At 35.8% G+C, this 60094-nt stretch overlaps 4 protein-coding genes across 5 annotated transcripts; 3 read left to right on the plus strand and 1 right to left on the minus strand.

Annotated features, from left to right (window-relative positions):
* Positions 1 to 3175: 3175 nt before the first annotated feature.
* Positions 3176 to 3930, plus strand: LOC140184514 (probable protein phosphatase 2C 23). Its single transcript, XM_072236280.1, has 3 exons — positions 3176 to 3356; positions 3409 to 3722; positions 3769 to 3930. Exons 1-3 carry the CDS (start codon positions 3176 to 3178, stop codon positions 3928 to 3930), a joined length of 657 nt encoding a protein of 218 aa, XP_072092381.1.
* A 4789-nt stretch (positions 3931 to 8719) lies between these two features.
* On the plus strand, positions 8720 to 12261 carry LOC112795605 (uncharacterized). 2 transcript variants are annotated; one of them, XM_025837619.3, is made up of 2 exons: positions 8720 to 10096; positions 11885 to 12261. In XM_025837619.3, exon 1 carries the CDS (start codon positions 9109 to 9111, stop codon positions 10075 to 10077), a length of 969 nt encoding a protein of 322 aa, XP_025693404.1. In that variant the 5' UTR covers positions 8720 to 9108; the 3' UTR covers positions 10078 to 10096; positions 11885 to 12261. The 2 variants fall into 2 exon arrangements, with proteins under 2 accessions (XP_025693404.1, XP_072089929.1); XM_072233828.1 differs by lacking the exon at positions 11885 to 12261 and adding an exon at positions 11063 to 11269.
* A 13645-nt stretch (positions 12262 to 25906) lies between these two features.
* Positions 25907 to 27681, plus strand: LOC112795606 (uncharacterized). Its single transcript, XM_025837620.3, has one exon. The coding sequence runs from the start codon at positions 26158 to 26160 to the stop codon at positions 27388 to 27390; it is 1233 nt and encodes a 410-aa protein (XP_025693405.1). The 5' UTR covers positions 25907 to 26157; the 3' UTR covers positions 27391 to 27681.
* Positions 27682 to 35794: 8113 nt separating this feature from the next.
* On the minus strand, positions 35795 to 44835 carry LOC112795607 (flowering time control protein FPA). The gene is made up of 4 exons (XM_025837621.3): positions 44603 to 44835; positions 43951 to 44283; positions 38114 to 39333; positions 35795 to 37244 (listed from the first exon to the last, which is right to left on the minus strand). Exons 1-4 carry the CDS (start codon positions 44603 to 44605, stop codon positions 36044 to 36046), a joined length of 2757 nt encoding a protein of 918 aa, XP_025693406.1. The 5' UTR covers positions 44606 to 44835; the 3' UTR covers positions 35795 to 36043.
* Positions 44836 to 60094: the final 15259 nt, after the last annotated feature.

Below are 60094 nucleotides of genomic sequence, written 5' to 3' on the forward strand. Positions count from 1 at the left end.
TTTAATTACGTTGATTGAGATATATCATTGTCCGTGAGTATGGCACAGAAAAAAGATGTGTTATTTTTTTGTAAATAATATATAACATTTAGTGCTCCAAATACCACAAATGAACATCTCAATTGGCATTATTGGAAAGAAATCAACAAATTTAAATTGGTCTGTATCATGTTATTATAGTAAATTCATGTTGATGTAATGTTAATTGGCATCCGTAGCACACACAAGACGAAAAATAAGATATGGTAAATTGTTTTATTCACTAGTATTGGTTTCCCATGATAAATATGTACTAAAAGGATAAAGAAAAAATAACAGAAGAAACATTAACTTAGTGGCTCATTCTTTTTAATATGGAAAAGTAGCATGTGTTTTTTTGTCAAAATAGGTTTAATCAGGTATAATAGGTGTATAGAGATGGCAAACATGCATAAGGGTGAACACGGATCGAATTGGATCAGATATGATCAAAATTTCGATTCAATCTGTACTAAAATTATCAGATCAAATCGGATCCAATATCCGCAGTTATTTAATTTGGATCTAATTCGATCCGCACATTTGTGGATCAGATATCGGATATTGGATACATCTACGAAACATAAAAATATTTTTAAAAATTTATTTTTATTAAAAAATATCAATAAAATTCATTTTTTCTATTCTTTTAAATATGTTTACTCTTAAAATAATATTAAACATATATTGTTTAAATAATAAATTAAAATAACACAACTTATATGATAATTATTAGTTGAAATAAAACATAAAAAGAATATTTACTTATTTATTTCTTTATTTTTGCAAATACGCGGATATATAGATCGGATATGCAGATAGATACCTACATAAAATCCGCAATCCGATATTAGTGTGCGGATCGGATCCAATCCAATAGTTTTGCTGATCGGATCCATATCCGCAATTTTTGAATTGGATTTGGATAAACACTGCGGATATGCGGATCGAATCTGATCCATGAACACCCCTAAACATGCAAACCCAATACACAGGTGACGTATTGACACAGCACGTAGGAAGTAGGCTTCAACACACATTGCCGTGTGTCGCGTAGAGAACGTATGCCAATGCAATACGTGAGCTGCGTATTAAATGCTCTTTTTTTATCCAAAAATTCTGCCTATAAAATACCAAGCCCGTTTTCATTTTATTTCATTGTGAAGAAAGTTATTTTAGTGAGTTAAAAAGTAGGAAAAATATACTGATATATTACAACGGTGAGACATGAAATACACATGAAAATGTTAGCTTTGCGTGTGAGACCATTTTCTATTGATATTCCATGCACAATAATGTTTATAGAGCTATAGTACAGTTTCTGTCAAAGCATAAAAAGTGATATCTTAATGAGGGTGAGTAATATTCTACACAGAAATCTTGTTATTGTTATGGGTGAACGTGAATTAGTAAATAGATAAATATACAATAATCATATACATGGAGATAAACAGATTATAACACCTAATGCTGCTAAGACTTCATATAGACATATAAAGAGTAGCATCAGTCATACAATCCATAAACATGTTAATCCAGATATAGACTTGACTAGAACTTATATGTATGTGTGTATATATCTGGTTCATTTAAGAAGTCTCAAGTCTGGAATTTGGTGTTAACAGAAAATAATAAAATTCTACTCCTTAAAGATACTAGCAATTAGAGGAAAAATATCCTAATCTTCATAGGTACTCAAAATATCTTCCAAAATGCTTCATGTACCTCGTAGTTTGGATAATAGCAAAAGGCAGCCTTCACGCCTAACGAACATTTACACCATCTCTATCTATAAGAAAAGTGAAGGGAAGGGGTGAGAACCTATGGTTCCCAATAAGGTACTAACAAAGTGACAAATCGTTTATCAATCCAAGAGCACAACTCTAGCATTAAGATCATCGTGCATTTTGTCATGTTAGCCCTAAGGCTTTTAGTTTTCATTAATCTATCCTAGTCCCAGTCTTTCGCTAGACCATCACAGTAATCAAGTAGCAGAATAGTAAACAAATACATATTAAGCACAAAAGACAAAAAGTAGAGATAAATCGTAGAACATAATTACAGGGAATATGCACAATGCACAAACAATATGATGTGTGTCTATTCTAAACAGGCCATGAGCTCACGTATCGGTTGACTACCCACAACCCGAATATGATTTTCTCAATTGCGTATGTTCTGCATACATGTCTAATGGACAAGGCCATGTGCATTCTGACAACTCGCAATAGTTGCAAAATTTGACGCCATAATATGCTAACAATTGAGAAAATAGTTTCCAAACATAAGGTGGGCATTCTCACGTCATCGCACTAAGCAAGTGAGACTGAACTTCTACCCTTGTTATGCATACACTCTGAAAGAGCGTACATTCTGAAGTTTAAGGTTTCTAATCCTTTATGTTTTCAATACATGGTTTCATTTTCCGTGTAAGACTCTTTCTCTCTCTATCTTTTAATAAATTCTAGTTTTACCCTTCTTATGTCTTGTATTACAATCTCATTCTAGAATTTTTTTTAATCTTTTATTAATTTATCATTATATTCTTTGATCCTCTTTTCATAATTATTATTCTACCCTTAGTATTTTAAAATATGATCATCTTACCCTTTATCTTTGATTTTACCATCTTAACCTTATACTTTTTTATAAATGTCAATTTGATCCACTTAACCATATATATTTACCAAAATACTCATTTTATTCCTGAGTTATCTAACTACTCATTTTAACCTTTATCTTTTATCAAAATGACTATTTTACTCTTAATATTTTTATAATTATTATTTTAACCTCATATTTTATCAAAAAGACTATTTTGCCCTCATGTTACATAGTTATTCATTTTACCCTTCTCTTTTATCCAAAATAACTATTTTATCTATAGATTACCTAATTAATTATTTTTAGCCATATCTTATTACAATGACCAATTTACTTGTTATGTCTCTCAATTTACTATTTTATCCTATAATATTTTTTTAATGATAATTTTACTCTTTTTTGCCTAAATTATTATTTTAACCTAATTCTTTATCCTAAATATTTTATTATATTTACTTGTATTCTTAAATTTTTTTAATTATATTTTTGGCATGAATCTTTTATATAATTATATTTTTGTCTCTAAGTCTATTATGATTCAACTACGGCAGCGATGGAAGGTCACCAGAATGTTCAGTGGTGTCAGGGGAAAGCAGGGGAGGACTGTGTCCATGTGGTGGTGTCGAAGGAATACGGTTGGGTGGTCGTGGGGATCTATGATGGATTCAATAGCCCAGATGCACCTGATTACTTGCTTTCGAAACTGTGCAAAGTAGTGCACAAGGAGTTCAAGTGTTTGCTTTGGGATGATGGGGTTGATGGGAATTTCAATTTGGGGGGTTAAAGATTCGATCTTGACAATTGGGGATGATGATGATAGCGATGCTTGTGCTGGCTGTGTTGATCAACAGAATAATAATAATATGAATGATGAAGATGGGTCATCTTGTGCTACAAGTGGTGCTGTGGATTCTAATTTTGATGATCATGATTTGAAGAGAAAAAAGTGTGGTGGAAATGGAAGTGGAAGGAGTTCTAAGAACAAGTACAGAGGTGCTGCAAAGAAATGGGAGGAGAATCAGATGAGGTGGAAGTGCGAGTGGGACAAGGAAAGAATGGAACTTGATCGGAGATTGAAGGACCAGCTAAATGGATCCTGGGTCCATGACGGTGAACCATTCTGATGTGTTGGAAGCTCTGTCTTAGGCTCTTAGGAAGACGGAGGAGGCTTTCTTGGACGTGGCGGATAAGATGGTGATGGAGAATCCTAAGCTTGCTCTAATGGGGTTTGATGTTCTTGTGATGTTGATGAAAGGTGAAGATGTTTATGTGATGAATGTTGGAGATAGTAGAGTTGTTCTTGCTTAGAAGGTTGAGCCTAATTACTGGCTTGGCAAGCATGAAGGGATCATCGAGGTGCTCTTTTCTTCTTTTTTGGATTTCCTGGAATCAAGATCAGATAAATTCATCCCCAACCATTATTTTTATCTATTTGTGAACTGACCCTAATATTTTTTATTAGTTTACTTCATTACCTGGTCCATCAAGGACCAGAAAATACTTTTCCCACCGAAAAAAACTCCTTATAACAAATCGTTGCTCATTTGCTTTCTTCATTATACACTTTTCTCATCTCTCCTGAAGAGTTAAGTTATTTGTGATCTAGGTCTCAACTATTCCATCTCATACTAAATTTTCAAATACAATTTGAGTTTGTTCCTACGAGGGATATATCTTGGAATAAATGTCCAAAATTTGTATAGTGTTTCATACACATTTGTTAGTCTTTGTAATATGATCCATTAGTGATCAAGTTTAGTTTGAGAATACTTGAAGAAAGAATACCTATGAATTTTAGATCACTTAAGTTAATCTAAGTCATTTGAAACATGAGAAGGTATTAAGAATATCTAAGGTTCTTAGATCATTTTATTTTATCTTATTCAATCTTAGTTTGAATATATAAACGTTTATTCAAATATATTATAAACGCTTATTCAAATAGTAAAACTCTCAACTCAGTTGATAACTAGACGTCAATATTATTAATTAGCCAAACCAGTATACATATTTGTGTATGTCTTCTAAACACTATCTCTTGATATTTACCATATTTGAGCTATCTATTTATTTTTAAAAATGATCTAAAGAGCTTGCACACCTCAAAAGTTGTTCTCTCAAGCATATGTTAACACATATGCCCTCAATAAGCAAGTCTGAATATGATAAGATCTTATCTTGTGATACAACCAAATAAATCTAGAATAGATCGAAGATGTTACATGAAGGAACTAAAGAAGTGAAAGAAACCTAGATCAATGTCTTGCTAGATATGAAGAATTCAAGATGAAAAAGGGAGAGACTATTTGCTTTATCACATATTATTAATAAGGTAATGATACATGGATTGACATGTTTTATTTTAATTTTAGAATCAAGCATTGGAGACCTTTAGAAAATCCTCAGACGCTTGAAAGCATTTTGTCAGGAACACATTCCAAGTTTAATAGTTAGCGGATAGATCTCTAGTACGGTTGTGGGGAAGACTAGACTTAGAACACAAGGGGAGTAACTAAACCTAGATTAAGTGATATTTTCCTTTCTTTATCTCTTTATATTGAATTTAAATTTCTAAATGATGTAGAAATATATCTCCTTATAAGTGTTTGTTGTTCACTCACAAACTCTTGAAAAGTATTAGTATAAAACAAGTTACATATTTATTTATCGTACAATTCTGTTATTCGAAAATCTATCATTGTTTTTATATACTTAAATTATCACGTCTTAAAAATTTTATATTTATTAACTCAATTTCGTTAGATAGACAACGGAGAATCTGAACAACGTGAATAATGGGTTACACTTTTGATCCACTGAAGATGAAAAAAAAGTACATCACAAATTATCTTCCCAAAAATTCTACTTTTACCTTTTACACTTTACCATTCACCTTCTAACTCTTTACCACCGTATATACAATCTAAATCCAAATATAGTTTTTAATGCAAGTTGTATTACAAGTTTGGTATGAATTTTTATAGTAAATAAAATGGAACAAACCACTGGTGGTTGTATTTTTTTTAAGATTCACCCATAAAATTGCAGCGGTTTCAAACCGTTGCAGTTTTTTTTTAAAAAACCCACATCAAAATTACGGCGGTTTTCTAAATGTCGCAAATTTTTTTAAAAAACCTTTTTTCCAAATAGCTGCGGTTTTAAAACCGACGCAAATAACTTATTCCATTTAGCGGCTCTTATGCCAGTAGTTGCTGGAAACCACCGCAAAATGCAATCCCCGCCCGCGCCTTTATCGAAGGCGGTCCTTAATCCGCTGGCGTTCTATTTCGCCGCGGTATGAAACCACCGCAAATTGGCAAAAAAACCACCGCAAAGCTCCGTTTCTCTTGTAGTGATACCTCTCCGCAAATCCTCATTGCGCCGTCAGTCCCTCCCTCACTAGCCAGCCTCAACGTCACCGAACTTTTTCTCCATCGAGTCGTCGGTTTAGAATGAAAATAACCATTCACATGGCTAGTAAAATGAACATCCATCAAATTTCATTATACCTAATTAATTCCAATCTAAATTAAATAAATATTCACTTTAGAATGAAAACAATCATCTGCATACCTAGTAAGATGAATAACAATTCAAAGAATGAAGAGGACGTAAGCAACAATCATCTATCACCATCAACATCACCCACCATTCTCGTTTCTCTATAAGAAAGAAAGAGTTTGTTTCCTCTGCCAATGCCAAATGCATATGCTCACGACAATAGTTTGCCACCTGAATGAGAAAGACAAGCTCTCAATGTGGAGTTCTCCAGAGAATCCTAAATTTTTGGACATAAGAAAAAAAATATAACTTTATCTGAGAACCACCATAGCCATCATAGACTCTAAAAAAATGAATTGTTTGCTAACTCAAATTTTTATTCAGTCCATCAATTATCCTATCACTAATTAGCATTTTAATAGAAATCTTCCATCTCAGGACAAACGGCGGTTTCGACGTGAGACAAATGGCGGTGTCGGCGTGAGGCTGTGGCAGTGTCAGCACGGGCTGCTATGGGACAGCAGGGCGACGTGAGGTTGCGGCAACGTCGGCATGGGCTGTGGACTTCTATTGCATCTGAACGGGGTAATGAGGAATGAGTGAATGACGACATTCTGCTATGTCTGAACAGCTATCTCTGGCGACGACGACAAGTTGTGATGGGGTATTGGAGAGGAACTATGTGGGCTATGCCGCGGACGTGGAAAATAAAGTTATGGTGGATTCGTCCAAACATTGAAGAACAAATATTGTTTACTTATACTTTCTCTTATTAACTAACATGACAACTTTTCGTATAAGAGTAAAGTTTATTGAAGTGAGGATTCGTCCAATAATTTCCTTTAAAATTAAAGGAAGAATCAATCTTTAGATTATTGGAAGGCTACCACCATCAATGAGAAACACCAAAAAGATTTTTGACTGCCCAAAGGGCTTAATGGACAAGTTTGGAGAAGTGATTATCTTAATTGAGAACAAAGTTTAGCTTAGACCAAGAGCAAAAGAGGATATATGAGGTTCAATAAGCTATTATCAAGTCTAAAGGTCAGAAACTAAAAAGAATAGTAAAAGAACCTGAGTAAAAAACTCAAAGAACAAAAATTAACACTCGAAGTAAAATTCTCTAATATCTAATTAATTAAATTTAGAAAAAAGGTAAAAAAGTTTTAAACTTTCTAAATAGTTAAAGTGAGACTTTACGTTCGAGTCATATTTTAAAAAAGAAGCATTAGATTAATCATGAAAGAATAAAAAAAAAATTGAAAACAAGAAAGTTAATTAAAAAGAAAAAACCTTGGCAATGGAATCGAAAATGCAATTTGAAGCGATTAAAAGCAAATAAAACTAATTGAAATTAAACTAAACCTTGCACATATCCCCCTGCAAGAGATACAGCGGAGAATCGGGGGCACATTCCAATCTATGATAAAATTTTATAATTGTATATTGTAATTGTTATTGTTGATTTATTCGATTAATTAATAACGTGGGGCGTTAAATGCGACGTGACAAGAAAATGTATCTAACACAATCATTATTTTTTTAAAGAGCATGTGGGGATTACGGTGAATTCGGAATAAAAATGTGATGTGTATAAAAAATTAATTACTAAATTAATTATAATATATTTATTTATAAATATATATTATTTTTTAAATTTATTTTAATACATATAATATAATTATTCACAATAAAGTATTATTATTTGAAGGAGAAAAATTATTACCTTATGCTAATATTTGGCCAATAAATATAATTTTATATGTAATATTTAAAAATACATATTAATTAAATTTTTAAATTTTAAATTTTAATTTTTAAGTCTCAAATTTTAAATTTAGTAGTATAAAATCAAAATATTAGTTAATATTAATAAAAATAAATATTATATTTACATTATAAATCAGTTATTGAATTAATTACTATACATTTATACAAGGTTAAGTACGATTTTAGTCCTTAAGGTATAAGTCGAATTTTTTTTATTTCTAACCTTTTTTTGCATACAAAATTATCCCTAAGATCTAAAATCTTTTTAAAATCGTCATTTTTACTTAAATATTAAAATTTTAGACCAAATTACTATAACAAAAAATTATAAAATAATAAAAAAGAGTAAGAGAGTGTTTCTACTTGCTGAAGGAAAGAAGAAGAAGGAGAAAAAAAGTGTCCACAATTCACCTTTGCTTTCACTTTTGTTGTCACTTCCGTACAATTTTGATCCCTAAGGTAAGGACGATTTTAAAACCGAATTAAACCTTAAAGATGATTTTGTATGCAAAAAAAAGTTCAAAACGAAAAAATTTTTAACCTATGAATTAAAAACCAAAATCATACTTAACCATTTATATAAATATACAATCATACTAAGTGTATATCAAAACTAACTGTTAGTATAAAATAATATTAAAATACAAAATATACATTAAAAATAAATTTAACAATACATATATTTACATAAATATATAATGTCTAATTTTAATATATAAATAATATTTTTAATAAATATATATAATTTTTAATGTATATTTTTTATTTGAATGGAATATCTGTACAACGTGTACAATGAGCTATTTATTTGGTCTAATATGAGTTAAAAAATAAATATTTAGGATAAAATACTACTAATTTCTCAAACACAATACACACATACTATCCAGAATAACCATCTGATAATAAACATCTAATATCCTATTGAATCGAACATCTTCATATCCCCATTGTACACATTATACATATACTCATTAGCTCCTTATACTTCCTTTCTCTTTTTTATTTTAATATATATTTTACCCAAATAAATATTTTAATGACTTAGTTTTTATATGGACTTAACATATTTACGAATAAAAAAAAAATCCTAGCCTGACATGGTGACATATCTCTTGACGATATAAGGTGTTGATTCTCACACTGGGTTTTTCAGTGAGAAGTGAGAAAATTACACTCACACAGGACACACCTCCTCCTTTCATCAGCTTGGAAATGGGGAACTATGTTGTAACTACCATACTCATTCTTCTCTTCAATTTCAGCACTCTAATCAACCTTGTCATCTCTTGTCCGTACTGTCCATACCCAACTCCAAAGCCTCCAAAGCACCACGACCATCCAAAACTCCCACCCAAACATCCTCCAAGAGTGAAGCCCCCAATTCACAAACCACCAAAGCACAATAACCCTACTCCTACCACTCCATGTCCACCACCAAAGTCACCAAAACCAAGACCTCCCTATGTCCCCAAGCCTCCAGTAATAGTGCACCCACCCTACGTCCCAAAACCACCATATGTACCTAAGCCACCGGTTGTTAGACCACCATATGTACCAAAGCCACCGGTTGTAACACCACCATATGTACCGAAACCACCGGTTGTGACACCACCATATGTACCAAAGCCACCGCCGATGGTTACACCACCATATGTACCGAAACCACCGGTTGTTACACCACCTTATGTTCCTACGCCATCACCACCATATGTACCAAAACCATCTCCACCAGTTGTGACACCACCATACACACCAAGGCCGCCCATTATTGTTCATCCTCCGTACGTCCCGTTGCCACCAGTTGTACCCACACCGCCCATCATCTCACCTCCTCCATATGTACCGACGCCACCGGTGGTTACACCACCAACGCCACCAAGTGAAACACCGTGTCCGCCACCGCCACCGCCGGCGCAACCAACATGCCCCATAGACTCGTTGAAGCTTGGTGCCTGTGTGGACGTTCTTGGCGGACTGATACACATCGGAATCGGAGGAAGTGCTAAACAAACATGCTGTCCGGTGCTTGAAGGGCTTCTGGACCTTGATGCTGCTGTGTGTCTCTGCACTACAATCAGGGCAAAGCTTCTCAACATCAACATCATCATCCCCATCGCCCTTCAGCTCCTCATTGATTGTGGAAAGACTCCGCCAGATGGATTCAAGTGCTCACCAAATTAATCAATTATTATATTCAAAGGTACTGCATGTGTCTCTCAATTTAATTATGGAACCAAATATATTTTCTACGTCTTTTTATTGTATCTTTCTGTTTCTAACAAAAACGACAAACCAAACACACATGGTATAAAAAAATATTTATTTAAAAAAAATTATAAAAAAATTATATTTTTGCTTTTATTAATTGTTTGTATAAATCTCCTAGTGGATTTTTATATTCAATATTAAATATATTTTTTGAAGGAAAATTCTCATTCTACTAGTAGTCTACTTGTTTATACAAAAAGAAATATTTTTAATATCTATAAAATAAAAAATTTAATTTTGATGTACTATCAATATAAAAAAGTTATATACGTATATTCAATTACAAAACAGATATGATTGGACGACTATATAAATTAAAATATTTTACATTGTTATTGTATCAAAATTAAATTCTAAAATAAAAATAGTAAAAATTAAATTGGTTTAAAGAAAATTAGATTAAATATGTTCAATCTAAAATTCTTTAAAATTTATTGAATACCAATAATAGTATTTATTCAAAATAAAAGAGAAAAGAATAAATAAATCATTGATCTTTTGGCCCGCAGACATTTATGTCTCCAAGATTTAAAAATACATTTAACTCCTTGACCTTTTTAAAACTTGGACATATTAATTACTAGGTATAATTTGTCTATTTTACAAATTCTATTCCGTGTACATCCGTATATTAATTAGGTCAGTACAACGGAAGTCATATTTAATTTTTCTGTTGAGTTTGATAGATCTAATTGAACAAAAGAATTGATGTATCTAGGTTTTGAAAAAATAAAAAATTTAAATATATTTTTAAATTTTCAAAAACTTAAATATCTCTAAATGAAAAGATCGTCAACGACCTATTTATCATTTTCTCGAAATAAAATCATCATATGCTATTTACGAAAAATGGATTTTCCATGTGATTACATGATTATGCTCTTTATTATGTGACTAGTTTGGACAAGTAATTATATGGCATTCAGCTTTGAGAGGAAATGTTTACATACTCGCATGAAAGGTAACTGTTTTGAGAGTTCATTATCAGGGAAAAAAAATTGAAAGATAAATAAGCAAGCCTTCTTTACTGAAATAATTTACCAATATCAAACAACCTTCCCTTGAATTTTCCAAGTTAATCTACTTTTAAATAAGTAATTATTTACATCTCATTATAATAATTTTTATGAGAAGAAAATAGTTGAAACCAGATTTGTCAAATATACCAAATTATATATATCTAATAATTAAAAATTATTATATTCACATAAAAATTAATCTAATTATTATTTTCATATGAATAATTTTGAAATTAATTCTAAAATCACCACCAAAATATCAAATTTATGTAAAAGCGTGTGAATTACTTACTAAATATATATAAAAAAATATAAGTAAACAACTCCTATCTAATTAATTTTAAATAATTGTAATTAATAATTATTAATTTATATTTTTTAAATAAAATTTAAATAATCACTAATTAATAATAATTAATTAATATAGAGTACAATTCAAAAATACTTGTTGAGTTGTTGGCGAGATTGATATGTATATATAATGGATTATGCTACGTGTGTACACTAAAATCAGCCATTAGTATAAATTATAAAATACATATTGTAATACAAATACACATTGAAAATAAATTAAACCACAAATGTATTTATATACAAATATATTAGTGACTGATTTTAGTGGCTGATTTTAGTATACAAATAATATTATTTCTCATATATAATATACTTCAACATGAATTTTGTTATGGCTATTTTTGCAGGAATGGCGTCACTTTGGCATTGAATAAGGTATTAACAACAAGAATGAGAGGTTTATTGCTCATAACAAGATGCTGTGAAGAAACTTTACGAAGTGTTTTTTTTTTTTAATCGTTCTTCTTGAAGTCGTGTGTTAACCTAAGTAGTGCTTGCGATGGGCTGGCATGCAAAAAGCTTTTCGTTGAGTTTTGTCTGCTTGTTTGTATGATTGCGTATGTGGTTCACGGTTACGTACGCAGACCCGTGACCGCGTTGGGAATTGTTAAAAGTTAGTTCAATTTTAGACTTTTCTTCTAATTTATCAGACTGGGAATTGGAATTTCATTCACGGACCGATCTTAATTTGTACTTTTGTATGATAGTAAGAAAGTTGTGTTGACTGCCGTGCCCCAATACGTGTGGGCCACCGTGCCTCCCAAATTTAGATGCGGTGTATCTATATCTATGTCTATCATCTGCCCTGCATGCATATAACAGGTACAAAAGGTTTTATTTCTTTTAACGAATCTCATGGATCAGCCAGCGGACCATGATTGGGTCGCATTTTCCTCTCTACCTCTCTGTTTATATTGCAAGTTACTGTGCATACCTGGGTCCAGATACATATAGTCCAGCCCAAAATCTATTTGACAAAGGAGCTTAGTAGCACCATGACAATTCCAACTATTACTACGGAGGAGATGACCTGTTCTAAAAGGCCATCATGCGAGAATTTTAGAGAATAGTTGGTTCTTGTTATATTTTTTTAAATGAATTTTATTATGTCAAATAATAGTTAGATTTTTTAAAATTTGAATATTTTCATATGCTAGTTTATAAGAAAGTATCAAGATAATATAATATTAACGATGTGGTTTTCACCTGATTTTTACTCGGTATAATTGTGGTCCGAAAATATATAGATTTCATCGGGTCTAGAACCAGGTTCGAGTTTAATAAATAAGCCCAATATATATTTCGAGACGGATCTGAATCACATTAAACCCAATTTTACCTAACTCAGTACACACCCCTACTCTAAGTGAAGCCGACAAAACACTTCGAAACTACATAAAAAAGGTACAACAAAATGTGTTTGGAGATACAATATCTTCTCACCAAAACGACTATCATGAGGCTCATAAATGGGTTAAGAATAGACCATTCTTACAATCCATCTCTAAGCGTCATCCGACTTCAATGACGAACGTGCAGGTGCAGGTTCACGTAGAGAAATACATTAACATGAAAAAAACTGCACAACTCAAGAAGTACCACCAAGCTCGGGATGCAAAGGAAGGTCGAGACCAAAATAACCGCAACAAAGAGAAGGATCAAAGAAAAAGGGATGATGACTCATCCCGAACTAAAAAGTATCACTCTTACACCCCCTCAGAGTGTTTTTAGATGAAGTCTACACGAATATTTGCAATGGTGGAGAAAGTACTTGCACCATATCCAATTAAGAACAAGAAAAGTGGCTACAAAACAGAGTACTGTGAGTACCACTATATCTACGACAACCACACACCAACGACTGTTTACATCTTAAAAACATGATAAAAAAAGTTAGTCCATGAAAGTTGCTTAAACATGTGCATCGCTCCGCTCCCTCTAGGTCGACAACAAGATGAGAAGAGACTTTAGCAAGGAGAGGAGCTCCTGAGAAAAGGAAAGGTTGGAAGACCGAGAAAGAATCCCGAAAAGACACATCGATGTAATCGTAGGAAACTTTGTGGCAGGAGAAATCTCGAACCCTCATTGAGGAAAGATTGAGATCACCATGGTAATGACCAATGCTAACTTAAATCGAACCCTCATTAATCAAGCAAGTTCAACTAACATATTATTCAAACAATCTTTCGAAAAGCTCATGCTGGAGCTTAAAGATTTAAAGGCCTACCCAAAAATTTTGTTTGAGTTAGGCAAAATCATCATTTAGTTCATGGGATACTTCAGTCTTTACAAAACTTTTAGCAAGAACCCAAGAAGCTAAATATGACCTTGAAGGTCGATTACGTTGTCGTGGATATCCCAATATCCTCGACTTGATAGGTTGGAGCATTCTAATCTGACTTGTGGCTGTAATGTCACCAATCAACACCTCACCTATGTATGAAGTTCTCCATCAAAAATGGTGTACCGACAATCGAGGGAGATCAAGCACTAAGAAAAAGATGCTACAACAAAAACTTGAACTTGAGGGGCAACAAAGCTGGAGGGCAAGTCTTAGTCCTTGATTTCTTTTTTAAGTTCCATAATCTGCCTTTAAAAAATTCTAGGCTTTGTAATTTTTTTACTCTATTAAAAAGTTTTTTTTCTCCATCTTTTCAGCTTTGTTTTGCACCTATTTATCTTATCTTTTAGTGTGTCCCAATTAACTTTTTCATTCCTCCCTTAATCTTTTCAGCTCTGTTTTAGTTCTATTTTTTATTTCTTCTGTCCATTAAGAGCCTTCCGACCAAACTACATAAACAAATGTCTAATCTCTCCTTTACATCAGAGCCAACAAAATTAATCACTTGTTCTTCTTCTCTTTTCTTTTTATTGCCTCCATTCACTCCTACCACTAGTGTGAACATAGTGTATCCAATTTGGAGACTTAGAGGTTTGAATTTTGAGAAATAAAGATTATTCTATTAAATTCTAATAGAGCACAAAAAAAATTTAATTAAACAAATTTTTTATTATTTTTTTAATAAATAAACTAAAACCACATATACATATATGATATATACACGCGTTACAAGTATATGACACATTTTTTTCATTTTTTGTAATTTTAATGGAATTATCATTGATTGGTAAATAGTATCTTATTTTTCATGTTCTTGTTATAGCAAAAATTAAGTAATTAAAAACATTTTAAAAAATAAAAAAATTAATAAAACATATATAAAATATCATAATATAGTAACTTGTCCATTATATTTTTTATCTGTAAAAATTATGATTTTAATTTTATATAAATAAAAAATATATTTTATTTATCAATATACATAATTCTGCAAAAAAAATATTTTTACATTGTACACATTATACACATTGTACACTTAGACCATTGGTTCTCTATACTTTTCCTTTTAATTAAACTAACAATAAAATAAATATACACATATAATAAGGAATTAATTACTCATGTCTACAAACGAGATACATGGAGTAAACTGAATACTTGTTGCTAGTGTAAAGGAGATATGATGTTTGCAATAAGTTTGGATCAAACTGAAAAATAAAATACATATAAATTAATTTAAATCATATGGGTTTAATTTTATTTTTCATGTTATGTGTATTATATTAATTTAAAATTATTTTTTGATCTAATTCAATTGAAACATAATAAATAGTTTAAATAGTTTAAATCATAATAAATTATATTTATTTTACTTTTAAATTGATAAAAATTATATTACAAACATCATATTTCGTTTACACATTAATAAAATATGTGTATACCTATTTACTTTGCATGATAAACAAGATATGTAATAAAGTGTAAGAATATTATTTCTTTTAAAAATATATTTATTGATAAATAAAATATTAATTTTATTTGTTTAAAAAATTACCATCATAATTTCAATAATAATCATTAACCATTGGTAATGAAAATTATAAGAATTATGTAAATTTTCTTAGGCTAATGAGTCATGACTCATGTCCGCATACTAGGCATTCTAACTTGGCCCAAGACTTAAAAGAAGGGTCTATCAAATCTTCATCTAGTTCCATTAATTGTGACCCAAGCATTCTTCTACACATAAAAAAAAAATGTCACCAAAATAAAAAAAATAATTACTGTAATTACAAGAAGGAGACAAAGCCTGATGCTAGGCTTCTCCTAATTCATCACGTGTTTAGTGTGAGGTATCTAAATTAACTAAGAAATTCCTTACTTAGTGTATTGACAAATTCATAGTTTTTTTTAAACCAATTTGGATTAAGCGAGTAGTTAGCTCACTCGTCCGCTTAAGTAAGTATCAGGAGTTTGGATCCTGCCTCGTACATACAGTAATTTATTGGTCAACAACAAACTCTCAGATCCATGATAAATTAGTCCATGATAAATTAGTTTTTGACTTGTTGGAATGGAAGATACTTTGAGAAAAAAAATTGATAGCTTTTTTTTTTGTGTCTTCAAATTCATAGCTTGTTATGTACATATGAAGGGTCAATGCTTGTTAGCAATGGGCTACACTAGACTATGTCAAAAATGATTAAGCAATTAGTGATGGACTAGGAAAAAATTTGTTAATTATTAGAGAAAAGCAATTGTGGATGGAAGAAAAAAGTTCAACCTAAAGACCAAGCCCATTTCATATTAGGGAAAAGTATAAGCTAAAAACATGTGGAGATGTGTGTGAGTGTGTATGTCCAAAAAAAAACAAAAAACAAAAAGCTAAAAACATGTTCAACTTTTGGGTATGCATGACTTCATTCATAACCGCCTTTTGGGGATCTCTAGAAAATAAGCTGATTGAATTTGTGAGACTAGTTGGCACATCAATCAATATAATTATAATTGATGTCTATTAAAATTTAGGTAATAGTGCCGGAAACAATAATTTTTTTAAATAAATATTTTATTTTTTATTTATTAATATATGTAATTTACAGGTAAATTATTAATTTATGTATTATTATTTATTTGAAAAATAAATAAATAAGTTTCTAACTTTTTGTTTTATAGATATTTTTATTTTTGAGCATTGAAAAATATTTTTAAGTTTCTCATCTCCTTAAAAATTGAACAAATTAATCTCTCTATACAAATATTTCTGTCGGACCCAACAAAAAAATCTGAAGTCCATTTTGCTTATCTGACATTATAATTGCCCACGTGGCACATTAATAGAAGGCCAGTTTTAGAAAAAATGACAAAAAAGTCCCTCTGTCTCAAAGCCACTTCTTCCAAAAGGTGTTCAAAGCGTACACGCGGCTCTGGAAGTACCAGCAAGAGAACCGGTCGAAGCTGGTTCAGTGCAGTCTCAAGCGCTGGGAAATTGGCGACATCGCGAGCCGAATTGGCTAGCTCTACTTTAGCCAGTAGACCAGCGACATCAGATTCCTCGTCGAGGCATACGTATTCTACGAGCCCATACTCAGCAGAAGGTACTTCGAAGGATCTGAAGGCTCGCCGAGAGATCTGGGAGTCCGGTCCAAGGAGTTGAGGTTCTACGCGCGGTTCTTGCTTGTTTCGATCATTCTGAACCGCTCCAAGATGGTCAACCACCTCATGGACTGCTTCGTGGCTCTCGTTGACGATTGCGGAAGTAACTTCCGGGTAAATGCACTTCTCCTCTTCTCAAAATTCCGGCTAAAAAAATGCATCGCCTTATGGAAAGTTGGGTTTTCTAGCTTGATTTTGGAATTTGAATGGCTAATTGTTGAAGGAAAGTGAACTAGCATTCATCTATTAACTCACTTTCTCTCGTTTTTGTTACTGACGTATTTTAGACTAAAACGATAGCTTAAAATTCTATACATGCTGTTTCCTTTATTGCGATACTCTTTTTAAGTACGAAGGCGCTCTGTTTAGATCAATTGCCTAGCTGGTTATTGCATCGTACTTAATTTAGAGTGACTAGAATAGTATGTCATGTATTTAAAGTGTTCTATAATTGTTGTATTTAGTATAATACATAACTACATGCTTGTATGTTCTATCATCTATAACGTTGTTAGTGTAGGACATGTCGCTAAATCTTTACTGAAGCTATTTGTAGCGGTGTAAAATATTTTGAGGGATAGAACAGATAAGATTAGGGCTCTAAAATAAGAGGAGTGAAAAGTTTGCTTAGTTAATATATGCTATTTTGAGACAGAGGGATTTTTTTGTCTATTTTTTAAAATTGACCTTCCATTAATGTGCCACGTGGGCAGTCGTAATGCCAGATAAGCAGAATGGAGCTACGTCAGACTTTTTCGTTGGATCTGACGGAGGCATTTGCATAGAAGAACTAATCCATCCAACTTTTAAAAAGGCTAGGAACTTAAAAGTATTTTTCAATGGTCAAGGACAAAAATGTCTGGGATAAAAGATCAGGAACTTATTTGTCCTTTTTTCTATTTATTTTATTTATCGTGTAAACGAGTTGATAATACAGGTCTTTCGTATCTCATTTATATTATAAACGAGATAAAGCATATTTGGTAAACAAAGAAGAAATCAGGTGAATACAAAACACGTAGTGAAATAAGGTTTTAACATATTTCGTTTACAGTGCATATTATCAACTCGTTTACACTGAAAACGAGATAAAATCATACTAAAGTTGTTTACCCTATAAATGGAATATAAAACGACAAATTTAACTCAACTATAAAAGGATTTGCAAGTAGTAGTTTTGGTCACAAGCAAATCATTTCTTTTTACCCATTTTTTTTCTTTGTTCTCTCAATAGGTTTAATAAGAATGTCTGAATATATTTTCATGAGTGTATATTCTAATTGTTACATAAGACTGAATTATGATGGGGTTGTTTTCAAGTATGAAAGTCTTATCTTATCGTGTACTCATTGACTAAGTTCTTTTTCTGAGTTGAAGAGCCTAATATTCATGAGCCTAATATTGACGAGTTTGGGTGCTAATGAGATAAAGGAGGTCGATGAATTGCGTATAAGTTGTTAGCACCTATGGAAAATAGCGTTTTTTTATTTTGTGTTTTTCTAGTTTGATAACAATGAGCATGTGTGACTGATATTTGATGTCTATGAAAGAATCATGACCTAATAAGTGAAGGAATTTTCTGCAGAAGATAGTGACGTAGGTAGTAGTGGTTTTGAACACTCGAATTTTGTTTAAGATGACCCAAATGAATGAAAGTGACATCCAAAAGATGCTGTGAACGAATTTCATATATAAGCATTGTAAATGAGATATCTATTGTTACATAATATGTGTGTATCTACAATATATTCAATGATATATGTGTCTTATTTTGTTTACAATATAAATAAAATATGCATATTATTTATTCTATAACGAAATAAATAACATACTTAAATTGATAATTTATCTATAAATTATATATGTTGATAAATAAAAAATAAGATATTTATTTAAAAAATTTCCGAAAAAAGACTTCATTATGACAATATCTAAATATGAGATCTAGGCAAGTAGATTTATCCGACCAAGCGACACATCATTCAAAACAATTAGTCTTCACAAATTTTTGGATAATCCTTCAAGGAAAAATCTTCAATATGACAATATCCTGGATCAAAACATATTCATTAAAAGCTTGGAAAAACCTAATTGATATCCTCATTTGACAAAAACGGAATAATCTCAATAATGTCTGTTAAATTCTTTTTATAATAATAAGTAATTAGTAGCCCTAACTCATCAATGTCCAATTTTCCCTAAATTACTTATTATGAAATCAATTATTTATTATAATTTTATAATAAGTAATTGATTTCATAAAATTAAAAAACTACTAAACTAAAATTTTCTTCCAATGCACGTTCTCCAAAGCAACCAAGATGTTGCTTCTTCGTCCAATTTTTTCCATCTAAACTTTGATAGCAATGCTTCAGGTCTTACATACTCCTATGCTTACAAGTTACAATTTGTCAGTCATTTCTTCCAGTCTGTATATGGTCCTTTTGAAAAAGAAAAAAAAGAAATTAGTTAAACGTAATAATTAATTATTTTGGCTACAGTGACTTTTGATATGTTTTCTGTCTGGCAAATTTTTTTATGCCTTTTAATTTAGTACCAAATTTGTCAAAATTATCCTTTAAATTTTTTTATTTTTTATTTTTTAACAAATTAGACAATATCATCTAGAGATCATAGTCGTTAAATTTTGTTTTTCTTCTATAAATTTGTGATTTTGCTTTTTTTACTTTTACTAAAAAGTTTGACTTACAAATATTTATATAATTTTTTATAATATTAATTTTATTTAAAATTCTAAAATAAAGAATATTTAAAATGAATTTTTTTTGTCTTTTTTAATATTTATTTATTCGGATATAATTTTGACTAAAATCATTAAAATAATATTCATTTTTTAAAAATTTTCAAAAAGGTAGATTAAATTTACAAGTTATTTAACATTTATAAAAAATAGGCTATTTTTTTAAATATTGGTTTATATTTGGTGTAATGAGTTGTTACGATACAATTGTGTATTTTTATTGGTATATTGGAGGTATAAAGAAAATGTTGCCGCAATTTGTAGAAAGCAAGAAAAAAATAAAAACAAAAAAAAAATAGAAAATGAAGGGAGTGATTTTTTCAAAAAACAGAAAATGGAGCTAGGGACGAGCTGACTATGGTGGGGGTTATTTGTAAAAAAAAAATAAAAAAATTTAAATGTGAGCGGATATAAATAATAAGTTAGGAGACACTTTTTATATTTTATATTAGATTGACAATGATGTTTTGTTCGATTATGGACTGTTGGAATGTTAATCTTAAATATACCATTTAATTTTAAGAGATACAGAAATTCAACTGTTTAATTTTTATTTTAAAAAATTTAAAAATTTTAAGATATAAAAATCAGATTCTTAGGCCTCTAATTTGTATACCTTCCACAATTTTAAAAAATATCAACAATTACAATGTTGTACATTACTCTTTTCTTATTTCCGTAGAGAAAAAAGTTAGTCTACCAATTTGTGTTCATTCTGTAGTTTCTTTCTCTACTCTCTTCTTTATTTCCATTTTTATGGTGTTTTTTTTTTCTATTTTATTTAAAAAAATAATAAAAAATAAATAATAACCCATCTTTTAAATTCATTTCCGTTTTTATGGTTCCTTTTGTTCTTTAATTTTATTTTGAAAAAAATTAATGAAAAAAAAATAAATAATAAAATTCTCTAAAACTAACAAAAAGAATAAGAGGAGAAACTATAGAATGAATGCAAATTCGCATTTTCTAACTTGTTAATTATAAGGAATAAGTATTGTTTTGGTTCCTCACGTTGAGGGTCAGAATCGAATCCGTCCCTGGTTTATATTTTGATTTAAAATCATCCTTAACGTGTTTTTTTATAATAAAATCGTCCTTTTAATTTTTTTTGGACAAAAATGCCCTCCACTACCATAAGCACCTTTACCTCCATCACCACCACCACCACCTTTACTCCCACCACCACCATCACCTTTATCTCCACCACCAAGAAAAACAACATCAATAAAATCAACACAAATTCAACAAATCCAAAAATCAGAAATTCAACAAATCAACACAAATTCAGAAATAAAAAATTCAACAAATCAACCCAAATTCAACAAATTCAACAACCAAACAATAAATCAAAATAAAAAATAGAGACAATACAATCACAAATGCAGAAGCAGAGACAGTCATAGAATCAGAAACAAAAACTCAAGTAGAAGCAGATGCAGAAGAAAAAGATGCTGATGCAGAAGTCGAAGCTGCAGAAGCAGATGCAGCAGAAGAAGAAGCAGAAGAAGCGGATGCAAAACCACCTGTGCTTGGCCACCCATCCCCAGTGGCGGTGACGGAATGTCCAACACCACGACCACCACTAGAAACAGAAAACAAGAAAGCAGAAGTAAGGCGTGAGGCGGAGGCAGCGAGGCGTGAGGCGGCAGAAGCGAGGCGGAGGGGCGAGGTGAGGCGGCGAGGCGTGAGGCGGCAGAAGCGAGGTGAGGCGGCGAGGCGTGAGGCGGCAGAAGCGAGGTGAGGCGGCGAGGCGTGAGGCGGCGAGGCTCGCGATCTCCAATGGCAGTGGCTCGCCGTCCCCCTCCCCCTTTCCCCTTCCCCCTCCTCCTCCCCCTCTTCCCGGCGCTCCCTCTCTCTTTCCCCTCTTCTCTTCTCCGCCGTCGCAACCCCTCTCCTTTCTTCTTTCTTCCGGCGACGGCGACGGCAGCTCCAACCTTCGCCGGCGCCGTCTCCTCTCCCCCCTGCTTCCCCTTCCCCCTTCACATTTCCTTTCAGCCCCCACCCCCCCAAAACGCGTTTCCTCTCTCCCCCAACGTGTTCTTTTTTTATTTTATAATTTTTTTATTATTAAAATAGGGGGTATTTTTGGAATAAAATTAAAATTTTTTTAAAAAATGACGATTTTAATACAAAAAAACACGTTAAGGATAATTTTAAATCAAAATATACACCAGGAACGGGTTCGATTCCGACCCTCAACGTGAGGGACCAAAACAATACTTATCCCTAATTATAATCTACTCACATTAAAATTTTTTATTTTTTCTTGCAAATCACTTCCACCATACATGAAAATGCCTCCATCATACAGCAATTCACTCCCTCCATTCTCTGCATTTTTTGTCTTCTTATTACATTCTACAAATCATCATAAACGTTTTTTTCATGCCTCCAATATACCAGTAAAATACACAGTTGTATCATAATGATGCATTACACCAAATGTTAACCAATATAAAAAAATGATCGTTGATTGATTTTATTTAATATAAGACTGCAGTTGGTATTATGCGCTATTATAATGCAGATGTGTGTTTTATTCACATATTGGAAAGAAGCATAAACTGCTTCCCGCAATTTGTAAGGAGCAGGAAGAAAACAAAAAAGGGCCAGAAAATGGGGGACGATTACTGTGGTGATGTAAAAAAAAAATATAAAAAAATAGCGGGACGAATTGATGTATGGTGGGGGCAACTTGCCGGGAAAAAGTAAAAAAATTGCATCGTAGTGACTACAAATAAGGACCCAATGTAAGACTCACGTACATTTTGTTGTTCCTCTACCTATTTTTCTCTTTTTTATTTTGGTTTTTCTGGTATATTTGTTGTTCTTGTATTTAATTAAAAAAAAAAGTAATAAAAAGTGGGTGATAGAATTAAAGAGTATATTATAATGGTCAAATGTTATTTTAGACATCCAAAGGTGTAAGATTTCTGCTGAGAATCTATGTGATATTGTTGTTCCTTTCACCATATTATTTAGAGAACTAAAAGGTATAATTTGTGAAAAGATAGATCATCAGATATTGAAAAAAGTTACTAGTGTTGTGTATAGATATCCTGTAATAGTATTTGGAGGATTCGTACAATTTGACATAAAGTATTCACTAATAAAGCAACAATACAAAAAAATGTTTTCAATATGTCACGAAAGTCAATCACAAAACTTAGTCATCAAACTATATGTTGAGTTCAAACACTTGTCTTATGAGGTTGAAGAAGCCAATAGAGACATAAATTGAAAAGGCTACAATAGTAAAAGTGAAGACGAATTTGAAGGCAAATTTGAAATAAATGATCCAAATGTAGATAGAGACGATGTTAATTGCATTAATGAGGCAACTGTAGAAGAAATAGCAAATGTACTGGCAAACCAACATCTATTTGGGGAGCCGTCTTTTATGCAAGTTTTGAACCTTGCGATTTTGAATGCATCGAAGTTTTCTAAGTATGCAAATGCTAGAATCTGAATATGATATTAATAGAATATATCTATATTTTATGTACTATAAGATGATAATTCTACTGTGGTCACTAATTGTAATGTATAATTATTTTATGGTATTGTTGCAGACCCACCTATTGTTGTAGAACGCAAATTAGTATTGGGATGGAATTCAATTCTAAAGAGATTGTGATCGTGAGCATTAAAAACTATACAATTCGTAGGAGAGTTGACTACCAGCAGATAATGATCTGCAATCATCCAAGATCCCTTATAGAGAGCGTGAAAATAATCATCCTAACTAGAAAATCTAACTAAGAAAAATCTGCATTCCAAATCCATCACTATGACAGTCTCTTTAATAGCCCATCACTTAACAATCCACCTTTTCATAGTCTGCAGATTTATCTTTTTTTTTCTGGAATTTGATGATAAGAATTTGCTTCCAAGATTTACACCAATCCTAATATTCTTCGAGAGTAATCTCGATATTTAGCATTGGATTGAAGAGAGTTTGGTCATCATCCCCCAGATCAAAAATCTCATTATAAGAGATATACTCTTCAGCCACCATCTTCACTATCTCTTTTGAGTTCAGTTTTTCTAACCCATCACCCACTAATTTGTCCCTAAAAAAAGATTTTAAGGGATTGGGTACATAGCATTTCTGGTATAACCTCGACCTCCGACTCAATTTCAGCTTCATCTATGGGGTCTTTAACAACCTTTGCTACTTTAGTTTTAGGAGCATCATCCTCCATATGTTGGAGGATTGCTCTATAACATTTATTTTATTTTTTTGGTACTTTTTGTTATTAGGTCCTCTTCTTTCGAAGATTTTTTTTCTATTTTTAGAGATGGTATTTCAGTACTTATGAAAAAAAATATTATTTTAATAGTTGACTATTTTATTGATTAAATATTTGAAACAATAAATTTAAATATATAATAGTTAATTTTTAATGTTTATGAATATGTATGTATGAATAAAAATAATATAAGAAATAAATTCAAACATGAAAATATAGGAATAAAAGAAAATAAAATGAAATAATTACAAAGAAAAATAAAGAAAAAACAAAGAATAAAAAATGAGAAAATTAAATAAAAATAAGAAAAAAAACTAAGGTGTGTCCGTGGTGTGTGCTTTCTTACTTGATTCCGATATAATTTCAAGAATAAACATAGAAAATAGCTTTTAATTAGCCGATATTATTCTTTTTTTTAATTGCAAAACTTTTTATTTTTTTAGAAGACTTAGAGTTTATAATTTAAAATTAATAATTTAGTGTTAAAGATTTAAAATTTAGAATTTATAATTATAATTTAATTTTGATATATTACAAGTATAAAAATTTTATATTTGTATTCAATTACATGATGTTACATCAACAAAAATAATAACTTTTTATATTAATCATGTGAATGATCATTTGAAAGAACAAATTTGATTTAACGAATATGAAAAAATATTTTAACTACATTAAAATTGAACTCTTAAAATTTAAGATAAAAGTATTATTTTAAAAAAGATGACTAATATTAGCCAAAAAATTGATTCCCGGATTAAACTCTTTCATTAATTTTCTTTTGAGATCATCAAAATCATGATATAGTTCTTAGTGATAACAAATTGAATGCATGAAAATTAATTTTTTTAAGTTAAGTTTTCAACTATAAATCAAATTTTTTTAGTCAATATCTATTAATTTTTTAATATTAAATTTTAAATCATAAATTTTAAGTTCTAAATCTTAAATCTTCATTCTAAACTTTAAATCTTTCAAAAGAAATGTTAAAAATTAATTTATAATAAAAAATTCTTATTAGCTAATTAAAAATTAGCTTTTCATATTTATTATTTTCTAAAGAATAAAGTATATCTTTTATCTTTAAAATTTGTCAAAAATTTTAAAAATATTAAACTTTTTATTTTATTTTAATTTTATCTAAAAAATTTTCAATTTATATCAAATATATTCCTATCGACTAATTTTTTAAAAGACTTGAGACAAATTCAATAATAAATTCACAAGGATAACATTTACATAAACAAACGAGCTACAAAATTCCGTCACTAGCTTCTAGTTATTAAACATTATAATTGAATCGTCTTAAGCTTCTTAAAAATTTAGCTATCATGGTATAATTAATGTAAATCAAAAATTTGTAAGATAAAATTGAAATAAAATAAAATTTAAGAATATTTTTATAATTTTTTATCAAATTTTAAGAATAAAAAATATATCATTTTTTTTAAATATACAATTTTTTTAATAAAAACTAACTTTTAATTAGCCAATTCTAACTAATTTTAAAGTTTATTGTTTATAATTTAAAATGTATGATTAAAAATTTATGATTTAAAATATAAAATTTAAAATAAATAAAATAATCTTAAAAAAATTTAGTTATTTAAGATTACTGATATAGAATATATATTATAAAAAAATTTAAATATTTTTAAAACATCATTATATTCGAATAATTTTAATCATTTATTTTAATTAATCTATATTATATATATATTTTTATAATTAAAGTTAACGATTAAAATTATTAAAATACCGATTCTTGAAGAACATTTAAAATTCTTCCTCATGTTATAATCCTATAGTTTATTCTTCTTTATAGTCTCGTTCTAAACTTGGAATACATATTCTCCACCAAATGGAGTTGCACCTAGCTCGATCTTGAGCACCTGTTTGTTCATTCATTAATGCAGCAAGTTTAATTCCTTGGCAATAATGTCTTTATAGTGGGACCCAGACCCATTCGCAAATGCAGTCAAAATGCATGAGCTCCTTTCATTCACTGAGACTGTGCCACTCTCACTAAATCACACACACTTACCTTCAAGTTTGTAGCATTGGCACCCCATCCCTCTCTCCAATTCTTCTTCTTTCTCAATTCTTTGAATGGCCACACCACATTATTGTTACAGTTTCCTTCTGGTGTCCCACCTTTTTCTCCTTTCAGCCCAATCTCTGGATCCCACTGATTTCAAAGCTCTTCTCTCAATCAAGAATACTCTCACCGACGTCTCTCCCACCACCCCTTTCTTCTCCACCTGGAACCTCACCGCACCAGATCCCTGCTCCTCCTTCTCCGGCGTTACTTGCTCCTTCAACCGAGTTACCATACTTTCACTCGGCGCCAACTCACTCAGCCTCGCCGGCTCACTCCCACCATCCATCTCCGTTCTCACCGAGTTGACCCAGCTCATCCTCTCACCTGGAATCGTCACCGGTTCTATTCCCCAGGAACTCGCTCAACTCAACAAACTCCGAGTCATCTCCTTATCCAACAACCGCTTCACAGGGGCCATACCCTCAATCTTCTCCTCTCTCAAAACCCTCCACACCCTCGACCTGAGTAATAACCAACTCGCCGGGTCTGTCCCACCGAGTCTCACCGAGTTGCCGCAACTCAGAGTCCTCATCCTAGCCTCCAACTCACTAACCGGAGACTTCCCGCAAACCGTTTCCTCGCCATTACTCCATTTGGATCTGAAGAACAACAAACTCACCGGGACGTTACCGCCGTCAATGCCGTCATCACTCCGTTACTTATCCGTTTCGCAAAACCAAATGTGGGGTCCACTCAGCAACGGCTTGGACTCACTCTCAGAGTTGGAGTTTCTAGACCTGAGCATGAATCATTTCAGTGGGCCCATCCCGGCCCAACTCTTCTACTTGCCAACGCTCTCCTCTCTCTTCCTACAACGAAACAATCTCTCCGGTGAGCTTCCGCAAAGTCCCGGTGATAACGGTCCGTTGATCTGGTCTCCATCGTACGGTGAAGGATCGACCGTTGATCTCAGCCATAACTCGCTCAGCGGGAAAATATCAACGGTTTTCGATGGCGTGGAAAGTTTGTTCTTGAATAACAACCGATTTATTGGGACGGTCCCTGAGGTGTATGTTAAGAGCATGTGCCGCGGTAGTACCAGAACATTGTACCTTCAGCATAACTACCTAACGGGGATACCGTTTGAAGAGGGGACTGTATTGCCCGATACGGCGTCGTTGTGCTTGTCTTACAATTGCATGGTGCCGCCGGCTAGCCTGATGACGTGTCCGGCTAGTGCTGGGGAGCAATTGTCGAGGCCGGTGGCCCAGTGTACCCTCTTTAACAACAGATTAAACTAGGGTGGAAGTTCAGGTGCAGTCGACTTCACATGAAATTGATAGTGAGAACCGTTAGATGATTTGACTCATTTGACTAAATTTTTATTTAACGATTCTCAGATATTAACTTCACGTGAAGTTGATTGTACACCTTAAACTAGTTTGCTTTTGAATTTATTTATTTATATTTATTTATTTTTTATTTATTTATTTTTTTTGGTAATTATTGATAATGTAAACTATGTATTTTACGGTTTGGCCCAGTACTGCCGTAGTGCTCTGTAAGTTCTCTTTTATTTTCTTTTCCTTTCATTTATATTTTGTTAGACAGTTTATAAGTTCCAAATTAATTGAGGTTGGTAAGACAATAATGTTCTTTTAGCAGAGGTAGATATGTATTTATTCCTTGAGAGAAGAAATACATTCGGGTCCATTAGGACAACAAAATAAAGAAAAGAGAGGGTTTCGCAACATAATTAGAGACAATCATTAATTGAATAAATGGTAACGAAGATAGGAAGGAGTTAGCAAGAGTTACGGAAAGGAACTCCATCCCAAAGATGATATGCTATGGGTTAGAGTCCTTGTGCATTCGTAACATCCAACTTGATTTTACACCAATTCTCTCGTAATTATAAGGGTTGATTATTTTCGCTGACATGTCTTGGAAAAGAGACCGAAATTGAAATTAAAATAAGTTTTAGTATTCTGTTTGATTATTTGGTGTAAAATGAAAGATAAATATTAAAATAAAAATAAATTTTTAATTTAATTTACACAAAAGATAAAATTGGAATTAATTAATTGAAATGAGAGTATTTTAGATATAAAATGTTATTAAAATTTCAGTCACCGTTTCTAAATATTTCAGTCTCTTGTATATCCACTTTTTTAGGTACTAAAATATTAAAATTTTGAAAATAGAGACTGAAATTTTAATATTAGTTTCGGGGCCAACAAACTATTTATTTAACTAGTTCTAAAAATATAATTATTTTGAAATGTTATCTGAAATTAAGGTGAATTTTGATTTGGACATGAGGTCTAAATTTTTTTAGATTAGAATTCCAACTTATTTGCCGGGACGTTGGTTTATCCGACGTTCTCACCTAAACGGTGGTGGTCAACAAAAATTTAAGCAGACTTTTAGTGAGATTGAATTGGAAAAAAATACGTAAGTGCTAGGGTATTTATAGGATGGCAATAGAAAATTTAGTTATTTCTAAGAGATGGCTTATGAAGATTATAGGTTGTTATTTTCTTACAGAGTAAGCATCCCACATGTCCAGGTTGGTTATCACTTGAAGGGTGATAATCGAAGTAGTGGGAGAGCATCTAACTTGTCCTTCAAGTTAGATCGAATACGAGTTTCATAGATTCATATCCAGGTTGGTTCAACCTATGTGGATAAAGTCACATGGTATGGGTTTGATATTATTGAACCAAACTCATGCAACCCGATTTCAAATATCTTCTTACCTGTTAGTAGAATGTGAATTGGGATTATATCTAGTGGGTCAGGTATGAGTAGTACCTCTACCTGAGTTTTAGCTCGTTCTTCGCTTAGCTTTTTCCTTCTTTGTTAAATGAGCATAAATCCTAAAAACACTACCAATTTATGAGTCATGAGTTTGAGTTTGACACCTGGCATGTCAGAGACTTTCTATACGAAGAGATATACGCTATCTTGTACTAGCTAAACGAGCTCTTTGTTGAGATTATCTTATAAGTTTTCCCTAATGCTGGTGATCTTTTATAGGTGTTTTCTGATTTGAACTTCTTTGAGTTTGCCCTCGGATTGTGGTGGGAGCTGTTCCTTTTTCCTTGGCCTTCTGAGTTCAAGGACGGAGATCAGTCCTCTGACTTTTTGTCCTTTAAAGATCAAGCTTTTGTTGTAACAGCTTTTTCATAACGTTTGATCTCCTTTTACTATGACATCCCATTTTTGATTGGAAACTTCATGCATAGATGGGGTTTTAGACCATAGTGGAGAGTTAGTTTAAGGTACTCCGACCTATCAAGGCATTATAGGCTGTTGGTGTATTACGACCACATAATCCACCTTTAAAATAATGCTCCTCTGACCTTTTCTGAAGGTAGTGTAGAGGCTGATATAGCTCAGCGGTTGGATCGGGGTCTTTCCTAACCCGAATAGGGTGTTCGGATAGGCCTTCAAGTCTTTGATCTCGAGATCGAGTTTCTTGATAGCCGGCTTGAACAGGATATTAGCTGAACTTTCTTGATCTACCAAGGTCCGATGCAAGTTTACGTTTGCCAATATCATAATGGTCACGACCGAGTCGTCATGACCCGGGATGACTCCTTTAGCATCTTCTTTGGTAAAAATTTTTTTGAAAATGTCAGACTCTCAGTCTCCCGATCTCTTCTCCAACTTCATAAACTTTCTTGAGATGTCTCTTTCAAAATGATTTGGAGGTTCCTTCTGCTGTGAACTCTCTGGCTATCACATGGATGTACCTTTAGAGGGTCCTTTCTCGATCCTCGCTCTTATCCTTCTCATGGAAACTCCTTTTATCTCCCGAATCTTATATTCTTTGTTGGTCCAACCTAGTAGGAGCGACATACTTATCTAATTGGTCATCACAGGCCAATTTTTCTATTTCATTTTTGAGGTCGTAAGTCACTGGTGTGATAGGCATAAATACGGTGATATTCACAATGTTCCATCTTGTTCCATCCTTTCTTGCTTTTGATAGGTTGGGATGGTAGGAGCCTTTTCACGTTGCAAAGGTCCCTGTAGACTTCCAATAATGAGACTCTTAGATATGGATTGAGAGAACTATCTATCTCTTAGACCATTTATTAGTCCCATGATAGCCGCTTCAGTGGGCAGGTGTTGTATCTCCATACATGCCTTGTTGTATTTTTTCATGTAGGCTCAGAGTAATTTCTCAACTTCATGTTTTACTCCCAATAAACTTGAAGCATGCTTCATTTTCTATTTTTGGTTGAAGAAATGGATTAGAAAAACACAAGCTAGATCGTCGAAGAAAGTTACTGGCCTGGGTGGCAACCCATTAAACTATTTGAGCGTTGTTTTTGTAAAGGTAGTTGGGAAGGTCTTACATCGAGTTGCATCAGATGCTCCTGCGAGATACATCCGACTTTTAAAATTGCTAAGGTGGTTCCTCGAGTCGGTAATTCCATCATAAAGGTCATTTTTGGGCTCTTAAAATTCTTTGGAACTTCTGCCCACATGATAGCCTCTAAGAATGGGTCCTCTCCACCATAGTAGTAGTCAGGGTCGTCCACTTCTCAAGCTCTCTTCTATTTTAACTCCATTTCTAGCTTTTTTATTTTCTCGTCAGCCTCCATTCACAGTGCATCTTCCTCCTGAGCTAGTGCTCAATGTCCTTCTGTCAGGCTAGCTCGTACTCCAATCGCTGGAGCCAGCCTAAAGGTTGTGCACCAGCCCCAGAATTTTGGTAGTGTTGCGTCCCTTTCTTTCAGTGTGGGGTATATGGATGGTGGATTTCAACTTTTGGGTTGGTGAGGTTAGGGCCGAGAGGGTTGGCGAGGTTGGAGAGAAGGTTGTCGATGCTAGTTATGAGAATGTGGAGGAAGAAGAGGTGGTATGGATGAGGAACGGCGATTTTGATCATGACTTCTGGTGTAAGAACCAAAATCCAAGGCCATTTCGTCATCTCTTTCTGTCGTTGTCTGCCATTTAGAATGTAACTCTTCAGGTTCTCCGATAACGGTACCAATATTTCGAGGTGTTACCTGAAACCAAGGTGAATTTGGGCCTAGACGTGAGGTCCAAACTCCTTTGGATGAGAATTCCGACTTGTTTATCAGGATGGTGGTTTATCCGACGTCCTCTCCTGGACGGTAGTCCAGGGTACCTGTAAGAAATTTCGATGCCTAATTCAGCAAGAGTTTAAGCAGGATTTTGGTGAGATTAGATTGGAAAAAATACTTGAGTGCTGTGGTATTTATAGAGTAGCAACACAAGACTTAGTCGTTTCTTGGAGATGACTTCTGAAGATTATGAGTGGTTATTCCCTTACAGAATGGAATTTTATCTCCCTTGTTCACGACTTCAGGTTGATTATCACTTAAAGGTGATAACTAAAGTAGTGGGAGAAGAATCTAGCTTGCTCCCCAAGTCGGATCAGATACGGGTTACAAAGACCCGTATCTAAGTCACTTCGACCCATGTGAATAAAGTCGTATGGTTTGATTTTGGCATTATTAGACCGAGCTCGTGTGGCTCAATTTCAAATCCCTTTTTACCTATTAGTAGAATGTGAGCTGAACTTATATCGAATGGATTTAAGTATAACCACTAATAATAATTAATTAAGAAAAAACCTTTTTCACAAATTATAAAAATTTCCAAAAAAAATTTACTTTACAATTTTTTTTCAAATGATCTAATTTATCAATAAGTTCCAGCCGAAAGAAAAATCAAAATATGAAACTAACAAAATTAAGAAAGAAAAAAAAACGCAAAAGCTGGTTGTGTTTCGTCCGAGATGATGTAGTCGAACTATAAGCTGTCCGCGCTTATTGAGATGCCGAGTAACGTTGAATTGCTATTTCTGGAGGAAGTTATAGGTCGGCTAATCTTTCAAGCACCATAGGTGAAACATTTGCAAAAAGGTCTCCAACACAAAAGAAAAGAGTGTCCTAATTTCAAAATTATAACTATGGTATATAAAACATTTTTCTGGGTGTGTCATACACTATATAGCTAGTATATAACTAATACTTTTGTAGTCTACATAAAAAAAATAAAAACAAAAAAAATCAAGTAAAAAGTAATATTGTATTGATTTTTTCGTTGTCGCACATTCTCAAATCCTATGGTTATATTCATCAAACCTTAATTCTTTGGATTTATGTGTATGAACTTCTGGTTACAACAACTTTCAAATAGCTGAATGACTTTCACTTCTTTTGCTTGACTTCAAACTTTTGCTTGACTTCAAATGTTGAGATATATTTAATAGACTTCATGCCATTTTTGACTCTCAAACAAAATTTTTAAGCATATGCGTTATTGTAATGAAACTTTTATAATTTTCCAACAGTATCTTTCCAATGACAATGGTGATAAAGTAATTTTAAAGGCTTGTGATCCAACAATATTGTGGTATCTAAGTGTTATATCAAAAATAATATTTTCGACAAATTATTATTCAATTTTTTGACAAATGTGTTTGATAAATAACAACTAACAAGGTAAAGTTGTTTGGATTTCGAGCAAGTTTCAAATGCAAAAAAATATTATTTTGTCATTCCAAGTATAGATTAGAACAATTCTAAAAGTCATTCGTATCTAAAAGAATAAGTTTTTAATAAAAAAAAAAACTAGAAAGAAGATTATAAAAAACGATTCTTCATAGTCATAAGATATAATTGTAATTTTTAATTGTTAAAATTCTCTATAAATAAAAATTTTAAGATTAGAATAAAATATTAAAAATTATTTAACTAATAAATACTCTAAACATCTTAACACACAAATAGATTAAAAACTAAATGTTTCTTTCAACTTTTCTTTTAGTTTCATTTACATTTTGTACTTTTGTTTTTTTTTAATGTCTTTTCAATCTTCATCTTTTATTGTAATCTTTAACTTCAGAATTCTATAAAATTAATATATTTAACTATTGTTTTATGTTTAATTTGACAACCTACATTGTTTGACAGTCGATCATCTATATTGATGAATTGGAAAAAAAAAATCAGTAGAACACTAAAGCCGTGCAATGAGTAAATATCTATTTTACCTTCTGAAAGATTTCAATTTTGTTAAAAGGATCCCATAAAATAATAATGATAAAATGATCCTCAAAAAATATGTTCTGTTTGACAAAATGATCCAAATATTAGTCAATAGTTAATTTTTTTAGTCACCTGTTAAATTTTATATGATATTCCTAATTTACCCTCATCTTTTTCTCTCTCAAATATCATCAACATCACTCTTACCTTCTCCTATCCTACTATCATCACCTTATATTGCTGTCCTCACCCACTTTTATCATCATCAACTTCTATCCCATCCAATCTCACTGCCACTAAGAATTACTCCATCCGTCACTGCTCAGTCAGGTTGGAATCATCATTATTATCATTATCATTAGACATAAATACTAAATTGGTACTCGAAAGATTTTGACGATGACAAAATAGTACTTGACTTTTATTATTGACAAAATAGTCCCTAAAAATTTAAAATTTAACAAAATCATCCAAACGTGAAAGAATGATGTCACAGTGAACGAAAAACGCTTATGTGGCCGTTAGAAGAGAGCTCCGATGAGGGCAGAGAGCTCCGGCGACGTTTCCCTTCTTCTTCGTGTTCGCTGCTTCTACTTCTTCAACACACCGCCGCGTGCCTTTTCGCCATAGCAGCTGAAGAAAAGGACTGCCATGGCATGCCGTTGCACCTCGCCGTATTCTTCGTGTTCGCCGCTTCTTCTTCTTTAACATGCCGTTGCGTCCTTTCCGCATCCCTTCTGCCATGGCAGCACCTCGTCGTTGCGTCCCCTTCTGCCATGTCAAAGAAGAAAAAAAAGTGGCAAAGAAGAAGAAAAAGCATCCCCTCCGCTATGGTAGCACCTTGCGGCTGCATCTTCTCCTTTCGTCATGGCAAAAGAAGAAGAAGAAGGCCATGGCAGCACTTTGCCGCTACGTCCCCTTCTGCCATGGCAAAGAAGAAGAAGAAGATCGAAAACGTCGTTGAAGTTCTCTGCCATCGTCGGAGCTCTCTTACGATGGCCACATCAGCGATTTTCGTTCACTATGATGCCATCTTTTTACGGATGGGTGATTTCGTCAAATTTTAAAATCTTTCATGAAATTTTGTCAATAACGAATACAAATTTAGTATTTACCTCCTATCATTAATTACTACCAATACCATCATATCCCATCCCATTACCACCAATCCACCTCATTTGTCGCACATTTACCATTGGCAATATTATCGTCTTCATCACACCCCACCCCCACATCCTTTGCTAGTATCAAACACTTAACTCTAACTCTTTTATCACCATCATACACCCAAAATTATCATCATCACCATCAATAATAATAAATTGAAAAATAGAAGTTGAGAGAAAGAAACAAATTGAAAATTGAAAAGGAGAGAAAGAATGAGAAAATATAGAGAAAGATAGCAAGAAAAAATTTTAAATAAGTGGAGATGGAAGTGGTAGCCAATGATGATGATGGCAGCGATTGAAAAAATGTGACGGTGACGGAATTGTAAGATGGTAGTATTGAGTGCAAAGCAACGACAGTTGGATGGTGGCAGTGGAATGGAATGGGTTGGGGTGAGAAAATTGGTGGTGGTGGATAATGGTGATAAAAAAAAAAGGACGAAAATTAGAAGAGAGAGAATTGATGATGGGTGAATAGGTGATGGTGATGATAAAAAGGGGAGGGGTGGGAAGAGAAAAAGGATAGGGTAATAGTTTTATGAGAGAACGGTAAATTGATAATTTTGCAAAAATTTTAATAGTTAACTAAGTAAAATAACCATTGATCGAATATTTGGATATTTTGTCCATTAGAACATATTTGTTGGAGGGTTATTTTCTCGTTATCATTTTATACAGATTATTTTGTCAAAATCAAAATTTTTCGGGCCAAAATAGTTATTTACTCCAATGTACCTAATATATATATTTTTTTTGACTTCGCTGTACCTGTAATGTTTGTGTGTGTAGTTGGTCACATCTAAGAGACCCAGACCAAGAAAAAAAAAGCTCTAAATGTACCATGTTTATACGGTTGGCCCCTTTCGATGTATTATCTAAAATTAAAAGCTCTAGTATCCATTTACCAAAAAAAAAAAAAGCTCTAGTTTCCGTTCTCTAGTTTTCTCCCATCCAAAATCAATCTTAGTAACTTTACCAAGAAAAATCTTCTGAATTCTGATACAAGATTTCGCAGTGAGAATTTGTCGTTTGCGGAACAACCAACAAGGCCTACTTCTCAACCAGTTCACAAGAAGGGCTGCTTATGAGAGTATAATAAGTACAAGAATACAATTGGGTTTGGCCCAAATGATAGAAATAAACTTTGGATATTATTATAAATAAGAGAGAAAAAAATTCTAATAGACGATAAAAAAGTGTAAGACATTTTTTCAATATACTCCGATCTCCTAATAGTATTTTTTTTCCCTCCTATTTATAATAGTATCTTAGTCTATTTCTATCATTTGGACCAAACCCAATTATAATGATTCTTAGCACGTTAGGTGATGGAATGTGGTGAGAGGGTGACGTAGTTTGAGTAGGGTGGTCTGTGTGAGTGGGTCTGGATTTCGGGTCAGTCCTGGTTATGACCCGATCCATACAATATCCAAAAGGAAAAAAAAAAGGTGACTAAGCATAATTTTTAAAAGGATCAAGATATTCTAAAATAGAAGTTAGTAAAGTAATAAAGTGAGAAGCTAATCACTCTTAAATTAAGATAGGGGGGCACAAATTCTATAAACGTTACAAAATTAATGGTAATTCACTCTTCATTTTATCACTTTACCAACTTTTTTACTTTAGAGAATCTAGCGGAAAAAGGGTACAACCCAGTAAATGCTGACGATATAGCGAAAGAACTGCATTATCGCAACTAGAATCACTCTGCCATAAGTAACAGCATAAACAGAAATCCAATCCGTCCTATTTGATTAGCTTCCTTTTCCCTGCTGGATTTGCTGAAGAAGAACAGCAGCCAGCTGTAATGTTGCTTGTAGACGTTTCTGCGGATCTGCTTCGGCTTCTTCCTGCAAGCTACTATCTATCACCTGTTGATTCCCATTGGCCCCTCTTTGAGGTTCTCTTTGAATCGTATGTGACGATGGAGGCACATTTGACCCCTGTTGCTGCTTTTGCAACGGTAGAGCTTGACCAAATTGAGATGTGGAGACTTCAGGATTCACCAAGTTTTCTACTGCGTAATTTTGGGATGGCCTGGATGAGCTGTCGGGCATGTTATCTCTGTTGGTCTGCCTAGGATCGTTCGATGCAGATGCATTCGCAGAGTTTCCTGATTGCCTCTGCTGTTCAAGAAGAGATGCAGCTAGTTGTGCAAGCTGTTCCGGTTGCAGGGATCCCACAGGCACAGACAAAGGATTCACAGGTCTCAAATCCAGCTGAGATGACTTACAGTTAGGAATACCAGATATTCCACTGCTGTGTTGATTTGAGTTTGCATCTGCCTCTGCCCTTGGAATCATGGCACGGCCATCCTCAGAAGTAGGTTTGATAAAACCACTTGGTAGTTGCGGTGGTATTCGGGTTGAGATTGAATTCTGCATATTGTGAGAAAACCAGTTTGGGTTCTGCTGCTGGACAGGTGGATAGTCGAGGCTTCTTTCACCGTGTGGTTCAGACAAGCCAACCGCAGGAACTGATGGAGCAATTTTATTACCAAGGAAAGAAGTATTGCTCATTCCAGAACTACCGAATTCTGAAACAGATGGGGAATGAATACGTACTGAAGGGAATGATGGCTTTGGATACAATGAATTCCCGTTATAATGCAACAGTTTTTCATTGTTTGTTTCTCTTTGCACATGTAAAGGACCATCATTTAAACCAGGAATCTCCAGTCTAAGAATAACTCCTGATATGCTCAATTTCCCAGGTACCTTCAACACTTTCTCTGAGAAATCTGATGGAGGTACAAGAAATAAGGTGGTCTTATCATCCAACTTAGCAACTGCAGCACGCTGCTTTTCCTCCAGATAATGCATAAATTCATTGTAGAATTCAATATCAGCATCACTTCCAGGCACAAAGAAAACAACCCAAACACCAACTGCTTGGTAGTAATGCTTTGAGAGCATGTCTAAACCAGTTCTGGCAGTGCAATCCAAGAATTCCGGTCTGAAATAAATGTATTGATATTAATATCTAATTTAAAATAATTGTGAGGAGAAAAAGAAAATAAAATGTTCAGTGTTGTGCTCTGGTTGTATGGTTGTATTCATCCAGCTGTTTATTGCCTCTTTTCTTCAGTCTTAAATTCATAAATTTAATAATTTTTGTATACTAAACCCATCATTATCGACAGTAATAATACTAATCTTAGTAGGAATTAGCTTTTAGCTGAAAGCTGAAAGTTATTTAATACTAATCTTAGTAGGAATTAGCTTTTAGCTGAAAGCTGAAAGTTATTCATAAAGGATACAACCACAGCAAGCAACAACTAAAGTCTAACCCGTTGGATTTTAAAACCTGAACCAGTCACCACCAAACGACTTAAACCGTGTGGCATGGATGGCTTAGAAAACAGAGTAAATTGAAAAACAAGGGAAACCCAGAGTATAAGAATCCAACAGAACTCCAGCATAAAACAAGCCTTCAATGGTAAAAATAAACTGATGAATACAGCGCATGATCATGATCAATTGATTAAACGTCAAATTCAATTTTCCCTATGAAATATGCATAATAAAATATTAAATACAATAGTTATCAGCAAGTTGTCAGGTAATCAAATGCTCAAGGAGAGGGGAAGTTGCACAATCCTAAAGTAGACGGATGCCATAAGCATAGGGACGGCAAATGGATTAACAAGAATCTATCTTATGTAATAGAGGCATTTTCTTTTTTCTCAACCATAACATATCTATGTTTTATTTTCGTCAAAAGTGGTTGTCTCATAAAATTCTAAGTACAATTTGACCAGTTAATCAATAGAAAGACATTCTGAACTACAAAAATATATTTTACACAGAATAGTTTGTACTTACAACATCATATCCAGGGCTTTCCCCACTGGGAAGCAGCGTGCGCGACAAACAGGGGTTCCACCTTTAGCAATGGTTCCTTCCCAGTTCCACTCAGTTAAAGATGAATTATCAGGTTCCGATGAAAATCTTTTCTTATATACAAAATCCGATTGCAGAGCACCATGACCCATTTGAAAACTATCATAAGTTTTCCAGCCTTCATGTCTATCTAAAGAAGCCATAGGTGAATTTGGTGGGTAATCAAGGGTCTGTCTGTAAGCAACATTTCCATCGTCGTTATTAAAAGATTCGTGTTGGCAGAAACCAGATAACCGTGGGAAAACACCTTTCTGTCTTTCTAACTCAGCGAAAGGATACTCCGGAAGCTCTCTGTCCATAGGAGGAGAACTGGTCTTCCGCTTTTTCGCCTCGCGTAGATAGTAAACATCTTCTGGCAACGTCCGGAAATCTTCAAAGAATGCACCCTTTTCAGGAAACCTCTGTGGCAAATCCCCCAGGTATCCATGTCTTTCTCTAGAAGGAACACTCATATATTCATGAATTTCATGTGATGATCCAAATCCCGGTGGAGTTCCTTTCTCGCCAACTTTTCTTTTCTCATATGTGTTTCTTCCACTAACCCATGATGAGCCCCTATTAAAATCATAAGCATCAGAATCACCGGGATCCCAATTTGCGAGGAAGTTTGGTGAACTAATGTTATGGTCTTCCCTGAAGCTCCTCTCCAGCCTGAGGTCCTCAGCTGATCCTTCACGGCCACTGGACCTGTAAAGTGGAGAATGTGGAGCATTATATGAGCTCCTCCCACTACTTGATGGACCTGCTTCATTCTTGGCAAAACAAATATGTACACGGGGATTTCCAAATAATTTTCCGTTCAGAGTATCTTTTGCTCTGCGTGCTGACGCAATACTCCGAAAGCGAACAAAGGCATAAGTACGACCTGGAAATGCAGTAATCTTCACTATCTCACCAAATGGAGAAAATGACTTTCTTAAAATGGATTCATCCACCTTCAGAGAAGAAGGGAATCCAATCCACAATATCTCACTGGGTTCTGGACTTTTATCACTCAGTTTGGATTTCTCCGAATAAACCGGTTGAGGGGGGCTACCATGGCGTCCTCTAAAGTCCCTTTGGGAGGGAGGTGATCCCCTAAGTGAGGAGCTTCGTTCATCCCGTGAGTAATGTTCATTTCTTGCTGTTGTCACTGGCTTATCCTGTATTAAGCATATAAACTATCATTCCTAGCATTTTGGTTTTGATCCTTAAAAAGGGAAATTAAGAATTCCATAACCAAGCTCACATCAGAAGATGAAAATTATAAAGGTCATGTATCAATATTCAATATAACATCATGAAGTCAAGAATTATTAATAACGAATGGGAAACTCTTTAACATCCCTTCCCCTTTCTCTTCTTTCCAGGAAAAAGAATAAGTCTCCAATTAAGGCAAATTAAATCTGTATAGAATGTTGAATTAAATGATAAACTTGGGATTTTAAACTTTTGTACGAATTTAAATTCAATGATAGAGAATCAAAGTACAAAATGCTATAAAGAATTGCTATAACTTGAGTGTACTCAAATCATCCGTATCCCATGCATGACAGTTTCATACTGCCGTATTCGGATCGATGAGGTGTGCTTTCCAACAAAACATTCTATCCAATTTTGACTCGGTCCCTTAGTCAAGGACTTTATTTGGACAAGAACAGAAAAATTCATGCTTTCTAAGTATTTGATTGTTTGCTCTGCAGGTTTTGAAGCAAATAGGCTAACATGGAATGACAATATGCAGACAGTACAGTTCTTTGATTGATTTGGCCTCTGTAGCATTTCCACAAGTTTAAGATATCTCTTCTTTCCATATAATTGCAACGAGTTAGGATTATTCAGATTATCACATCCATATCAGGACCCTGAGGCTGAGAAGCTAAATATTCTCAGGGACTGAAGTAGCAAGATAGCAGCAGATAATATCACATTTTAATGAATATGGTGCATATTTATCAAATGAAACCATATAGTTGACAACTGATCACTGACAAAATAAAAGGTTCATTCAATTTGGAAGGATTAGATCACCATAATCGCTAAATATGAGGTTGCTAAATACTGAACTTGTATTATGAACACTGATGTTCTTGTAAGATTTGAATCAATCGAGCAGATTAATTGGAAACTGAAGCTGTTTCTCCCAGCAGATTACAGGCTTGGATGCACGTTGCAAAAAGAATCCTTTGCAGAATGTCTCGATGTTTATTAGTTCTTAATTGTGACGACGATTTTTCAGCTCAGGCAGAACATGCACACTCGTTGTTTATTTGTGCTGAACACAAACAACATCCATTTGGAAGGAATTAAACTATTCTTTTTCGTTTTTCTGTTTTCTCTTTTTTTTTTTAGATGGTTAATAAATTAAACAGCATTTTTAATATTTTGAGAAAAGCCGTAAGAAGAAATGGCTAGGGAACACAGTAATTTCTTGTGTTTGATAGAAGAAGAGCATTGTTAATCAAAGTTTTAAGTTTGACCGGACATCTATGGAAAACTTGTTTGATTTGGTGCAAAACATTGTTATTCTTAGAGATGGGTATCCATGGATATTTACTTATTTAGTGCAACCTTTTGTTCAGCTTTGCTGTGCTTTACAAGTGTTATACAGTGATTTCTTTACATGAATACCATCTTATGCAGTGATCTCTTATTAGTATTACTTAGTTATTCGCAGCAAGGGTGATATTTCTGCTGTACTATTTGTGAACTAAGCTGTCTCACACATCATTTAATCTCACTCATTTATCTAGTGTGGAATATCTATACACCAAAAGTCATTGGTTCAAAAGGTGTAGCATCTCTCCCTTTCTCTTCCTGAGTTTGTGGAAAATAGTTGTCCACCCACACCATCTTCCATCTATTAAGCCACAAGCCATCAGCACCCAGAATGGGGGGAAATCCTCACACAAATGATGAAACCCCTGCTAGAAACACTTTATCAGATCCTCGCCAACACCAATCACTCCTTGTCTCTAACACCAAACATAATAACCTCCTTGTTATAGTACAACTGTACAAGCAACATGCAATTATTATCATTCCCAAGGTGTCCACATTATCAGCTTAACTCTTTGATGCCTAAGTTGTCATTGCTGATACGGGGACAGTGGTGAAAATGAATGGGGGCTGTGTCAGATAAAATATTTGTTAGTTTCCATCATCATGGAATCACCAGCCACCAATCTCAACACGTATGACCTGTGATTGTGTTCTCTTGCTTCAAGCATTAAGGCGTTGACTGAAGCAAGTGATTTCAGCCATTGAGCAGTAGTGTGAGGCTAGTAGTGGGGGATGCCGTAAGCCGGAAAATAGCTAAGGCCAGCTATATTAAGACTAGGCAGATGACATGTTTGGATTGATGGTCTATCAGCAATCATTAGCAAAGATAATTTTATGGTGATTCAGATTTCTCACTCCCCACTAACAGGGATTACAACAGAAGGCACTAACAGCAAGTAGCTGTGGTTTAATTTACAGTTTAATCCCCAATATCAAAAGTTTTAATTCAGCTCTATGACTGGGCATGGAAAGCATAATCAGTTACTGGATTTAGCAATGAACATCATATTCCAACTGCACCATAATATAACTCAAATGAATTTCCCCATAATATTTTGCAAAAGCTATTGGATGCCAGACGAATAACTATAACTAATCATGTACTAAAATCTATAACCAAATTATTAATCAGAACATGTATTTTATCAAGAGAACTGGGATTTTTCATGCCTTTCCCTATATTGAAGTAAGTGTTGGGAGCATATTCAGATTTGCACTTTCCTTTATCACATTTCATCACTTCATCAATATATTGTTTGTATCTGAAGTCTGGCCAGCATTAAATCAGGTCTTAATTGGCAACAACCATTATCAAAGTAAATGGAAAATGAAAGGCCCAGATGATAAGTTAAATATGGAATATGTATATGGCAATTATAATAGAAGGGTAAAACCTTGCAAACAAATTGACAGGTCTGTAGGAGTGTAAAGTCAGGATGGCTTTGCAAAGGAAACCCAAAGATAGCAGCTACAATTTCACAATTGTAGTTCATGCATGTCAACTTTTACCCACACAAGTGCACTTATTGTGGAAGAGGAAGTTTGCTAACAGTCAAACACATGAACAGATATCATCACTTGTTGCTTCATTTTTGAATAAGTGAACTGGTTTAAGTTTTTTAACTCAGATTTCCCCTGCAGATTTTGCTGCACTATATCCTTTAAACTGAAAATGGAGACATTATTATCGAAATGGATGTCTTGCAACTTCATTTGAGATATATGTGACTTCTTCTAAATGACTCTCTTTCAATGTCTTCCATGGCACTAAACCACTAGGCACTAGCATATAATCCATTCCAACCCCCCATTGGAAAAGATTAGGATTGTTAGCATAGGATTATAATGAAATGAGAATTCAATTGTTCTTAAAAACTGACTGATTCTTTAATATTTTATTAGAGTACAGTATACATAAATGGAGCTAGATAATAGTAAAATACTTAAGATAAATAACCAATGAAATGAAGAGCTACAACCAGTTTCAATTTTCAAATAAGATGTTATGTTGCTCTTCATTTCCCTTATTCCATTCATGGAAACACCAAATCTTATTCAAAATTGAATAATGTGCTAACTAGGTTACTCTACTCATACTCCACATATGATGAACCTTCTTGTAGTTTTAGTTTCTTAAATTTCCCTACATTCATAATCTCCTTTTAAGCCATCCTTTGTGAAGCTGCATTCCTCTTTTCCAAGTAATTTTGTTCCATGTTATTTACAACAATTATAAAGCATAGCAGGTTGACATTTTGTGGCATATGAAACTCAGTGAGGTAAAAACGTCACTTTGAATTTAGCAACTAGGCATAAGAAATATCATCAATAAAATCCTTATTTCGTATAGACTTGTTAATTTCATAGTAACCAGTACTTTCAACCATATGGGCAACTCAAATTTTTCATTTGTGCAATATTTACTTAGAAAGCTAGAATTAAATTTCATATTAACTCTCAAGTATTTATGCTATTTAATTGATTTGATGTTGGTATGAGTAACAGCAACTTGTTCCCCTTAACCAGTTAACCTATAGTCTTGGGTTCGAGTCTTAGATATGGAAAAACAGGTGCTGGAGGAGCCACACCCCTTATAGATCTCAAATATTTGAATAGGATTGACTCCAATAGTTGAAACCCTATGGTTTTACCCAAAACAAAATGATCCAATGTATTAGGTACAATATACTCCACCCATTTTTTCAGACTTCCACCTTGGGAAATGAATTTGTTAAGAGTGCAAAATCACAATGAATTTGGAACTAAAGATATTTAGACTTCAGTAAACAAGAAGGCAGCTTAAACATTTCTTAACCCATTCCCCAAGACACAGCTTAGTAATATGGAAAATCAATGCAGGACTTGTGGAAAGGGTAGTAGCTGATTGCTGGATGCATTGGTCCACCTAGATGTAGTATTCCTCATTATCAGAAAAGTTGGAGTGACTTATTGACTAAACAAGGAAAGAAGTAACTTCCCCACCATGTTTTTGTCTCGGCTGTAAATGTGCATATTTTAGAGCACTTTGATGTAATGGATTGAACTTTGAACCTTATCTTACAAGGACAGCGGTGACTATAGTGTTTTATTCCCATATCTAAAGCCACTAGTATGGCCGTCATTAAATGAACTGGACTGAATTCCGGCACATATACATATACACAAAAATAACAATCATCTGGAAAAGTAACAAGCAGTAAAAGGTGGGCAAGACTGACCGCCTTCGCAAACTCGATCCTAAGCGTGTTGCCAGCAAGAGGAAAACTTTGCAGTGCTCTGATGGCATCAATAGCATCCTGGTCCCTCTTGAAGTTAACGAAGGCGTAGCAGCGGCCAGGCTGGAAGGCGACGGTCTCCAGCGGCCCGAACTGTGAGAAATGATGAGCAAGGTCGTCCTCCACAATGTTGTGGGACAGGTTCCCAACCCAGAGGTGCCTGGATGGGGGATTCTTGCCACTACTGCTGTTGCCTCGCCCCATAGCACCACTGTCCCTATCTTCATTTCTTGGAGGGTAATCCCTCCTAATCCGCTCCCTCCCGCTCCGACTCGACTGTACAAAACAGACATAAACAGAAACAGAAACAGTATAGTAATTTCAGTAACTCCCTAAAACTGACCGATTATACTACGTGTACACCAAAAATCAGCCACCAAAGTCAACTACCAAAATAAAATACATGTTGAAATATAATATACACTGAAAATATTAAATCACATATATTTCTACACAAATATATTAGTAGCTAATTTTAGAGATTGATTTTGGTATTCAAATAGTACTTTTGAAAACCGAAACAATTTTATGACAACGTGAGACAGGCAAAACGGTTTAAAAGAAAAGGATTCAGTGAGTGTTAGATGAAACTGACCATGGTGGAGTGAAGAGGCAGAGAATTGCTCCAATTTGGAAGAGAAGTAAGGAGTAAGCAGGAAGCAGCGATTTTGTGATGATTCCGTCAGTGTTTGAGAAGATAGAATTTAGGGTTTGTGATGTCAATTGACGTGAAGCATTCGTCCAACACAGGGGAGGGGGATAACTAGTTACTAGTCAGCTACCGACTAGCGCGTGAGTGCACGGCCCCATTTTTATTTATTGTGGGTTATTTTGTTTAGAGTCAAAGATTAATGCTAGTGGCAAGGGGCTGGGTCAAGGTAATAAATTCATTAGCAGTTTTTTTTTAAACATAATTCGTAAATTATTAAGAAGTTTAATAAAATAAAATAAGTTTTATAATTAATTCTTACATTAATAAAAGGTAATTTATTAGTTTATAATATATCATGCGTAAATGTTATAAGCCCAGAAAAAAAAAATTGGGTAAAAAAATGGATTAGACTCATTTAACCAAAAATAATATAACAAATAATGAATAAGAGAGATTCAATATAAAAAAAAAAACAAAAAAAAAAAAACAAGGAGAGTTTAAGCTTGACAAAAAAAACATTTCAAAAAGAAAAGTAAAATCAAATAAATCATTTTTATTTAAGAGTTAGGTACTTTTTTGCCTTTAAGATCTTTGGTCAAAATCAAAATTATTTTCGACATTTTTTTTAATAATATCATCCGCAACGTTACAAAACGTTATAAAATCATCATTTTTATCCTAAAAAAACAAATTTATCCTTACAAAAAATAAATTTTTGAAATTAAAAAATAATAATTACTATTTTTTTTAAGTTCCCAATTTCCACCGTCATTGATCTTCCCTTCCACTTCATTTTCATCATCATCTACTGTAGGGATGAACGTAGATCGGATCGAATCCAATATCCGCACATTTGCGGATCGAATTGGGTATCGGATATATCCGCAAAACACAACAAAAATTTTTAAAAGCTTATTTTTATTAAAAAAATATTAATAAAACTCCTTTCTTCTACTCTTTTAAATATGTTTACTCTTAAAATAATATTAAACATATTTTTCTTAAATAATAAAATTAAAATAATATAACATATATGATAATTATTAGTTGAAATAAAACATAAGAAGAGTATTTATTTATTTATTTACTTTTGCGGATCCACGGATATGCGGATACCTACATAAAATTTGCAATTCGATCCTATAGGTGTGCGGATCGGATCCGATCCGATAGCCTTGCGGATCGGATCTATATCCGCAATTCTCGGATCGGATTCGGATAAATACCACGGATATGCAAATCGGATCCGATTGATATACTCCATTTTGAGGGTTTATCTTGTGTTGATTTCAGGGGTTTTATCAATAATTCCACACGCTTTCTATATGAAAATACAAGACTTTGTGTTCCTTTCCTAATTTTGCCTCATGAATGAAAACATGCTTATTTTGCACTAAATTAGATACATTTCTAATCCTCTCTTGGTGCCATTCGATGTCGTGACCTGTGTGTTAAGTGGTTTCAGAATATAGGGCAGGGACGGACCGGAAGAGAGAAGGAGGACAGGTGCAAAGGAAGGGAGCATGAGAATTGAACTTTGGAAATCTCAGCATAGGCGCGTGCGCGCACTTGGCGCGTCCGCGTGGATTGAGCAGTTAAGAAGTCGAAGCCAAGAGCCAAGCCACGAGCCGGCTTGCGTAGCGGCTAGGCCATGATCTCCGGTGGCGCGCACGCGTACATTACGCCTCCGCGCACATTACAAGATGCCCCGTGGACGCGCACGCGTACATTGCGCGTGCGCGCCGATGTTCGAATATGATTTTTTTTTAGAGTCACGTGACTTGGGCGTGGAGGCAGTTGAGAATCCCATTTTGGGGAAGTGCCCTGGCGGGAAAAGCATAAAAAGACCAAAGGAACAAGGGTTAAGGGACTTTTTAGCTCATTTTCTAGATTCTAGATTTTTTGGAAGGTAGTTAGTTACACTTGTGGAGAAGGAGAGAGATTCCAAGCTCTCACTAGGGTTCATCTTCATCTAATTTCTGAATTTTCATTCACTCTTTGGTGAGATCCCTTGCAATTCTCAATTCATTTTGTTCATGTCATAGATCTTCTTCTCCAATCTCCATTAGTATTTGTAATTGCTCAATTCTCATAGATCTTAGATTCAATCTTGTAATTGTGGATTTAATCAATTTCCTTAGAATCTTGTTTCCATTGTTGCTCTTTGTTCATTGTTGTTAGTTCCTTGTGTTGAAATACTTTTAATTCTACTTTCTTCTCAATTTTACTATGACTTTCACTCTTGCTCACCAAATGTTTGATGAAATGCCAACACTAGTTATGGAGTAAAAGTTTCTTACTTGGCATAGGGTTTGGACCATTAGAAGAATTTGAATAGTTGTATCAATTGTTGATTTGGAATTAGGGATTGCTAATTGACTTGGAGTACACTGAAGCTAGATTCCCATAAGGTAAAGCTAGGACTTGTGACTCAAGTTGATTATTCTCATTTGACTTTCCTCTATGCCTAGGGGTTAACTAAATGAAGCAAGGCCTAATTGTTGTCATCATTGAAAGAACTATAAGGATAGAATTTCTAATGCCAACCCTAAGCCAAGTCTTCTAAGGATTGATTGTTTGTTTTCTATTTTGCTAAAACCTTCAAAGAATCATAACAAGGCTTTCTAATCAATAAGATGCACACTCTAGCAATTCCAAGGGAGGATAACTCGGGAGACTAATACTCTCAGTTATAGATTGTAGGATTGTTTGGTGCGAAGTTTAAGTGTCGATTAGACTATACTCACGATCAAATTCATCATTGAATTCTAAATCGACATGCTAAATTTCGTTTATCAAAATGGCGCCATTGCCGAGGAACTTGCTTAGTGTGCCATGTTATTGTTTGGAATGAATGTGTATATATATACATAGTTGCATTTCATTGTAATTTGTTCAAGTGACTAACCCCTCATCGTTACCATGAATCTCACTTCTCCTTCATTGCATGACGCGTTCACAACCGAATCCGAGCTTAGTCCCTTTTGATCCGGAAATAGAACGAACTTTGTTTCATATTAGACAAGCTCGGAGGCGGCTAAAGTTTGGAAAAGGTGAAGAGGTCTTCACCACCTCAACCACCTTACTAAAAGTGAACATTAAACCGTCACTCCAAGAAGGCATTAGTCATACTTCCATCAATATCACTAACAACTCTTCTTCCGTTTTAGGTACTAACACCATGGATGCTCCGAGGAGGGTTACCATCAAGGAAGCGGGTGCACCGGATTATGTCCTTCAACCCCTTCATGTAACTCACCCCGACTTGAATGCAAACTTTGAATTGAAGACCGCTTTGATCAACCTCTTACCTAAGTTTCATGGGCTTCCCGCACAAGACCCTATTCGACATCTCAAGGACTTTCATCGTATATGCTCAACCACTAGACGGGAAGGATCCGATGAAGTTGCTATATGGTTGTTTGCTTTCCCTTTCTCTCTTGAGGACAAGGCGAAAGAATGGTTCTACACTCTATCTAGTGAAGTCACCTCCGATTGGGACTTACTTAGAAGATGATTCTTGGAGAAATTCTTGCCCCCGGAGAAGATGGATAGGCTAAGGAAAGAAATGTCTTGCATTGTGCAAGGTGAAACGGAACCGCTATACGAGTATTGGGAACGGTTTCGTAAGCTACTAGACGCATGCCCTAATCACATGCTTGACACTCAAGTATTGCTTGGATACATATGTCAAGGGATGCGAGAACAAGATAGAACTCTCTTGGACACCTCTAGCAATGGTTCTTTGTCTAAATATAAAACAGCGGAGGAGGCATGGCAACTTATCATTGACTTAGCCGAATCCAATCAACATATGAGACGAAGAGTCAACCGCCCGAGAACCGTGAATGAGGTATCAACTAGTAGTGAAACTACCGCTATAACTCAATCCTTGAGAAAAATGACATCCATCTTGAGGCAACTCCAATTGAACCAACAACAACCACAACAACCTCAATCATACCAACAACAACCCCCACCCCCTCAACAACACAATCAACAATTGGTCCCTCAAAAAGTGTGTGGCATTTGTTCTTGCTATTCTCACTACACGGATGAGTGCCCAAGCCTTCAAGAAGATAACACCTTGGCGGGTACCCATAATTTCTATGACCGCCCAAATCAAGGGTACTACCAAGGCGGTAATCCTAACCAAGGGCACCCTTATTAAGGAGGAAGCTACAATCAAGGGAGTGGGTACCATAATCAAAATTGGAGAGACAATCATCAACAAGGGAATAGGGACAACAACAACAATGGAGGAGGTCAAAGATGGAGCAACAACTCACAAAATTTCTCACAAAACCGGCCACCATACAACCAACAAAATCAACCATACAACCAACAAAACCCACAAAGAAACTACCAAACATACCAACCACCACATCAAAGACCACCACCCAACCAATCACAAACTCCTCAACTCACATATGCAACCACCCCCTCTAACCAAGACGAAACACTCCGGACCATCATCCAAGGCCAAAAGGAACTACAAAACACACTTGCTTCCGGCCTTACCGGCCTCACCTCTACACTACAAGCTCTTCTTGCACGAATGGATACACCATCAAACCCCACTCCTCAACCCCCAATCCAAAGCGCCATTCCCTCTCAACCCCAACCCAATCCTAAGGGAGGCATAAATGCCATCACCCTTAGATCCGGAACACAATTAAAGGAGAAGGGAACACAAGACTCAAATCCTATCACAATCGCCCAAGAGGAGGAAAGAATAGATATAGAAGAGGTAGAGAAAGAGGAGACACCACAAGTCATAATTGAGGAAGAAGCTCAACCAACAAAGGAGACCCCCAAGGCCAAGAGAACCTTGGAAGAAGAAATTGCTCAACCACTCCCATTTTCAACACTTGCAAAGAAAGCTAGAAAGCGCATGGAACTCGACCCCAAAATGGTAGAAATGTTCAAGAAAGTTGAGGTAACCATTCCCCTCTTTGATGCTATCCATCAAGTTCCTAGATATGCAAAATTCCTTAAAGACCTATGCATGAACAAGGATAGAATTCTTGAATTGGAAACCATCCCATTGGGGAGTTCTATTTCCGCTTTAATGGGAGCATTGCCCGAGAAGTGTGATGATCCGGGCCCTTGTATGGTCACTTGCACCGTCAATGGAGTTCAATTTATCGATTGTATGTGTGACCTCGGAGCATGTGTTAGCATCATGCCACTCTCCGTCTACCGGGTATTGAAGTTGCCACCACTAAAAAGGTCGACGGCAAGATTTGTCCTAGCGGATAAAAGCATAATAACCGTGACGGGTGTTGCGGAAGATGTATTGGTGAATATCAAAGGGTTGGTGTTTCCAATTGACTTCTATGTCCTTGAAATGCCATCAAGCGAAACCGAGAGAGCATCATCTATCCTACTTGGAAGACCATTCTTGAGAACTTCTAGATTTAAGCTAGATGCCTACTCGGGAACCTACTCATTTGAAATAGATAGGAGAGTCGTAAGTTTCAGCCTAGAAGAAGCAATGAAGCATCCACCGGAGAATCACTCTCTATTCCGGTGTGACCCAATTGACAACATGGTTGCCGAAGTGCACCTTGCAAGGTTAGATGAGAAATACATGATTGAAGAAGCGAACGAAGATCCAAGCAAATTAAACACCACACACCTTACAAATCATCCGGAAACTCAAACTTCAAAGAACGACAAAAAGATGGAATTGAAGCCACTACCACCCCATTTAAAGTACTCATATCTTGATGAAGCCCAAGAGCTCCCCGTGATAATTGCAAAAGAGTTAACTCCTCAACAAGAAGAAAAATTGCTAGATGTATTGAGGAAAAATAAAAGGGCAATCGGGTGGAATTTAGCGGATCTAGTGGGAATAAGCACCCAAGTATGCGAGTATCGCATATTTCTTGAAGAAGGAGCAAAACCGGTCTGACAACCTCAAAGGAGACTTAATCCAACCATTCTTGAGGTTGTGAAAAAAGAAGTCACTAAGCTACTCGAAGCGGACATCATCTATCCTATCTCGGATAGCGAGTGGGTGAGCCCGGTCCAAGTGGTGCCAAAGAAATCCGAAGTGACCACAATAAAAAATGAAAGCGGTGAGCTTATAGCAACAAGAGTGCAAAATTCTTGGAGAGTATGCATAGACTACCGAAGGTTGAATGCGGCCACAAGAAAAGATCACTTCCCACTACCGTTTATTGATCAAATGCTTGATCGACTAGCCGGTAAATCATATTATTGCTTTCTTGATGGTTATTCCGAATACTTCCAAATTCACATTGCTCTAGAGGACCAAGAAAAAACCACATTTACTTGCCCCTTTGGAACGTACGCTTACCAGCGTATGCCATTTGGCCTATGCAATGCACCGGCAACGTTCCAAAGATGCATGATGAGCTTATTTGCGGACTTTCTAGAACAATGTGTGGAAGTTTTCATGGACGACTTTAGTGTGTACGGTGATTCATTTGATCATTGCTTAGATAACCTTGAAAAAGTCTTAGAGAGATGTACCAAAACAAACCTTGTTTTAAATTTTGAAAAATGTCATTTCATGGTCAAGCAAGGGATTGTTTTGGGACACATAGTCTCAAAAGAAGGCATCTCCGTAGATCCGGCAAAAATAAATGTCATATCTAGTTTACCTTACCCCTCCTCCGAGAGGAAAGTCCGTTCTTTTCTTGGACATGCAGGATTCTACCGGAGATTCATCAAAGACTTTAGCAAGATAGCCTTACCTCTCTCTCGACTACTACAAAAGGACACTGAATTTGAGCTAAGCAAGGAATGTATGCAAGCATATGACAAACTTAAAGTAGCATTGACACAAGCCCCTATTGTGCGAGGACCGAATTGGACTCAACCATTTGAAATCATGTGCGATGCCTCAAATTATGCGATAGGAGCCGCGTTAGCACAACGCGAGGGTAAGATTCCCTATGTCATAGCTTATGCTTCCAAAACACTAGACGGTGCCCAATCCAACTACACTACTACCGAAAAGGAACTCCTAGCCATTGTTTTTGCTTTGGACAAGTTCTGAGCCTATCTTCTTAGTTCCAAGGTTGTAGTGTACTCGAATCACGCGGCACTAAAGTATTTGTTGACCAAAAAGGAATCAAAACCGAGATTAATTCGTTGGGTGCTTTTGTTACAAGAATTTGACTTGGAGATCAAAGATAGGAGTGGTTCCCAAAACTTAATGGCGGACCATCTAAGTCGCCTCGAACACACAAAAGGCGACACCACTCCTATCAATGACTCCTTTCCTCTAGATGGTTTGCACGCAATCTCGGAAGTAGTTCCTTGGTATGCCCCAATAGCAAACTACTTGGTTTCACGCACCCTCCCTCCCAATCTCAGCAAACATCAAAAGGATAAGCTGAAAAGTGAATTCAAATACTATGTTTGGGACGATCCTTATTTGTGGAGGTGTGGAGCGGACTAAATAGTGCGACGGTGCATACCTCAAACCGAATTCCAAGCAATCTTGGACGCTTGCCATGCTTCCGAAGGAGGTGGCCACTATGGCCCCCAAAGAACGGCAAGAAAGGTCCTTGATTGCGGATTTTGGTGGCCAACACTTCTAAAAGATTCTTCTCTCTATTGCAAATCTTGCCCCCAATGCATTCGGTTCGGAAATACTTCTAAGAAGGACGAAATCCCCCAACAAAATATGCTTTTTTGTGAAATCTTTGATGTATGGGGAATCGACTTCATGGGACCATTTCCAAATTCCAATGGCTTTCTCTACATCTTGTTAGCCGTCGATTATGTGTCAAAATGGGTGGAGGCAATCCCCACCCGAACGGATGATGCTCATGTTGTTTATTCTTTTGTGAGGAACAATATCATTTGTCGCTTTGGCTCCCCAAGAGCAATTATAAGTAACCAAAGATCCCACTTTTGCAACAAAAAAATGGACGGCCTCATGAGGAAGTACGACATCATACACAAAGTCGCCACGGCCTACCACCCTCAGACAAACGGCCAAGCTGAGGTTTCTAACCGGGAAATCAAACATGTGTTGGAAAGGGTTGTGAAGCCGAATCGGAAGGATTGGAGCGCTAAACTCTCGGATGCACTATGGGCATACCGAACGGCTTACAAAACACCCATTGGCATGAGCCCTTTTAGGCTTGTATATGGTAAAGCATGCCACTTACCGGTAGAAATCGAACACAAAGCTTATTGGGCAATAAAGGAATGTAATATGAGTTTGGGTGGAGCCGGAGTAGAGAGAAAGCTTCAATTAGCGGAATTGGAATGCTTAAGATTAGAAGCTTATGACAATTATAGACTTTACAAGGAAAAGATGAAAGCCATCCATGACAAGAACATTAGGAGAAGGGAATTTCGACCTGGTGACCTAGTCCTTCTTTACAACTCAAGATTGAGATTACTACCCGGAAAGCTTAGATCAAGGTGGGATGGACCCTACCAAGTGGAGAAAGTAGAACCTTTTGGGGTCTACCACTTGCGCCACCCATCAAGTCTGGACATTTTCAAGGTAAATGGGCACCGTCTCAAATTGTACCATGGTGAGAAAAGAATGAACTCCAAGGAATTTGAAGTATTCCTCTTGAGGGATGCCTCTCTTGAACAAGAACTTTGAGCTAGTGGAAGTCCAACTTAAGGACGGTAAACAAAAGTGCTAGGTGGGAGACACCCCACCATGGTAAGATCTTCCTTTGTACATAACCATTGCATCATTTCTTGATTGACACTTGCTTAACACTTGATTTCATGATTGGTACCTAGGTAATAGAAGTAGTTGTAGTTAGATTTCAATTCTAATTTTGCTTCATTTGTTGAGTTCATTTGGTAGTATCAAGTTGAAACATCCTTCTATAGTGCTTAAGTGGCTATTTAGGGGGTTGGAATGCTACAAGTGGTGCAAAAACATGCAAACTTTGGAAAAGGCAGGTGCGCGCGCGCGTCTTTGAAGCAATGGTCGACCATCCACGCGGACGCGCACCGTGCGCGGACGCGTTGATCGCCAAAAGCGACCCTCCATACATTTTCCAGAGAGTTGAGCCCACCCTACGCCAGCCCAATGCTTGAGGCACAGGCCAACCACGCGTGCGCGCACATGGCGCGTACGCACGCTTTAACAAATCTGCAGGTTGACGCGCTAGCGCACCGTGCGCACGCGCACCGATTACCCTTGTGCACTCCTGGCACATATTCCAGAGAGTTAGGCCACTCTCAGGCCTGCACTAAGCCACCAGCCCACCACCTCTGCCGCGTGCGCGCACCTGGCGCGCACGCGTACCTCGTCCTGCACCCTCCTCTAGGCCACTTCACCGAGAGTTAGGCCCACCCCAGGCCCATCTCATGCCTGGGGCATAACCACATTGCCGCGCGCACACGCCAATAGCCCTGCAGCCAACCTCTGGTACCTCGTCCAGAGAGTTGTGCCAACACTAAGCCACCCTTATGCTACCAGCTCAAGCGCATGGGCGCGTACGCGCAACGTGCACGCACGCGCCCCCACTCCACCTCGCTTCTTTGCGCGAGCGCGCACCATACGCGCACGCGTGGGTGCTCGACGCCAACTTAATAGGGAGCACACTTGCCCCCCTTTCATTCTTCTTCCCCTTTTCTTCTTCTCACCCCCTCTACTACCCCTCTCCCTCTTACCCTTTCTCCTTTCCTCCAACCACCTACCTCCGGTGGCCCTTTCATTGCCCCTCCATCCTCCATCATTCCACTCTACAACCCTCTCTCCCACACCCATTTCCATCTCTCTCTCAAGGTACATTGTCCCTCTTACTCTACTTCTCTCTTTTTGATTCTTAATCTTCAATTTCAATTTGTTTTAGGTAGTCCCCTTCTTTTCCCATATATCTTCTTAGCTACTTCTTTGGGGTGTTTTCGGTTTTTTCCATTTAACTCTTCATAGGCATTTGGGTCCTACATTCTCTTGCATTGATAGATGAGATGTGTTGCTTGATTTTCTTACAACCACTGTACACTGTAGTCATTAATAATGGATTGTGGAATGTTACATTACTTTCACTTGCATCTAATTACATACTACAAAAGGGATGCACGCCAAGTGTTTGATGAAAGGCATACTTGAGTTTTGAACTCATTTTGACTAATTGCCTCTTAACTAACCACTTTTGGGTGCATCCCCACATTCTCCAATCCATCCACTCACCTTTTCATGAATTGACTTCCACTTTGATATTTGAGGGTGTATGCCTCTCATGCTTCTTACTTGCATGCTTAAACTACCGTTGCACCACGTGCAAATGATTCGCCTTGCTCATCATATATTATCTGAGTTACATGTTGCAGCTGTCATGTAACAATGATACCCATATTCTTATGGCACTACTCTTCATTTGCATAATCGCATTCAATTATGCTTCTTTGGGTTTGATGTTATCCCCTTTCTTTGCTATCGCAGGATGGTACTCAAAAGGAACAAAGGGAAAGCCCCGAAGAAGCCAGCTTCCAATAGAGCGCACCAAAAACTAACGGCCAAGCCACTCCTGAAGAAAACTAAGGGCCCCGTTGATGTTCTAGAGAAGAACAACCCTCCAAAGGATTCAAATAAGTTCCCTAACCGCTACTGCGAACTTATTTACTCAAGAATGATTGAACGGAATTATCACCCGGAGCCTCTTCTAGTCCTACCGGCTCACCTCACTCCGATAGTGATGCCACACATTGACCGGAGGCAATGGAGGTTCCTCTTGAGGCAACCAAAGGAGGCCAATCTCTCATGGGTGGTGGAATTCTACTCCAACTACCACTCACCCCTTTTCACATCAATATTTGTGCGCCGGAAGCAAGTGTCAGTCACAGTGAAAACCATTCGAGAAGTCGTTGGGATTGGGCCGTTGACGGATGGATGTGATGCCTACCAAGAAGTCTTGACTGCATGCGATGACCGTGCGTTCGATTGGAGTGCGATTCTCCGCGTAATTGCTGTACCCGACGCATGTTGGATTCGGGGGACCATAAAGCAACGACCAAAGGGTTTAGATGTCCGCTACCTCACTCAAGAAGCCACGGCATGGGCCCAAATTCTAGCTCACTACGTGCTCCCAAGCACCCACGAGTCATCCATTACCGCCGAGCTTGCATTATTGATATGGTGCATTCTAACCGAGAAATCGGTCGTCATTTCGCATGCCATTCGCCAATCCAAGGGGCGCATTCATGCCAAGGGAAATCTACCATTCCCTGCTATGGTGACCGAGTTAGTTGCAATGGCCGGCGTCCACCGAGAGGCTAAGGATAGGAGAACCTCAATTCCGGTCGAGGGCGATGTTATTCCGACCAAGAGGTGCCTCAAGCCTCCGGAATTCTCCAAGGACATTGGACTACCCACACCAACTAGCAACACCACCACATCATCCACACCATAAAAATCAGCCACCCAACGCCTTGAAGACCTGCACAAGAAGTTGGACCGTTATGAGAGGCGTAACCAACGCCGATACGCTCACGTGAAGAAACTTCTAAGCGTAGTCACCCCACCTATGGAGGAACCAGATATCTCCACATCCACCGCAACTTCAAGCGGAGATAGTGATGACATTGGAGATGAGGGACACTCGGGACTCGACCACCCATTGCGCCTAACCTATAGCACGGAGGACCGTGCTAAGTTTTAAGTGTGGGGAGGTCGGCCGACCGATCTCCGTAGGTAATACCCGAATAAATTCTTGTTCTTTGAACTCCTTTGTAATTAGGATAGGTTGCATGATTAGGTCTTATCTGACACCATTTGCATGATAAGTTTACTTGGTTAGAACAATGAAACTCTTTCTTAGGAAACCAATACTTTGGGGCAACCGTGGCATTGCCAATTTTAAACAATTTTGATGCCAAATTTGCATGAAGAATTATATTTTGGAACATGGATTTTGAGTTAAGAACACAAGCTAGTGAGCTTTGAGCCTTATTTTGTGGCTACATCTTATAGTCACCTACTATCCTTCTTGTGTGCAATTGTTCTCTCTCTATGAGTGTGATCCTTGATTTGTTTGATTCTTTATATCCATTATTTTGTGTATTCATGCATTTATATGATTGATGCCATCATTTCATTGAGCTTACTTACCCAAATAGCCTTACCTTTTATCTTCCATTGTTAGCCAATTTGAGCCTACGATTAACCCATTTGTTCTTAAATTTAGCACATTACAAGCCTTTAAGTGGAAAACAATAAATGTCCTTAAATTGGATCTTTGATTAGCTTAGGCTAGTGTGTGTGAGTATCATTCAAGTGTGAGAATCTTGGGAAATTGGATGAATAAAAGGGTAGTTTGTATTGTTATTGAAAATATTGGGAATTGGGTACATGCTCATGTATTGATCAAATGTATAGACCTCATGCATTGATACTCTTGTATATAAAAAAATTTTGAGAAAAAAAACAAAAGAAAAAGAAAAAAATGATATGGAAAAGAAAAAGAAAAAAATAGAAAGAGAAAGAAAAAAAGAAGAAAAGAAGAAAAAGAAAGAAATAAAAAGGGGACAAAACACCCCCAAAGCAAAGTGAAGCTCAATAAGAATCAATGCATAAGTGTCGTGAAACGAAAAGAAAATGCACGAGTATGTGAAAAAGTGAAAAATGAGTAGTTAGGTTAGAACTTAATTGTATAGGATGTCATAGGTTAGGAGGGAAGTCTAAGCCTATCAAAGATCCAAATTTCAAGCTCACTTGACTAAATATGCATCCTACCTGGACCCTAGCCCCATTACAACCAAAGAAAAGACCTCATGATATATGTATGCATGCATGAAATGTTTGTTGATTTTAGAAGAAAAACAAATCTTAGAAAGCATGATTAGGAGAAAATTGAGAGAATCAACCCTAAACACTGAGCGACTAAGTGCAAACACTTCCGGTGAGGGTTCGATGCTCAATTCCTTGATTCCCGGCTCTCACGAGCGTTCCTCATGCAAAGTCGCATATATTGCATTTGACGCATAAATTGGTAAGACCCATATTTGACCACCATCGGACCCTATGTGCTTGCATATATATTGGGAAGGTCGATTTGTTCCTAACCAAGTAGATAATAGCACTAGTCATAGTTGCATTCACATAAGTAGGTTGCACTTCATGAGTCTTATACCTTTATGACCCTCGGTCTTTAGTGTTTCTTTTGCATTCTCCACGCATGAGGACATGCTAGAATCTAAGTGTGGGGAGGTTGATATACTCCATTTTGAGGGTTTATCTTGTGTTGATTTCAGGGGTTTTATCAATAATTCCACACGCTTTCTATATGAAAATACAAGACTTTGTGTTCCTTTCCTAATTTGCCTCATGAATGAAAACATGCTTATTTTGCACTAAATTAGATACATTTCTAATCCTCTCTTGGTGCCATTCGATGCCGTGACCTGTGTGTTAAGTGGTTTCAGAATATAGGGCAGGGACGGACCGGAAGAGAGAAGGAGGACAGGTGCAAAGGAAGGAGCATGAGAATTGAACTTGGAAATCTCAGCATAGGCGCATGCGCGCACTTGGCGCGTCCGCGTGGATTGAGCAGTTAAGAAGTCGAAGCCAAGAGCCAAGCCACGAGCCGGCTTGCGTAGCGGCTAGGCCATGATCTCCGGTGGCGCGCACGCGTACATTACGCCTCCGCGCACATTACAAGATGCCCCGTGGACGCGCACGCGTACATTGCGCGTGCGCGCCGATGTTCGAATATGATTTTTTTTTAGAGTCACGTGACTTGGGCGTGGAGGCAGTTGAGAATCCCATTTTGGGGAAGTGCCCTGGCGGGAAAAGCATAAAAAAGACCAAAGGAACAAGGGTTAAGGGACTTTTTAGCTCATTTTCTAGATTCTAGATTTTTTGGAACGTAGTTAGTTACACTTGTGGAGAAGGAGAGAGATTCCAAGCTCTCACTAGGGTTCATCTTCATCTAATTTCTGAATTTTCATTCACTCTTTGGTGAGATCCCTTGCAATTCTCAATTCATTTTGTTCATGTCATAGATCTTCTTCTCCAATCTCCATTAGTATTTGTAATTGCTCAATTCTCATAGATCTTAGATTCAATCTTGTAATTGTGGATTTAATCAATTTCCTTAGAATCTTGTTTCCATTGTTGCTCTTTGTTCATTGTGTTAGTTCCTTGTGTTGAAATACTTTTAATTCTACTTTCTTCTCAATTTTACTATGACTTTCACTCTTACTCACAATGTTGATGAAATGCAACACTGTTTGGAGTAAAGTTTCTTACTTGGCATAGGGTTTGGACCATTAGAAGAATTTGAATAGTTGTGTCATTGTTATTTGGAATTAGGGATTGCTAATTGACTTGGAGTACACTGAAGCTAGATTCCCATAGGTAAAGCTAGGACTTGTGACTCAAGTTGATTATTCTCATTTGACTTTCCTCTATGCTAGGGTTAACTAAATGAGCAAGCCTAATTTTGTCATCATTGAAAGAACTATAAGGATAGAATTTCTAATGCAACCCTAAGCCAAGTCTCTAAGGATTGATTGTTTGTTTTCTATTTTGCTAAACCTTCAAAGAATCATAACAAGGCTTCTAATCAATAAGATGCACACTCTAGCAATTCAAAGGGAGGACGACTCGGAGACTAATACTCTCGGTTATAGATTGTAGGATTGTTTGGTGCGAAGTTTAACTGTCGATTAGACTATACTCACGATCAATTCATCATTGAATTCTAAATCGACATGCTAAATTTCGTTATCACCGATCCATGAACACCCCTATTTACTACCGTTCAACCTCATTTACTCACCAACAAACACTGAATCTCACCCATCCACCACCATACGCACACAATCACCCACACCTCTACCATCATTCCACTGTCACTCTCCCCCACTAGACGCAACTCCCAGACTCCTCTCATAATCTACCAACACACCAACAACAATAATAGAAGAAAAGACAAAAGAAATAACAATCATTTTCTTTCTTACTCATTATCGTATCTCTTCTGCTAACAACAACAACAACACTAACATTAATTAATTTATTGATGTTCGTTCCTTTTAATTAATGGTTAAAAAAAAAAACAACAAACAAAAACACAAATAGGGGCTAGGGCTAATGGAAGGTGTGGTTGGACGCGACGCAGAGATTGGCTACCTTCGTGTGGTTGTTGACGTCGCTTCTACGGCGAGGAGACACAGACAGTTGCTTGTCGGGGGTCGGGAGCTTTGGTTGCATGGGTAAAAAATGGCGCTTGAAACTCCGTTCGTGTGGCTGTGGTCGTCGTCGCCAGCGAAGAGGTATGGAAAACATGCGGCACTTGGTCGACCAGTGCCTGGGGCTCCCTTCGTGGTGGCTGTGTCGTCGTCACCGTGCGAGTTGACAAGCGGCAGCTTGCTGCGGATGGAAGCTCGTCGGCACCGGCGGGAGGCGACGGTGCAGTTGCATGGGTGTCTTGTTAGGGATAGCAGAGAGAGAGGGGGATGTTGACAAAAGGC

The sequence above is a fragment of the Arachis hypogaea genome, chromosome 4, assembly GCF_003086295.3.
Source record: "Arachis hypogaea cultivar Tifrunner chromosome 4, arahy.Tifrunner.gnm2.J5K5, whole genome shotgun sequence".
Taxonomy (NCBI): Eukaryota; Viridiplantae; Streptophyta; class Magnoliopsida; order Fabales; family Fabaceae; genus Arachis; species Arachis hypogaea.

Coding starts and splice junctions, on each gene's coding strand:
- LOC112795606 (XM_025837620.3), top strand. CDS start 26,158: ATGGCCACACCACATTATTGTTACAGTTTCCTTCTGGTGTCCCACCTT.
- LOC140184514 (XM_072236280.1), top strand. CDS start 3,176: ATGGAAGGTCACCAGAATGTTCAGTGGTGTCAGGGGAAAGCAGGGGAG. Junction 3,357..3,408: donor AGTGCACAAGGAGTTCAAGT/GTTTGCTTTGGG, acceptor GGGGGGTTAAAG/ATTCGATCTTGACAATTGGG. Junction 3,723..3,768: donor ACCAGCTAAATGGATCCTGG/GTCCATGACGGT, acceptor GCTCTGTCTTAG/GCTCTTAGGAAGACGGAGGA.
- LOC112795605 (XM_025837619.3), top strand. CDS start 9,109: ATGGGGAACTATGTTGTAACTACCATACTCATTCTTCTCTTCAATTTC.
- LOC112795607 (XM_025837621.3), bottom strand. Junction 39,334..43,950: donor GGATCGAGTTTGCGAAGGCG/GTCAGTCTTGCC, acceptor TGCTTAATACAG/GATAAGCCAGTGACAACAGC. Junction 37,245..38,113: donor AAAGCCCTGGATATGATGTT/GTAAGTACAAAC, acceptor CATTTATTTCAG/ACCGGAATTCTTGGATTGCA.